General features: G+C 41.3%; 4 protein-coding genes and 2 non-coding genes across 8 annotated transcripts; 5 read left to right on the forward strand and 1 right to left on the reverse strand.

Annotated features, from left to right (window-relative positions):
• Positions 1-336: 336 nt before the first annotated feature.
• On the forward strand, positions 337-16,447 carry wdfy2 (WD repeat and FYVE domain containing 2). Of its 2 annotated transcripts, XM_067515854.1 has the most exons (12): positions 337-645; positions 1,669-1,736; positions 3,243-3,316; positions 4,436-4,490; positions 5,205-5,355; positions 7,086-7,198; positions 8,330-8,456; positions 9,260-9,365; positions 11,282-11,383; positions 11,945-12,075; positions 12,184-12,292; positions 13,148-16,447. In XM_067515854.1, exons 1-12 carry the CDS (start codon positions 509-511, stop codon positions 13,175-13,177), a joined length of 1,203 nt encoding a protein of 400 aa, XP_067371955.1. In that variant the 5' UTR covers positions 337-508; the 3' UTR covers positions 13,178-16,447. The 2 variants fall into 2 exon arrangements, with proteins under 2 accessions (XP_067371955.1, XP_067371956.1); XM_067515855.1 differs by lacking the exon at positions 1,669-1,736 and having other exon boundaries at positions 504-645.
• Positions 16,448-18,095: 1,648 nt separating this feature from the next.
• On the forward strand, positions 18,096-21,026 carry LOC137133306 (uncharacterized). Its single transcript, XM_067516797.1, has 4 exons — positions 18,096-18,625; positions 19,505-19,628; positions 19,709-19,916; positions 20,375-21,026. The coding sequence occupies exons 1-4, from the start codon at positions 18,326-18,328 to the stop codon at positions 20,676-20,678; spliced, it is 936 nt and encodes a 311-aa protein (XP_067372898.1). The 5' UTR covers positions 18,096-18,325; the 3' UTR covers positions 20,679-21,026.
• A 135-nt stretch (positions 21,027-21,161) lies between these two features.
• dhrs12 (dehydrogenase/reductase (SDR family) member 12) lies at positions 21,162-25,862 on the reverse strand. Of its 2 annotated transcripts, XM_067516795.1 has the most exons (10): positions 25,699-25,862; positions 24,955-25,088; positions 24,586-24,668; positions 23,929-24,021; positions 23,753-23,834; positions 23,289-23,350; positions 23,091-23,195; positions 22,925-23,015; positions 22,719-22,856; positions 21,162-22,127 (listed from the first exon to the last, which is right to left on the reverse strand). In XM_067516795.1, exons 1-10 carry the CDS (start codon positions 25,752-25,754, stop codon positions 22,015-22,017), a joined length of 957 nt encoding a protein of 318 aa, XP_067372896.1. In that variant the 5' UTR covers positions 25,755-25,862; the 3' UTR covers positions 21,162-22,014. The 2 variants fall into 2 exon arrangements, with proteins under 2 accessions (XP_067372896.1, XP_067372897.1); XM_067516796.1 differs by lacking the exons at positions 24,586-24,668; positions 25,699-25,862 and having other exon boundaries at positions 24,955-25,093.
• Positions 25,863-26,078: 216 nt separating this feature from the next.
• On the forward strand, positions 26,079-26,186 carry trnal-caa (transfer RNA leucine (anticodon CAA)). The gene is made up of 2 exons: positions 26,079-26,116; positions 26,141-26,186. It is a non-coding gene; the product is annotated as a tRNA-Leu (tRNA).
• A 580-nt stretch (positions 26,187-26,766) lies between these two features.
• trnal-caa (transfer RNA leucine (anticodon CAA)) lies at positions 26,767-26,876 on the forward strand. Its single transcript has 2 exons — positions 26,767-26,804; positions 26,831-26,876. It is a non-coding gene; the product is annotated as a tRNA-Leu (tRNA).
• A 5,731-nt stretch (positions 26,877-32,607) lies between these two features.
• On the forward strand, positions 32,608-41,693 carry LOC137133453 (mucin-2-like). Its single transcript, XM_067517115.1, has 3 exons — positions 32,608-38,083; positions 40,765-40,880; positions 41,625-41,693. The coding sequence occupies exons 1-3, from the start codon at positions 32,608-32,610 to the stop codon at positions 41,691-41,693; spliced, it is 5,661 nt and encodes a 1,886-aa protein (XP_067373216.1).
• Positions 41,694-71,864: the final 30,171 nt, after the last annotated feature.

Here is a 71,864-nt window from a genome sequence, read left to right on the forward strand (position 1 = left end):
CATACTGTTTTGGCATCATACTCTAAAAAATTGTTTATATTTGTCTGCTTAATTTTTTGGGTATTACTACACAAGTGGCTGGGGTGCTAGTCTAAAATTGAGTACATAAAATGGAAAATCTAAATACTAATAATAACAATAAAATAATAATAATAATAATTATTATTATTATGTTATATATATGCTATAGTCTTTGCATCATACAGGTATTTGTTTCAAGGCTGTAATAAGGTTGTATCATACTTTGAAAGTGCGTTTTATTTTGAAATTATAACAGTAAAAATTGAACCGGATGTTTTATTTTGTTTAGTGGAAACTGGTTGCAGGCAGGAGTGTGTTTGGGTTATCACCTGACTGGCAGCGTTTTACTGGACGCCGTCGCAACCCCCTGTGCCGCCTGCCTTGACAGCTAGTCGGCAGATCCTGGACAAGGTTCTGCTGTCGGTCCGGGGTGGGTTATGTTTCCCGGAGCCAGAAGCGTACACCGTAACTTGTGCATCTCTAACCCATGGCCGCCGAAATTCAGCCCCAACCACAGGCTCGGAAGCCATGTCTGCTAAACAAAATCGAGGCTTTCCAAGATGTAATAAGCTCGGCGGTCATCATTCCCAAAGAGGACGGCGTTATCAGTGTGTCCGAGGACAGGTGAGACGTGCGTTAGACCGCAAATTAACCTCCAAACCACTGTTTACCACCAGCCTTTTTTTGTCCCCAATAATCTCTTCAGATCTCGCTGATTAATAGAGTTTGTGTCTCCGTCTGGATTAATAATTCCAAAGCCTTTCAACGGTTTAAGATCATAGGGAAACACATCAGCTAACATAGCTCAAAGTGTCAGCTGACAGGGTCATTTGAAGACCTTACCATTCTAGTAAAAAGCAGAATGCACTTTAAAATCATTCTTTACTGGCGTTAGGAAAGTTGGCGTCAATAAAATGCAGCTTATCAGATTTAGAAGCCGCTTATGGTCCTAAATGCTGGCTAACGTTAGCCAGATAGCGTTACCTCTTTAAAAAAATATATATAAGGTTTCCAATGTGCAATTTGTGCTGTTGATGTGTTTGATGATATAATGCTACAACTACTTAGTAAAAATTGATTTTGCCTTACAGAACATTTGTTCAGCCTTGAACTGAAGGTTCCCTTCTCGTTCCCAGGTTTTCACATGCCTGTGTTTGTCTCTGTCTTTGGTTGCCAAAAGTGTGGATTCAGTCTGACATAGGCGAGCGCTCGGGGGGTGGGTTTGTTCTGTGGCACAAAGGTTGTGTATCCTGTAATTCCCGTGGAACCTCGGTTAATGTACGCTTACATGTTTTCTTTCGTGATATTTAACATTTAATTAATAACATGGTGTAACTAAGACGTATGGCCCTATGGAGTGGGAAACAGTGACTGTGAAACAAGGGGGTCTCCCCTTGAGCAGTTTAGATTACATTATGTTTGCATTTTAGAAATGTGTGCTGTACACATAAATGTGTAGTGAGTTCATCACGATTTAATGGCAATTACTCCAAACAGTTGATGCTGAGCATTGGACTGAAGAATTGCTGTCAAGTGATGTGTACATTTTATTGTGTTGATTTAAAGAATGAAAAGATGGATATAATGGTGGACATCTGTCTGCTTTTGGGGCCAAATAAACTAATCATGTGTTGTTTCATTCACCAGGACAATTCGGGTATGGCTAAAGAGAGACAGTGGTCAGTACTGGCCCAGTGTCTACCACACAATGTCGTGTAGGTATTCTTCCTCGTCTGTGTTCAAATTCATTGCCTTTGTTCACAGAATAAACAGAGGCTATTCTACGTGTCTTCCTCTTTAGTATTTTGCAGTGTCATCATTTCAGTCATAAATATGTATGTTTGTGCAACATTTTGTCAACAAAGTTGACCAGATAACATGGACTTTCTTGTAACAGGCCAGTGGTTCATTCCTGGTTTTGTTCACTCTTTTTCTGTGTTTGCTTTGATTGTGTGTGCGTGTTTCTCCTAATCACAACAAACACAATGAATCATACAGACGGCACTTCTCAGAAGAACATGAAAGCACTTACATACTCCTGTAGGATCATTGGCTTTGTTCTGTTCACTTCAGTACTTCAACGCTGCATGTCTGTGACAGTCTTTGTCCTTGTTTCCTTTCAATTGTGCAACTGAAGGAAATCCTATGCTACCATCAGCAAGATCTGTTGCTTACAATAGCAGCAAAAGATTCTGCATGTGAAACACTTTGTTAGGAGTGTGCAAAGATTAACCCTATCTTCAGGATATACACAGTTATAGTAGTTCAAAGCTATTTTAAGGTATGCGTTGAAAATCCTAAATGACTTATTTGAAATCTGATAAAATATAGATATTAGTAACTAAGGTATGGCTTTTAAAATAATCTGATTCTTTTGTTGCCGTATCACAAGTTTTCCAGTTTCTTGCTCTCTGGAAAATTTCTAAGGAGGTCCCAATTTTAGGGGCCTCAGTGCCACTTTTAATATCTTTTTTTTTTTTTTTAACACTCCGGAAACACATCCAGGAAATTGCGATAACACACTGTTATCCAAAACACTTTAACGGTCTACATACATGTCTGAATTAGCTACAGTACATACATCCTGGGTTTTCTCACCACATTGAATCAGCCAAACTGACTTTCAGAAGGAAATTATTTAGACACCTTCCACAAAAAGAAAACATGGATCATTTTCTAAGGGAAAGAAAATGTTTTTATGTTTGTCATTAACTGAATATGAGCCAGTGTTTCGTTATGTTTGTTTTTTTCACTGTCAAATGTTGCTATTGCTATTAGCCTTAAAATGTCGGAACTGACATAATTTACTTTTTTAAAAATCCCCGCGAAAATCTTTACCAGGGGTCCATTCACTAGCAAGTTTTTTGTGTCATCTCATGGGTTTTCTCAGTTGTCATTACATGACACTAATATGACAGTTTGGTTGACTGAGAAAACACCATCCACACAGGAAGTCTATGACATTTTATGGGTTTTTAGTAATCTTACTGCCAAAAATCTTGCATTATATTGGCTTTAAGAAGCTTGTGAACAGAATAATTCTGAGATGTTACTGCAGCAGTACAGGAATCATGATAACCCGGAAATTACTATAACCAGACAGATTTCTTTTAAAACATAGCTGTTTAGATTGAACCATTTTTCTCCAAATAACAATAACACTCATGAAGACACGCAAGCAGAATTTTCACTGTTATTCTTGTATGTCTCTTTGTCTCCAGCACCGTGCTCTTGTATGTCCTTTAACCCAGAGACCAGGAGGATTTCATTGGGAATGGATAGTGGAAGTATCTGTGTAAGTCTAACCACCAGCCTTTTTTTTTTCCCTTCATACCAACCCTCTGCTTTGTCTTCTTCTCCTCGCTCAACCGACAAGTATTTGCTTTCCTTCCTATTCGATGTAGGTTCCATATTTGTCTGTATTTCTTAGTGAAACCTTTTATGATGATTATCATCTGTGTTTTGATGCTGTTGTCAGCCCTAGAGCTTGTGGTGACTACCTGGCCTTTTCTACCGGTAATAGCAGGTCTAAATGTCCTCTTCTTCTACACTTTGGTCCTTTACAAAGTATTGATAAATATTTGCTAGGTTTACATAGTAATTGCTATGGATATTTAGGTTTCCCAGATGATGAATCTTTTTTTCCCCTCTTTTCTATCTCTTTTTATGTAGAATATTTCAAAGAATTTCAAAATTAGTTGGTAGGTTTTGTTGAAATTTAATCAGCACAGTCCTAGAGAATGAGCCATTTTCATTGGGACACTCGCTCAGCTTTACCTGTAGTGTCTCCTCAGTCTAATATGTGAAATGTACACAGAAAAAGATACCTCCTCTATAATGTGTGCTTTAGATAAATAGTTTCAAATTTAATGATTTAATACATTTCATTTACTGTCACTTTAACTTCTCAAAATGCTCTAAAAACTGGTTAGTAGTAGTTTAGTGATAGTTTCTAGTAGTATTTTATTGTGGGTAGTGGCTTCAGAGGAAATCGCACCAACAGCTGTTCTTCTTTTCACTGGCCTGCACACAGGCCTGTAGTTTTGTTTTTCTACTTTACTCATTTGCATTTACATTTTTATTTTGTTAGGGTGGAAAGTTTTTCTCTATGTGTAATAGAAAGGCCTACACTTCAAATGTAATTATTAAATTAACATTAAATACTGTTTATCCACTGCACATCATGTATCTATAATAGTAAATGCAATTAAGAAACACGAAGTTATTGAAATTTGACATTTAGATTCGTAGCTTAGGTTACATTCAAAATATAGTAATTGTAGACATTTGCATACCACAAGAAGCTCAACAAAAGATAATGCAAAAAATACTGCAATGTATTATGTATCAGAACACAGCAACATAGTTTATTCTGCCATTGATTGGATACATTTCTCCACTTCCTGTCTTTCAGGAGTTTATTTTGTCAGAAGACTATAATAAGATGACCCCAGCCCGCACTTATCAGGGTGAGATAAAATGTGTGTGGGTGTGTGTGTGTGAGTCAAAAGCTTTAACTTTAAAAGCTTATTTCTAAGATTATGCAATTCTCTGAAATCTATGGTTCCTGTTACTTTTTTATTATATGTATGCAGTTTCAGTACAATTCACAGCTATTAAATTCTGCTCTGCTCGCTGCACTTAAACTCTGTACTAGTTGTGTTGTTATTAACTTCATTTCTTTCTGTTCTTACCAAAGTAACTCCACCATGTCAATCTAGTCAGATATACTGTTTTTTTTTTTTACTATATTAGTGCACAAAAAAATTGATCAAATGAGTGCAGATTGGGGTTTTTGGGGGGTTTGTGTGTGTGTGTGATCTATAGTGAGGACCTGTACCACTTGTCCTTATGGCATGTGTGGCTGGTCACTGTGAAAGAGCACAATCTTAAAATACTGCTGCACCAGCGTCATGCAACTTCCTCTTCATTTGTCGGTCATATCTTTCCTTAAACAGGGCATTGGTTCTAGACCATTAGTCTCTGCTGTACCAACTGTCTCCTTCTGAATTAGCGTGGTGAACACAATACATATGGTGATTATACCACGTTTGGACATTGTTTTTATCCTCCGACGCAAGATTTCTAGTCTGACCCCTGCACTCTATTTAAAGTGATTGTTAAAATGGAACTAAATATACATTAGATATAAATATATATGTGGGTGTTTTATGTGTCTTCAGCACACCAGGGCAAAGTGACAGTGGTACTATTTGTGTTGGAGATGGAATGGCTTCTAAGCACTGGCCAAGACAAAACCTTCACCTGGCACTGCTCAGAGAGTGGCCAACAGCTCGGGACGTATCGCACCACCGCCTGGGTTTCTGGACTACAGTATCCTTCTCTCCTGGTCTGTTTCTTGTGTTGATGTGAAGGCTACTTGTCCGATTTAGAGGTCGCTCAATGAACCTGACAGCTAAGCTTCCTGATGAATGGAGTGGAGTGGATGTGACCAAATGAGAAATGAGGACACATCTGTGGCTCTGCAGACTCTGAAAAGCCTCGGCCTTTTATTATGACAACACAGTCTATTTTAAGGCTACAATAACATCAGATAGTGAAATTTAGATTTGCTTCTATTTAGTTTGTACTGATAGGAAGGAACTAACAATAGCTATCAGTCATGCTGTTGTCAAGGAAACGGATGGAGCAGGTTTCTGTAATGGCCAAATGAAAGCCTGTGAGTGCTCAGTAGCGACACTGATCCATACCAATGAGCCTGCCATGAGGCATCGGACTGGTGGCATTTTGCTAGCCTCAGCATGCTAACCTGCCCAGTTAGCATGGCACTTATGTGTTTGGTGGTTTGATTCATGAATGCATGAATGGGACAATGCAGCTGAATTGTTTTAATATATATATTAAATATATATATAATGCTCAGACGGTGATGAGCCAAGGCTAGGAGTAGACCCTTTGCACAGCCATTGCACAGGGACACGCTTGAGGAGTGGAAAAAATGCTGAACTATGGTTGAATGAAACTGAGTCATTTGCAAACTAAACACAAGTATTTTAATGCTAGGACGATTACCATTTTTTTTTGTATCTGAATTTAATAAAACAATATTTTGTTATTTGTTAAATAAAAGCTACAAAATGATTTGGAGGGAAAGACTGACCCATTCTAGGCTGCTGTCAGGTCTTATGTTTCTGTATTCAAAAGTTCTGTCAGCTTAGGTACACGTCAGCTTTTAATACTTCTTTGGTGAACAACTGGAATTTGTGTTAATGTGAATGGAAACAAGCTGTTCTTGATTAAAAAATGCCCAACGTCTCACTTTCAAATTATTGTAATGGTTCATAAGATTGTAATTGGCTTATAGAAGGAAGACTCTGACTTAGACACTTGAAAATGGCTGCCCATGGGAAATGATACAAATTGTTTATATGTTATTTCCATGTTTCACAGTATGTTTCCAGAGAGAAACAATATGTTGAAGATTGAAAACTCATATTCCTGTGATTAGATAAGTATTGTTGTTTTTACACTGAGGATTATGATTTGTTAGTGTAGTTATGTTATTCTTTGCAGTCATTGTTTTTCTCTCGTACAATATGGACAGTGTTTTAATGAATTTGTTGTGTTGTGACTTAACCAGGTCAGAGAAGGACTCAAAGCTTTAAGTCATTGAGTCACAGAGACATAATTATTTTCCTGCCACCACAAATAGCTGCAACTAAACCTGGACTCTGCCTTTGTCTGGACAGTTGCAGTGCATCTGTTCCAGTGAATCTACAATAAAAATGAGCTTGTTTAGTGTGGGATTTTGGCTCAGTTAGAATTAGAAGCTTTATTCTCATCATTGAGGACATATACAAGTTACAATGAAATTCTCTCTGTGTATTTAACTCAGTGGGCAGCTACAGGGGTCACCCAGGGAGCTAGCTCAAGGATGCATCTGGTGTGTGGGCTGGGAATTGGTCCTGCAGACTTCTACATCCCAACCTGATGCTCTACCCATTGAGCCACCTTGGCTGCTATTACTGATAAAGATTCAAATCAGTGTGGTAGTTTTTCAACAGGAAACAGTTTCTTCTTCCTTGACCTTTATTTTAACCCAGGTTTGATGTGGAGACCAGACACGCCTTCGTAGGGGACCAGTCTGGTCAGGTGACCATCCTGAAGCTAGAGCAGGACAGCTGCAGTTTAGTCACCACCTTCAAAGGACACACTGGTAAAGCTGGTTTTCTTTCTTTTACAACATTTCAACTACACATCTCTTTGCATTTTAGTGTTGCGTATTAACTGCTAAGTTGTGAATAATATAATAATAAACCACCAATTGTTGGTTGCAGCTATAGTACACAGACAGAAGAAGCTGACTAGTTGTAGACGTTATTGTTTAATATTAATTTTATTGTTTAATAAAATTGATTTTTTTTTTTGCACAGCATTTGTGCAAAAGTAGTCTGCACAAATATGAATAATGGGTTAGCAAAACTCCCTTGCAGCTATGTATCAGATAATTTATGCTTCCTCTCTGTCCTCTCCTTGCCTCCTGGGCTGCTTGTTTTTTGCTTATATAAGAGTGAGACGTTTTGACTGAATGCAAATCACAAAAACTGAGCTTTTAAAAGGATTTTGGTTTCATCTATATAATTGTCTTTTCGGACTATGTTAGATGCAGGTTTAAAAATAGTCATACAAACAATACAAAATAAAACCCACCAAAGACACAATTACACCTTTTTACAGAACTATAATAGCTGGAAACAGAATGTCTTAATAGGAAGATGAAATTAATTATTTATGCTTAAATTATTTCTTTTATATTTAATGGACCATCAGTAGTCGCATTAAAATCACATCAAGTACCCTGTAGTCTAGTTAAGAAAGTCTTTTCAGGGCGGTCACTGTGGAGTCTGCTTCAACAAAATAGGCAGAGAAAAACACATTTACAGTATTTCAAATAAAAGCGTAAATCTTGATGATAAAGAGACAGAACCCATGGTGAATTCAGAATCACTGACAAAGACCTTAAATGTAGCAAAATAACTTTTTTTCACATGCAGGTATTTACTTTATAATATCAGAAAAATAAATACATCCAAATACATTTTGTTGCCAACAATAATTCCTGCAAATTAGTGTTAAGCCATAAATATAGAGGAAAAAGGTTTTATCTAAATGAACCAAGTCATGATATTTTGCTCACTGGCCTTGGGCTGATGTATGTTCTTGTTATGTGAGATGTTTGTGAAAGTGACTGTGGTTTTACCACTTATTTGCCTTCCTGTGTGTGTGTTTGTGTGTGTGTGTGTGTGTGTGTGTGTGTGTGTATCTGTGTGTGTTTATTCTGCCTCAGGTAATGTAACAGCGCTTTGCTGGGACCCAGTCCAGAGGGTGCTGTTTTCTGGTAGCTCAGACCACTCTATCATCATGTGGGACATCGGAGGGCGTAAAGGCACCGCCATCGAGTTGCAAGGACACAAGTAAGAATCACAAACCCGATTTTAAGTGTTTTTCTTACTCTACCTATTATTTAGCTAAAACGAAAACACTGATTGTATACATGTAAGTTCTGTTAGATTACTTAAGTATTTGTACTTAAGAAGATGAATAAGATACACATTTATTCTGATCCTGTGCAAATTTAACTTGTATGTTAATCTGTCAGGATTTAATTTAAAGATGAAACAAGATTTATTGTATTTTCTTTTTACATTTTTACACTCTACCACTTAATGGATCCAATTGACCCTGCTCTGGGAAACATAGCCTGCACACGATCCTTAGGTTAAGTTTTTCTTATTTATAAATTGCCATTGGTCACAGGGTCCAAAGACTAGAACCCCTTCTCTCCAAATATATACTACTGCTGCTGGGTAAATGCAATCCATCATTGTGTAGTAAAAACCACCAGTGGGTCACTGTTAAACCAGGATTTTTTAAAGTACAGAGATCAATGGATGGACCAATAAAATAATCAGAAGATCAATAAGTTATAGCTAAGATAGGCAGAAGATTTATGTACAAAGTCCTTTCAGAGTAAACAGGGTAAAAAGGTCCCATATTTCTGTTAATCAAAAGATGAAAGAAAGCTGAATTGATATAAATCATGTATTTGTAAAGGTTGATTTATTAAAATGGACACCAAAAATCTACTTCTTCGTACGACTTCCCGCAGTCAAGTTGGCATTTTGGACCTTCACCCCACTACTCTATGCTGTTCAGTTCAGTACTGGATTTGTTGTTTATGTTTGTGTGTGTGGTTGTGCATGTGTGTTCCCTGCAGTGACAAAGTCCAGGGATTGTGCTACGCCTCACACACTCGTCAGCTCATCTCCTGCAGCTCAGATGGAGGCATTGTCATCTGGAACATGGATGTAACACGACAAGAGGTGAGAGAGAGAAAGATGAGGCAGCTGACTGATGGAGTGTAACATCAACCCACACATAAAAATACATTCATACCCAGTCTGTGAATTGTAACACACAGTAAACAGAGTGGAAATGAGTCATATGCATGCTTTCTGTTTTTGTGGCTGTTTGTGGTGGGTAAAGTATTCTCCCTCCTACTCTGTAATACATTTTCTCACGAAATCAATGAATGGTCACCAGATTAGCAGAATGTTCTTTGAGCTCTCTTACACTGACACGTTATGTCGTCTCATGTCTGCATCATGTCATCTCACTCTGTGTTCTGTCAGTCTCCACACAGTTAGTTAGGACTTGATAGCTTCTTTATTTACAGAGAGTCACTTTTATTTGGCCCCACTGTTTTTTTATTCTGTCATGCATTCGTCTCTGTTATTTGTCCCAAATTCTCATTTCAGTTTTATTTTCTGAGTCAATGGTTCTCTTGAAGCTGACATCCCTCAAGGCGAGCTTTAAAAATAACATCAGTAGGTTGCTGTTGTTCCCCAAACAATCACTCATTGCTATTATACCAAACACTGCTCTGTGCAGTTGGTTTCTTAGCTTCTTTAAAGCTGTGGGCTTTAGAGAAAATAAAAAACCTAGAAAGAAGCAGTGCAAACAAGTTTCTTGTTGGTTTTGTAATGACCAGAGTTAGAGGATGGCTTGCTGATTTCCTTGATTGTTTTCACTTTCAATAAATCTGTATCTTAAAGGAAAATCTATAACCTAACACGAATGTTATGCATAATTATGAGCACAAGTGACCCTATGTTGGACTGTAGGAACCCACTTAAAACTAAACTAAAAGACTGAAGTTGATATGAACTCGTTGGGGTACTGTCTAGACCAGAGGTGGTACAAGTACATAACCTCAATACTCAAAGTGGACTCTCATCAGCAACCCCAATTAAAAAAAGTTGGGACGATGTATAAAAATAAATATGAAATAAATCCTATGATTTGCAAATCTCATCAACCCATATTTTATTTACAATAGAACATATCACATGTTGAAACTGAGATATTTTACCATTTCATGAAAAATATTAGCCACACATCTCATAAACGTTGGAACAAAAAAGGGTTGGAAAAGTAATTGCTGCAAATTAAAATGAAGGTGCATTTGACAACTAATTAGGTTAACTGGCAACAAGCATGAAAGGAGCCTTTCAGAGAGGCAGAGCCTCCTGAACGTAAAGATGGGCAAACGTTCACCAATCTGAGACAAACAACGTAACATTTTACGTCTCAACGTAAAATTGAGAAGATCCCACAATCTATAATATATAATATCATCTAAAGATTCAGAGAATCAGAACGAATATCTGTGTGCAAAGAACAAGGCCGAAGGACAAAACTGGATGCACATGATCTTGGGGCCCTCAGGCAGCACTGCATTAAAAACAGGCATGATTCTCTACTGGACATCACTGCATGGGCTCAGGATCACTTCCAGAAATTACTGTCTGTGAACACAGTTCACTGTGCAACTCACAAATCTTAGTTAAAGTTTTATCATGCAAAGAAGAAGACATATGTGAAAATGATCCAGAAAATACGCCGGGTTTTGGGGGCCAAAGCTCGTTTAAAAAGTGATTTGATCAGTGATTTTTGTAAACTAAAGAGCTATTAGTACAGGATGTATTCATTTTAGCAGTAAAAAGTACAATATTTCCCTTTGTATTGTGTTTAAAAAAAAAGGGAAATGTTTTCTTCCCCACCTCTGCTCTAAACACAGAATTGTTAACATTATTTTACTTGTAAGTATTCTACATAGATCATGTTTAAAATAAATTTGTCTCTCTGATGTCTTTATATTGTGAGTCATAATGTAAAAAAGTTGAAAAAATGATTATAAGTGTTTTTGTTATTATTATTTTTTTATGTCTTTACACAGACGCCTGAGTGGCTGGACAGTGACTCCTGTCAGAGGTGTGAGCAGCCTTTCTTCTGGAACTTCAAACAGATGTGGGACAGCAAGAAGATCGGCCTGCGACAGGTAACTAACTTGCTTTTTAAAATAATTTCTCTTCTATTTAAATATGTCTAACTAAAACTAAATCACAGCTGAAGCAGATCTGAAGCTCCACCACACCCAGTATTAATTCAAACATCCACAAACCAGCAAACATACACAACTCTGCACTTCTACTTCAGTAAATTGTAAGCGAACATCCTCTGGCTGTCCTATTGTGTTGCTCTCGGGTGTGTGTGTGTGTATGTGTGTGTGTGTGCGATTAAATAGCGTGTTCTAAAAGGCAGTGCAGTGCATTGGCTCTTCATTTTTCTGTCAGTGGATATGAGTTCATACACAGACTCAGCTATTGAACAGCAAATGATTCAGCTTAGGAATTAAGATCAATCCATTTGATTTCAATACAAGTTTTTAAAATTAAAAAGAGATCAAATTTGTTGAAGGGGCACCATGACGTCTTAAGGACTTGAAACTTGACTTGACATGATTGTGGAGAGTTACCTCGGACTTGCAAAAAATTGCCGCTTTTTCTAAGTGGTAAGAATTTACTAATGTTGGTAATTGAAGGTCTCCTTTGTTCCTCAGCACCACTGTAGAAAGTGTGGCCAGGCAGTGTGCGGTAAATGTTCGTCCAAACGCTCCACCATCCCCCTCATGGGCTTCGAGTTTGAGGTTCGGGTGTGTGACAGCTGCCATGAGTCCATCACTGACGAGGAGTGAGTAACAATCAGACTCTGTTGTTGTCATATACTGACCCTTTGTGCTCTCAGCTGTCTGAGTGCTCACACAGAACAGTAACTGTCGTTCCCTTTTGTGTCCTCCAGTCGAGCGCCCACGGCCACCTTCCACGACAGCAAGCACAGCATTGTTTACATGCATTACGAGCCCACCACTGGACATCTGCTCACCTCAGGCACTGACAAGGTTATCAAGGTGTGTGAGTATTGGTTAAGAACGGTTAATACAGTATTGTTGAGCAAGTTGAACAGGATGTTCTTTACCAAGATGGTGTGGATTTTAGTTAATGGTCCAATTGATCTGCTATGGTCACTGCTCTGGGTCCTTTTGACAACAAAGTGTAGTGGTGTGTGTGGTGGTGTTCCTGGGCCATGGGCTGCAAACACAGATGCCAAATGTACTCAGTGATCGTCTTTTACACTGGTATATGAAGGTTTGTTAACCAGTGAGAATTTTATCTGTTTCTGACCTCATACATAATTACATTTACTTTCAAACTTTATGTGAGTTGATAGTCCTAGGGGTCACCACACTGATGTATTTATAATTAGATAATTTCCCCCAAATGAATAACTGTATTTTTGTCTTTGTTTAATTTAGATTTCCCAATGATAAAGGGGTAAAACCATTTAGAATTTTCTAAGTTTCTGCATATAACTGAACTGAAGCCGGATCTGATGTTATTAAGTCCTAAAAGTAAATAACGGGAGCCCAACTAAACAATGAGATTAAAACAAAATTACAATTCATTCATTCATTGTGGAAAAAAGCATGTTAACCTAGGAATAATTCATTTGAAAGTGAAATTAGATTTAGGTGTTTCAGTCAGTGAGAATTTGCAAATCTGATTATCTTTTATCCACTGTATATCTTTACATAAATGCTGCATAAAAATAATTTTTTAAACCATTTTTTCTATTGTTACTGTTCAAATTTCTCAACTCTGTTTGAACTTTAGAGTTAGCTGAAATCTCTAGGTAACAGCCAGTTCATTAGGAGTCATCTTGTGTTTGAAGAACAAAACTGATTTGGATTTCTGTTTATCTGCAGCTATGGGACATGAGTCCTGTGGTGTCCTGAGGTGTGTGAAGGACCAGCAGTCAGCAGGAACCTCTGTTTGCCAAACTGTGAGGGTTTATTCTCTTCCACTTGGAAGAGAATAAGAGAAGCGAACCCAACAATATCGATGTCACTTGGATAATATTTAACAAGCAGAGACTGTTGCACATTCATAGTGACAAACCTTGGTTGACACAAGGTTACGAGAGCGCGCGCGTGTGAACATTGTGTGGGTTGAGGCAGAAATTGACAGACTTTATGTACTTAATTTTCATACATTCCTTTCCACGTTTTATATAACATGGAAATTCACAATACAGTAAGTAAAAAGTATTTGTCCAGTGGTCTGCAGGTACCGTGAAACCCAAACTTTGTCAGCTGCACATTTTTTCAGAAGGGAGCTGCTTAATTGCAGTGAGACCAGATTTATACCCGCCAACCTGGACCACTTATAGGTTAGATTAGATTAGAAAAGGTAAGCGATGGAACAGTAGAAACAGCAGTTGAGTCCTACAGATGTAGAAAGCGATACCTGACAAAACAACAGATTTTTGTGGAACAGGTTTGAAATGTGGCTGCCTAACTTTTATTTGGTCCTCTAGTTGTGCGATGGCTGCTCACTGAATCATCAGCTCCTTATTTTGACAAACCAACTCCTAATATTCTACTGTAGAATAGAAATGTGCATTCATTTGTAGTTTTCTGACTAATTTTATAGAAGTTTAGTTGAAATTAGCTTTTTATTTGAATGGATGTCCACTCACTATCTGCAAATGTGTTTATGGTCAGTGTGTAGCTACTTGCCAAAAGTTGCCAAGTTACTTTGTAGGCTGTTCTTAAATTACCTTTCTATTCACCAAGATTTGGCATAATGTTAAGTACAATTATAAAAATACTCACTAATATCACTTGCACACCTCTAATGCATTTCTCATGCTTTTAGTGACTTTTCAAAATCATAGTTCAGTGCTTTCACATCTGCCACCCAAACAATTATGTGTCCTACTCATAAAACCTAACGCTAAACCAGCTTTATTAACTTGAGGCACGTTGGCTGCCTCATAGAATTGTTTTTTTCTGAGTGATGGTCAGAACTTTAGCTCCTAAAGCAAGCTGCGTAAAGCATTTCTCTTCAGAATCCACGTCTGACTTTGCATGAGGAGTTTGAGGAGATTGATTTTATCCAAAATACTGTAATTACCATTTTTACCGTTATGAAGTTTTAGGAAACAAAATTAGAATATAAGTCTTTTTTGTTTTTGTTTCCTATAGCTACAAAACAAACCTTGAAGTTTGTTTTGATTATAAAACATAATCTTGTTAATATCCCAGCCCCTCAATCTGCACAGTAGGACAGTCATTGAGAACAGAGGACACACTGTTACTCTCTTGAAATTGTGTAAGAGCAGGAAATCTGCTCATGATAAGAACTAGCCAGTTAAATGTTTTACGAGTAGGTAACAGCAACTCTAAAAGAAAAACTGCACTTGTAAATTATTGCCTGTGTGTGGCACTGGCGTCAAATCTGCAGGGGTTGTCATCGTTCCCTGTAGATGGTGTTGATGAGCTTATAAACTGTATATCTGCTGGTCTTAAATATTGTCATTTCTGTACTGGTAGGTGGCACATGTTGGCCTGAAACCGATAGAGCTGGTTTCAGGTGCTTCCTGTTATTCACACCATGTGTTGTTGTTGCTTTCTAAATACATTACTGACAATTGAGTATCTGAACATATCTCAGCTTTTTAAGATAAGATAGGTGTTTATTGAAATGCTTCCCTATCTTCCTAAATTATACAATTGTGGAGAATATGTCATGTAATTTTGAAACGTGTGCATGCATGGCGACCTCCAAACTGCATGGCATCAGTGTATCAACATTTGTTTGTGTGTGGCTGCTTTACAAGATGATGTCTCTATTAGGAGTTATAGAACTACTGCATTGCAAGATGACCTCTTAGTCTCTTTAACATTGGCCCCTGATTCACTTTAATTCTAGTAGAGATCCTAAATTTGGTACAAATGTCCCCAAACTAATGCAGTTTGTAACTGCAGTATTTAGACATTTGATAAATAGGTGCAGCCCTTAAAATTGTGGCATCTTTGGCTGTGTAGCAACATAAATCCATATGGAACAAGCATATAGATACAGTACAGTACTAAATGTGAACATACTGTCATTTTTTCTCAATCTAAGCAGGAAATCACAATTATAGGACCTGAGCTTATTACAGTGGACACTGATGGCCTTGAGTGTTTTCAGAGACTATACTTGTCAGGTCTGTTAATAAACCAGACTGCTTTCTCACCTTCAAAAACAATATTTTGTATATTCTGTCCAGTGGATCTGTTTTTGAGATTATTTATTATGATGCAATCTAAATATTTCTGACATGTAAATGCACATGTCATCAAGCTAATCAGTTGCAGCGCATATGGGTTGTATGTTCTAGGACATTAAGGGGACTAATGAACATGGTTCATTTTTATTTTGTTCTCACTGTTTCTGTTTTATTAAGTCACAATAATGTATACTGACTTTTATGTCAATGCACTGGAATCAACAAGAAAAAATGTTGCAAATTGCTGCTGTGAAGAAGAATTATAATTTATTTTGTGTGATTGTCACCCTTCTGATTTAATCAAGTCAAGTTCTTACAATTTGACTCAAGATTTTTCCAAAGATGTTTGATATTTAGATTTAAAATGACGCTATGTTAAAGGACTTTCTCCAAGAATAGAAAAATTAAAAGTTATAAGCTTGACTGTTCCTGAAAATAGCCCTTTGTCTGCACTTTGACAGTCACTTATGAGGGTACATTTACAGCAGCTCTTTACTCATGAGCTTGAATCTGTGGGTCGATTTTTAAAGGACGATACCTGTGTCCACTCTCAACATGCCATATCAGTTAGCATACGGACATATGCTGTTGGTTTCCAGCTACTACATCGTTACTCTGTACTGAAGTTAATGTAAAACAGTGGCTTCCTGGAATAATAGTAAAGAAAACAGATGCAGAGACCAGTCATCATAATTTTTAATGGGAACGTGTGCAAACTCAGTGTCGTTGTCCTTTAACTATTGCTTCACGGGGAATAAAAAACTTCTGTTTAATTCCTAAATAGTTTGTCAAAATCAAAGACTCAATCAGATTAAATTAATCTGAGGCCAGTGGTTAATTTTCCTGTTGCAGGAAAGATAAGACGTTGTGTGTTTGAGAGTGTCATAAATGGGACCATGTGTGTATAAATTCCATAATAAAACAGCAGGTGTTTACCTACGTAACTAAATTTGAGTCTGTTGTTATTCAGATAAAACAGCTAACATACAGAAGAAGCTATCAGGAAAGAATTGTATCAAAGGAAAAATGTAGTAAAGGAATGTTTTGTTTTTATATGCTGTTTGCCCAACAGTCTGTGGGATGAAAGATGAACATGCTGCGTTCCATATTACTCCTGCACATCTTTATTAGATAAATATCAATGAGTGCACGTTTAGTAATAACTCCTGTTATTACAGCAGCCTATGCCAACTGAGTACACCATGGACAGGTTGCCAGTCTATTTCATGGCTAAAACAGAGATATACACATATAGACAACCATTCACACCTACAGGCAATTTAGAGACACCAATGAACCTAACATGCAGGTCTTTGTTCTGTGAGAGGAAACTGGAGTAACCAGAGGAAACCCATGCAAGCACAGGGAGAACATTTCTCCTCTCAGAAAGGTCACAGCTGATAGGGACCTTCCAGCTGTTAGGTGGCTGCACTAATCACACCACCGCCAAACTGCTCCCAATGACGTCTTAGGAGCAGTGGTCTTGGTTTGAAACATTAGGCAAGTGACTGTACGAATATAAAAAAACCTTGCTGAACTGTTCCTAGCAATACTTACACTTATCTCAGACAATTGTTTTGATACTACATCATCGGATATTATACCAGTAGCATCTTTCCAAGGTTTCCGTGTTGGTGTGCTCAGCATGAATGACTGGAATTTTAGGAGAGTACTTGACTGTCATATGGCAACTCTTGACTGACTGCAAGTCTGAAAAACTGAAGTGCAATGAATACGTGATCTTATCAAATCCTTGTAATCAATCCAAGCAATTATATCCAAACATGGACGTATTTTGGACGTATTGGTCATATAGACATTGTAAGCAATACTTACCAAGCTAATTAGTTTTTCTGTGACATAACATTAATATGAAGCTCCTGTCAGCATTAGCACCAACACAAACAGGTCAGCCGCAGGTTCAAACACTGAATACAAAATAATGCTTTTTAATTTAAGTTTTTCACATGAAAGTCTGAGCTTTCCTGTATCTCTCTCTTGCAAGTTTTGATTTGCTTTGACCCACTTAGGGGTACGGGACTCCACGGACTTTCCCCGTGTGCTGCCTGCTGGTCCCTCAAACCGTGGTTGCGCGGTCCAGCCCCGCCCACATTTGTGCTACGTTCAGCACGTGTGGGGAATTCCTGCCAATTGCCGATGTACTTCTTCCCAGCCATTACAAACTCCATAGTGTGAGCAACGGGATAACACAATCTGAACCGAAGGTTCCTCTTAATGATGTCATCTGGAGGCGTTTCCTTTAGTAGCTCCGTCTTGGAAGTCTTGATTTCCTTTGTTCAAACAATGATAATGATACAAACAATGATAAAAGACAGAACAAATAGTGTTTGCTTTTTCTTGCTGCCTTCACAGATGAAAAAGTATGTGTTGTCATGTTGATTCAGCATAATGATGTTTCAGTGAGGTATTACTGGAATTATTTATCGACATTATTTAAGAAAGTGCTAGATACTTGGTACAATGTCTTGAAATTAGTGCTATATTTAACTTTAATAAAATTGCAATGTTGCAGCTGCGACGAAGTACATTGCCAATTGGCAGGAATCCGAAATTGCCCACAAGTTATAAACGTAGCACAAATGTGGGCGGGGCTGGACCGCGCAACCACGGTTTGAGCGACCCGTAGCCAGTAGCACACGGGGAAAGCATTAGCATAGTCCCACCCGTGGAGTCCCGTACCCCCCTCAGTGGGTCGGTCTATACGCCCGTATCTGCACCTAGCTAGCTAGATGCCCAGCTAGAGACATCATGATCTAAGGTTAGTGCGGCACTGTACATCTTCCACATTGCTTGCGTCACTAGCACGATGGCTAAAGCTACCGGAGGGAAGAAGCACAAGAGATGCTATGTTGTTGGCTGCAGGGAAGAGCACAAGTCGCTGCATCTTCCTCCATTCTCGGACGGAACAAGAGCTAAGTGGTTGGACTTCATTTTCGATGGTAAAGTTCCGGACAGCATGGTAAAATACTTATTTGTGTGTGCTAACCACTTTGCCAGCGACTGCTTCAGTAACCTGGGGCAGTACAATGCAGGACTGGCCGGGAAGCTGCTTCTCGTAGAGGGATCGATACCAACTCTTAGAGGGAAAGCTGCCGAAAACGAAAGTGTATGTATAATAATGTAATGATATAATGATAATGTAATGATAGATATCAGTATTTTTGTACATGCAAAGTAATCTCAGAGTGTGTATGGGAAGTTACGCTTTGCATGATAAACGGTGATTTACTCTGTGGGTTTAGTTTAGAGCGTAAATGTACAATAATGCTTTTAAACTTCCCTCTGAATTTTTCATCACTATGCGTTTAGATAATGTCAGTTGGAGGCGCTCTGGAAAAGCAGGTTGACCATCATTACAAACTCTATAGTGTCAGCAACGAGATAACACAATCTGAGCTGAAGGTTCCTCCTAGTGATGTCATCTGGAGGCATTTTTCCAGCTAACAGTACAGAGATATTTTAATATAGGGAAGTCAGAGGGACGTTTAGTGGCATTTATGTACATGTAATACCCACACTGGAACCAAATTAACCAACTTAAATATCAGCCCAGACCGGGGCAGATGTTTAAATAGGGTGGCACATTTGGAAAAGGATTTAAAAAGGTTTTAAACTCAATTTTGAGAACCATAGGCTAATAGTGTATTTATAAAGTGTTCAGTGTCAGAAATGTTAAATATGTAACATATCTACCATTTTTAACTGTCATAAACAAATAATAGCCCTTTAAATCTGACTGGGTACTATTGATACAAAATGTTGTGACATCCTGTTCTGCCGAGTCTTCAGTATTTATTGTTTTGTTAAAGTGTTGAAAGACGGTCAGTGAATAATATTGTTTCGAAATGGAAAAGCTTGCACAGGACAAAAGTACAGTTAAGATATTATATTTCCATTGATGTTTGTCATCACTATTTTTGGATCGAACGTATATTTCACCTTCACGTCGAGTGAATCTTACAGGGTTTTGATTGGTTCTGTTTAGGCAAGTGCATCTGGAAAGGCGTCTTTTTTTACTCATGTGGCCTGTCAGACAGACCCACTTGCAACGCACGCCACGGGAACCCAGCTGTCTTTGAGAACCTTACAGCCTCACTTCAGAAGTAGAGGTTTGTTCTTACTCATTTTACTACTTAGTAGAATATTATGAGACTGGGTTCTACAGGCTTAATATTTTTATTTTCAAAAGGCACACAGACTACTGAGTCCTACAATGATGTTGTGGATGGCAGCTCGTGTGCTGCTAAAACACCAGCCAAGAAGGCGCGCTTAGAACTGGAGCAGGAAGAGGACATTTCATTAGACGGCAGCTCACCAATAGAAGTTACAGATCCTTGGGATTCCACTCATGACCCAGCGGATCCTGTAACAGTGTTGTCTGAATCACAAGACGCTACGTAAGATCCTCTAATTACTTTGTTTAATAATATTCTAATAAATTCTATAGGCTAATCTGGGATTTGTATCATGTCTGCAGAACTTGGTTTGTTTGTTACACATGGACTAGGCAAAAAAGACCCTACAGCTAATCAGGTAGCCCCTTAACTCTGACTAAGGTTGGTTGATCGTCCTGGGTACATTTAATTTAGAAATGACATGAATAGACTTTTGTGGACTTTTGTGTTTGTGAACAGTAGAATTTATCAGTTCTCAATGTAAATGAATGCTGATGCTGCCACTTTAGAGGACTTTTAAAGTAAGGCAAGTTCAACTGACATTTAGAGACAAAGAAACCTTGTGGACTTGTTTGCTCATCCTTGACAGATTCCTATCAACTTAATTTTCCACTTCAGTTAGTTTTGTAGCATGTACTAGAATAACTGATATTAGTAGCTGATATTGAATTCTCTAACAGAATGGAAGCTTCACTCCAAGTCAATAAAACACCCACATACAATGTGAACGAGGACTGCCTGCTGGAGCTGTTTCAGTTCTGCCCTGTGTGTCAGCGTGCCTCAGACGTGTGGACAAGAAGGTCGGGCACATTCATATCGGTGGAACAGAAGTGCCGGCACTGCCAGCTCTCTAGGAGGTGGAACAGTCAGCCGTTCCTCGGAAGCACTCCAGCGGAGAACACGCAACCTCCTGCTGCTGTCAGTGTCAATGGCATTTCTTTCCTCAAGCTTGAGAAGGTACAGTATAGAAATGTGACTTTATAATCAGAATATCCTTTTCTGTTGTTTCTGCTACTGTTTTCAATATTATATAAAGTTGTCTACGGGAAGAGAATAATCAACTTCAGTAAAACATTAAAGTGAAAACTACAATTACCTTTGACAACTGACATTTTGTGACTCTAAATCTTTTTAAACAGACACCCTGGTCTATTTGTGTTTAGGGTTAGCTATATTTTACACAGGTACCAGCAGTCCAGTATCAGCAGATCACTTTCAAAATAAAAGTGGCAGTTTAGCTTATATGCTTTTCTTAGTTTTTTTGGGTGGGGTGGGGTGGGGTGGGGTTGGGTGGGGGAAAGCAGTGTTGAAGCAGCTGATCTAAAGTAAAAATACCTACAATAACACCAAGCTATAATATATAGCATCACACACACACACACACACACACACACACACACACAATAGAACAATACTATGATTAATACTAGTACTACCACTAATAATAATGAAGATAAATAAGCAAACTAGTCTGTAGTTATTTATTTTTGCTGGGAGCACTGATTCTGGTTATACATTTAGTTTCCTATAGCACCATGTGTGACTAGGAGCTGCTCGAGACCAGGCAGAGGTAACTGTTGAGAGGCAGTTAAAACTGGGCTCTGGATAAGCACAGTGACACTTGGCTTGTTGGCCTTCTTCTGCTGCCTTCATACAACCGCAAGCAAATCGTCCTTGGTCCTTCAACGTCTCCTTGTGTTTTCCTCTAGCGTAGCATCACGTCTCATCGGTGAAACAAATTACTCAAACAAATCTAAATTTGACTGTAATCCTTTATACGTTGTACACAATCCAAAAAAAAAAAAACTTTGCTTGAGTCTGAATCACATCATAAGTTGTGTTTCTCCACCCATCTAGGTGGGAGAGACAGTAGTTGGTCTCACAACAAAACGCTAGGATGACCCATGACCCCACTTTGGGTCAGTTATACAGGGGCAGTCGCTTAGGCGAGGCGAATTTGCACAGCTCTGACACTAGCTCTGGAGGTAGTGTACCGGAAGGTCAACCTTGAACCCCATTGGCGGTTTGGTACCTTACATACAATATGACGAGGCAGCATATAGGTGAAGTAAACCTTCCTTAAAAGAGCAGCATGTAATGGGCAGTTTTCAAGTTTTAAGAATGGAGCGATTATTTCCTCGAGTTTTTTTTAGCTTTTTAATCAGTTACTAAATTATAAACTCAACAACTGGAAAAGATTCTGCTGTTTGGGCTCAGTAAAAAATAAAAATAAAGTTATGGAAAAAAAAAAAGGGCTCATGTTAACATTAATAATAATTAGAAAGGTGTGATAGGTTTTAAAAAGACTACTGGAGACATTTTAAGGTTTGAACTTGAGAGCAAATTCCTCTAGTGCTGCCAGAAGCTTCTCCTCCTCTTGTGGCGTGGACCTGGAATATGCCAGTGGCAGGTGTGTTGGAACTGGTTTGCGATCTAGAAGACATTGAAATAAGAGACAACAGAAAACATATTAAACCACAACCGCAGGATTTTTGTTTTTCTACCTTTTCAAATTATCTCTATACTCCGTCCTAAGAGTTTCCTCCTCACCTAAGGAAGGACCGACATTCATTCTGCTGGACAGTTGAGGGCAGAACAAGCTCTGAACAAGCTTAACAAGGTTCATATTATCAACACCATCAGTTTACATGTTAAACTTCCAGCTAAAGCAACATTAGCAATGATTTTGATGTAATTTAAGTTTGTGTCAACAGATAATGTAAATAAAAGCCTGCACATGTGTAACGGGTGTAACAGTTTGTCTGCTGAAAAAAAGCTGCATATTGCTGCAGACCGAATGTACTGGAAATCGACAGCTCAGGCTGTACAGAGCCAAAATGTTCGGTAGAGTGCACAAGAATTCTCTGTGGCTTGCTCCCAAGTCAATGTGACATCCATTCTCATAATGTTTCTATGCCAGGAGTTATACTTTTAGAGAGGTAGCGCTGTAGTACCTGTAAAAAAAAATACATGTAAAAATGTTTTTACAAGGTGCTGCAAAGACTGATATGATTTGTCACTGACCCTGGAAGAAGAGTCCACTCGGCTGCTTTATGGCAGCTGAAGACACAGCGAGCCACACCGTCGTATCAGCCCCCATGGCCTCGGTCCTCAATCTGGACTGCATCTTAGCGTGGAATGAAGGCATGGATGTCTTTACAGCTACAGAGAGAAAAGGTAGTGTCAAGTAAACAGAAAGGGAGGCTGCTTGATTTTACAGCTTCCATTACCTGGTGTGTCTGCCCAGCCAGGGTGCATGCAGGAGAAGTGGATTTCTTCGTGCTGAGATGCCCATCTCTCCGTCAGAATCACCTGCTGTCTCTGTCGCAGAAGAAACGTCATAAAACTTCAACAAACATGCAAACGCGCAACACTGACATCTGGTAAATCCTTTACTTTGTTCTGAGCGTAGGCCATGGTGCCGTCAAACGTCCCCTTCTCGAACTGGAGGTCATCCACATTTAGCTTCTGTGTGAGCATGCCGCCCGATGACACGGTAATCTGGTGTGAGACAGAAAATATCTTGTTTTACTTTAATCAAAGACACAAATAAATGAGTGTCTGCCAATCACGCTCAGTAGAAATTGAACCCACCACTCTCGGGTCTTCAACCTTCTTTAGTGCAGGCATCAGTGCAGTGGTGAGAATGTATGTACCTGGAAATCAAGGACAGACTCAAGTAACGCGTAATGTAAATGTAAATGTAACGCTTGTCTGCACCATCTACTATAGCTGAGAATACGGACACCGTTATTTTATTTTTAATTAACGCTGTCAGGTATGAAATGCTTAGGTGGATTCTGCTTGTACAGCCTGGTTTGTTAAACTGTTATTTTCTTTAATTTATACTGTCCCTTCATTCGGAAACATCCTTTGTTAAAGATTTATAGTGAAGATCAGATAGTTTCTGAGTTTCATTGAAACTTCTTCCAATTTAACACAATTTTAACTTAAGAGTTTTGTCAAATGAAAAAAAACTAGTACATCTTAAAATATTGATTTTGTTTATTTATGAATGAAAGTCACATATTCTACTAGAAAATGTTTGTTATTCTTACCAAGTGTATTTGTGGCAAAGTTCTTCTCCAAACCTTCTTCCGTTAACTCTCTCTGGTTGACCATACAGCCTGCATTGTTAATCTGGTGAACAAACAACAAGTGAATGAATTGAATAAAATAAAAAATAAAAAAACAGGGTTGTCTGTTAAATCTATACAAATCTGCAGATACCTACCAGCACATGTACAGTGTTGTGTTCTGCAAAGTTCTGGGTGAACTCCCACACTTGTCTCGCACTGGACATGTCAACAATGTGGATGTGAACATTCTGCCAATAAATATGAAAGTAACAAGTATTACATTTCTTTTCATACAGACTGAAATTTAACTTCCTGTTGTAAATAGAAAAATTTTCCATGTGCCTCTTGGTATTTGACTAATCGGATTAATTATTTGTTTCGTTTACTTCACACGTTTACTTTAATCACATGTTCTTAGAGTGTGATGCCTTGTTTTCTGTGACAACCAGTGCCAAATTGAACAAAGTGTGACATTGTTTTCTTGATAAACTATTGAATGTCAATTTGACACTATGAGACCCAGATAACAAGTGTTTTGCCTTTCAGCAAATACGAGTGCCACAATAGTGCAGTTGCTTGAAACAACATACAATGTAAAACTATAAACCCTACAGACAAAAACAAATGTTTGACAAGTAAACATGCATCTTTCCAGTTGCATGCACAGCGCTCCCTGCTGGACATATTATGTAACGACATCAGTTCTGCATTTCTTTTGCATTTCTGCCAGTCAAACCTTTAGCAGCAAAAAATAAAAGGTGAAACCTCAGGGAAAGCAACAGACAATGCTAAATATTTAACATATTTCTAACCTGATTTTTACTCTTTTCCACAATCTCATCTTTGGCAGCTTCTGCTCGCTCCTTGTTTCGACAAACCAAGTGAACAGTTCCCCCTGCAAAATTTAAAATCCGCCACATCACTGGATGAGTCTGCAGAAAATTTTATCCCCTTAAAAATGTAACCTCAATCAATGAAACTTTTCTATTGAATTGCTGTTGCAGGATTAAACAGGATGCTACACCACACAAAAAGCATGTCCTAAACATACAAATACAAATATAAAATGTAAAGATAATTCACGGGTAGAAAGCAGGCAATCAGTGTAGACACTTTACACCCTGTTATCTCCTGTTATCAAAGTACTATGACCCAAAACCTTTCAACCTTCAACCACTTACCTCTGTTGGCGACCTCCTGTGCTGTGGCCTTTCCGATCCCACTGTTGGCACCCGTTATCACGAAGGCTCTCCCACTCAGGTTTACATCAAGGTCTCCTGGAGCAAAATGTTTCGCTGCTGCTTCATAGCCACTTCTGTCGGGAGCCACAGTGGTACAGTGAATGCACCTCACTTGTGTTACCAGGATCTGATGTAACACTGAGATGCCGCATTTACTTTTCAGCAGACGTTCAAACTCTATTTAACTTTCTGCAAGAATACAGCATTTTTATTTGCTTGTCCCACTCATTATATGTGAGGACTTCATAATTTCTTTGTGTGGGCTACTGGATTAACTTCAAAACAGCCTTAAATTGATAATTAGGTACAAATTAACGTCTTTTCAAAATTTGTTAATTTAGGAAAATTCAATTGGCTCTTGTCGTATCACCACATTTAAAATACAGTCGCACAAAATACCGTTGAGGTCTCTAATATCCAGGGGGCTGCATGAAAAAAGCGACATATTTGAGATGTAATCTGGACCTTTTACAAACAAAAAGCAACAATAGTCAGACTAAAATTAACTATAAGTGTGAAATAAAATACGGAATACGATACACATTCTATCATATGTTATGGCGTGAAAGCAGCGCTGTTTAACCTTTAGAATACTTTGTAAAACCAATTCTTAAGTTGATTCAAGGGGGTGGGGTTACGTAAATCTTACACAACGTTTGAGTAAAAATCATACTCTCCACTTACTTTGTATACTCCTGGAGTCCTTTCACAAACCAAACCGCATTCCTGTAAATTGACATCTTCAACACAAATCTTTCTAGTCAGTGTCTCCACACGAAGGTAAAACCTGCGGTCCAGTGTTTATGTTTCATAAAGACGACTGACGGTGGTTACGTACTGACATAGGAAGTCACGTGTTTTACAACCGGAAGTTAATTTTCTAGCGCCGCTGTACGTACATCAATGGTAAACAGCAGCGTAATAGACGATCGTTCAAAATTAAGGTTCAGAAATAAAAACAAATCATTTCAGTGGATGGGGAGAAGCAATTTTATACAAATCAACTATGTAATAACCATAGATTGAGATACTTAAATTATTGACTCACTCTTATTAGATCAGTTGTCAGGATGGCCGAGTGGTCTAAGGCGCCAGACTCAAGGTGAAACCTTCCTAAAGCAGGGACTTCTGGTCTCCGAATGGAGGCGTGGGTTCGAATCCCACTTCTGACAAAGTTTTTTTCCCCTTTTATGTGACCCTTTATTATTTAAAAAAAAAAACACCATTGAGGTTTGCGTCGAAAGCACACGAAGTGTCTTAAATTCCGAGTCCAAGATGTTACAAAGAGCTAAATTGTTTTTACTTGAAAATATTTTTACTTTATCCGGTTGTTGTGGTTTATTAAACTGTTATTTTTTCCACCCAGCAAACCTGAGGAATATGATATTTCATCTCAATTTACGAAAACTAGAAGTCTCTAAATGGGTTTTGTTTTGTTTGGACTCAATAACAAGCCAAGACGTCACCGCCCATCTCTCCGTTTGTAGATGTCAAAGCTATTTAGTGGAGACCATGTTCATTTAAAAAGGAGTTTTTCTTTCTGTCAGAAAACACGATGGCGACTTAAAATTACTTTAACGATCCGTCTTTTAAAAACTCGTTACATTTGTATCGTTACCGAGTCTTCAGTGCCGATGTCATACATGGTACTTACACGTCACGGCGTAAAGAAAAAGATACGAAGAACAAAAAAGCTTCACACTGTAGGCAGAAGCAGTCAAACAAACGTCTTGCTCACAAGTAGGCATGATTGTCAGGATGGCCGAGCGGTCTAAGGCGCCAGACTCAAGGTGGAAAACCTTCCTAAGAACGGGACTTCTGGTCTCCGAATGGAGGCGTGGGTTCGAATCCCACTTCTGACAATACTTTTGTTTTCTCTGTCCACACACGCTACTTCAAAACTGGATGTACACATTTTACGTTTACTACTGAAGAAGAAAGCCGAATACTTACAGAAATGACACAGAAACAATAAATAGACCATTGATGAAATAAAAAAAAAAACCTTATCTCTCACACTCTCCCATTGTAAGAATACGGAACTCTCTTTTGCAGGTGTCCAGTTTGTCCATCAGATCACTTAAGTTGGACTCGGAGGTGCGGATTTTGAGGCAGGTGGTTCATTTCTTACGTTCGTCAGAGGACAGTGACCATAAGTGACGCCTGTCAAATCATGACACATAAATAAAATTCTATCGAATGCCTGCTTGCTTTAAACCAACAAAGCATGTGAGCATAACGCTATGATTAACTCTATGGTTAATCTTTCATCAAATACAATAAATAATCAAATACAATAATAGACCTATTCAATTATTCAATATTCAATTTTTTTAGATTGTTATTTATTTATTTAATCAATTTCCAGCCTCCACGTTGTTTTTATGTACACCTGCAAGCATCTCATACAGATTTGTTTTCGCCCACAAAAGGTTCATTTTACAGTTATACAGCAACAAGCTCCACATCCGGAGCTTATGCTTTGTAGCTTCATCTTCATTATCGTTCTAAAATTTTTCTCTCCACGTACAATTTATATTTACACGTCTCTTTATTCTCCTCTTTTAACAGACCCTATAATATAACAATAGAGTTGTTCTATAATCTGCAAGCGTTGCCGGTGGTTTGGTCTTTGTAGCTTCATCTTTTCACCAGCAGATGGCGTTACGTTTTCTTCAGCAGTCATGAAAAAGTCATTATGAAATACTATCTCTGACAACAGTCCTCTAATAAATGCTACTTCGAGTAAAAAAAAAAAAAAACGTAGACACGTAGTAGTTACTTTGAAGCTTTTAGAGAGGTATTAATAATTTTGGCTGTTGAATGCCAATACCTTCACTGACATATATACATGTGTATATGTCATATATATATATGGTTCGCACAGGGATTTATGAGCTAGAGACCCTTCAAGTTCGTAAAATGTAGGCTAAATTTTCAGAGGAGTTGAAGCAGCACCTCAAGCTTTTCATAATTTGGGGGTGAGGGAGCCCTTTGATTGGACAATTTAAAATCAGATTGCGGTGTAAAAACTTGCTACCTGTGGCAGGTGTACTTTCAGTATTAACATCAGTGTAGGAACTTTGGGCGTTAAGCTCCAACTTTTTTAATTTACACAAGCATTTGGTCACAGTGTCCACTGTAACTATCACTTTTTCACAGATTTTATACTTGCTTTGTTTAAACTGGAAAAACTAACTAGAATTTATCATGCACACTTTTTTCTTTTTTTTTTTTTCTTTTCTTTTATTTTGCAGATTTACAAATTCCTAACTGAAAAAAATCTCATTGACCCGATCCTACACTTAAAAAGGCCCGGATACGGTTTTTTAAATGTGAGACTTGTTTCTCTCATGTTCGAATTATGTGGTTTGATTTCTCTCCAATCCGGAAACAAGGTCGAGTGCGTCAAATCCCGCGCATCTGACGGCCCATAAACCCTCAGACCTTCCACTTGTGGCCTTAATTGGGCAGCTTTAAGTGAGGCGACGCGGTTGAGCTTCTGGTTTTCCCAGTGGGTCAGTTAAGTCTTGTCAGGCGGCAGAGCCGGAAGCCGAATGCGGACTATGGCGTCCGCACTAACTGCTTGGGTTTGGATTTGTTTGATTCTAGCCCGGCTGAGAAACGCAGAAAGCCGGTTCGCACACGGACGTTTGGCCGCTTTGGACGAGTTTTATGACGGTAATGAGGAGCCGTTTGAGGCGGCTCCTTTAGACTGGACCGAAAGAAGATTCTCAGCGGCCATTTGGAACTTTCTTCAAGGTGATGAGACAATTAAGTCAATTAAATTGTGTTTTTAAAAGAAATGAAAATGAAATCATCATCATCTGAAATCATTTCCTGTAAACTTTATTTCTTACATAGTTTTATTGTGGGCCGACGTTTAGAAAATGCTTTTTGCCACTTGTGTCGTTCTTTAGTCAAACAAAATCCACTTTTTAAGTCACCATGTAGGGATATAGTTGGTTTGAGGCAGGAAGTTTCAATACGTAGACCCGAGATAATTAGACTGTATTTTCTGTACTACATACAGCCGATCATGAACCTGTTTGCGATTCATACCTAAGGCCTAATAGGTCCACGGGTCCCCAGGACACGGTCTGTTAGTATGAGGCCTGGGCCTCCTATCAACATCAATTGGCTTCTGCAAATACCATAACTCACTTGAGGCTTCCCACCTTACCTGAAAAGACCGCCCCTGTTTTGCTTACACAGATGATGGGGAGAGTCAAGTAAAAGGAAAAAACCCAACTTTAATTTGGCCCATAAAACAATTGTTTGACTATTTCATGCTCACTTTTTCTGATCTCCTCCAAACTCAGGGAAACAATTTGGCAAAAATGGCAAAGGGAGACGAGCTGGTTTGGCAACACCAAACCTGCAAACACTTCATATAGTGACTATTATGGTTTCTTTCTGGGACTGTTTTAATTAAAAAATAGTCAGTTTTCTTTCTTTTTGTCTAACTGAAAAGAGAAATGAAGTCATTGTGTGTTGGCTAATAGAGCCTATAAGTGTGACCAACTACAGCGTCAAGAATACTGGTTCATCCTGTAAAACTGTGTCCTCAAGAAAAAGTGCTGCCATCTTTTTTTATTTTAAGTTATCCTTTTGATAATGAGCATTTTAAGATTGGCGTCACATCCGCCGCCGCCTCATGTGCCGCCTGCTCTCCATCCACCGGGATTATCTGCAACATGAAAAGAGCACTGAGGCAAAATTGAGCCAGCTGTTGTGACCGGAAAACTCCTGTGTATCCTATGTCCGCTGTACTACAAAAAAATACCCTGTCCTAGTTCTTTCCAATTCAATTGGGCATTTCATGTGAGTCATTTGATGATGTCAGAACAAAGTCCACACAAGCTGTATTATTCAAAAGTAGTTTAACTAAACATGCCAAGAATACGCAGCAGCCAAGTCAGAAGAGTAAAGAAGGATGCAAACAAAACAAGATGACCAAGGTTGGCGGAGTCCTCCCTATTCTCAATACTATCCCCGTCGTGTCGTGATCCTCTGTATTGTGTTAGCACCAAGTGTCCTAAGGAGTAACTTGTAAGACTTGTATCTTACCTATAGTTCCAGGGGCATCGGATTTTAACCAGCCACTGTATCGGTGCAGTCATGGAGCGCTCTTCCTCCGCATTTCGCTTATCCGATACTCAAATCTGCATTTAGGAGGTATGTTTGATTTCTCCACCAGCAGTTGGTATAATTGCAGCTTTTTTTTTTTCAAAAGGGTGTATAAGCTGGTGTCAGAAGCCTGAAGTGATCAATGTTTTTTCACAGATGGAGTACAGTTGTTGTCCTTACCTAAAAGATGCCATGTCTCCATTAGTGTTTATAAGTGGTGGTTGATGGTTAAGCTCCCCTATACTAGCTGCCACCCAGCAATACAGGTAAAATCTATCTTTACCCCAAACTAATGGCTCTATGCATGATAAAAGTTCCTGTGCCTTGGTTAATGTGATTGCTGCACTTCTGTGCTGCAGCATGGTATAATGCTTGTAGTTGGCACTGCCAGCTTGTTTTCATAAAGGAGAAATCAGAAGAACTTTTATTGCATTTAGTTACATGTAATACCCAAACTAGAGATAAAAGAAGGCACCCTTTCCCTCTGTGTCAACTGAAATTCATTTTCTTTATCCCCAGACTGGAGATGATACTGGTTTCCAGTCATTAAAACTGAATTACTATGACCACCTGCTACAGAGAAACATGACAGGCATAGCTGTCTGTGAGAATCCAGTAAGGCTGACACAAGCAGCATCACTGCTGGTGATTTGCAGAGCACCACAAGTCACTGTAAAGCTGCCCCGAGGAACATTACTGCGGAAGGTGAAAGAGCTTGGTAAGAACCTGTTGAACCTGTTGAGTTTATGTCCACGTGTTGTACTAGAACTTTATATTGTAATTACTGCAAAAGGCTGAGTGTTGGTTTATTTCAGCTTATGAAACTTATGTGTCTCTGATCTGTGTACACACTAAAGACTAAACGGACATTTCAATCTGCAGATTTTTTCACAAAAGATCCTTCTGTGAGACAATGGAAGACATCCGATGCTTTATTTGTGGCTATATTAAAGTTACGAAACATGGTAAGTCTGATCTGAAATGCATACCAAAAAAAACAAAACAGTTTTGACTGGAAACTAACAATCATTTTCACAGGATACTGGCTTTGAAGTGGTTTACTCTGATTCTTCTGGGAAACTGTGTACTGTGCTGGCAAGTTGTTTTCCTAAGTTGCAACAAAAAGGTGTCCGACATCATGTTAAAAGGGATCTAGAGCAAATGGATTATTTTGACCTTTGGAACTTCTATGATGTTCCTCTTGAAGCCTTTGATCCACAGAGACTGACAACTGCACAAACCTTAACTAGCTCAACAATATATTCAACCCAGTCTTCAGCCAGCTCAGGATCGGATGCAATATACGATTATGGGGAAGGATTTTATCAATTGTGGGGTTTAGGAGAAATTCCTGAAAAGCCATACAGTGGAGTAGACATAGAAATTCCAGCCCAAGGCAAAACAACTGCCTCCACCACCACCCCCCCGACAACCACCACCAGCACCGAGACGACGGCCCCCCCGACAACCACCACCAGCACCGAGACGACGGCCCCCCCGACAACCACCACCGGCACCACGACGGCCCCCCCGACAACCACCGGCACTGAGACGACGACCCCCCCGACAACCACCACCAGCACCGAGACGACGGCCCCCCCGACAACCACCACCAGCACCGAGACGACGGCCCCCCCGACAACCACCACCGGCACCACGACGGCCCCCCCGACAACCACCGGCACTGAGACGACGACCCCCCCGACAACCACCACCAGCGAGACGACGACCCCCCCGACAACCACCACCAGCACCACGACGGCCCCCCCGACGACAACAACCACCGAGACGACGGCCCCCCCGACGACCACCACCACCGAGACGACGGCCCCCCCGACGACCACCACCAGCACCGAGACGACGGCCCCCCCGACAACCACCACCAGCACCGAGACGACGGTCCCCCCGACAACCACCACCACCGAGGAGACGACGACGACGGCGGCCGCCCCGACAACCACCACCACCGAGGAGACGACGACGGCGGCCGCCCCGACAACCACCACCACCGAGGAGACGACGACGGCGGCCGCCCCGACAACCACCACCACCGAGGAGACGACGACGACGGCCGCCCCCACAACCACCACCCCCACGACCGAGGAGACGACGACGACGGCCGCCCCGACAACCACCACCAGCACCACGACGGCCCCCCCGACGACAACCACCACAGAGACGACGGCCCCCCTGACGATGACGGCCGCCCCGACGACCACCACCAGCACCACGACGGCCCCCCCGACGACAACCACCACAGAGACGACGGCCCCCCTGACGATGACGGCCGCCCCGACGACCACCACCAGCACCACGACGGCCCCCCCGACGACAACCACCACAGGGACGACGGCCCCCCTGACGATGACGGCCGCCCCGACGACCACCACCAGCACCACGACGGCCCCCCCGACGACAACCACCACCATCACCACGACGGCCCCCCCGACGACCACCATCACCATGACGGCCCCCCCGACGACCACCATCACCACGACGGCCCCCCCGACGACCACCACCAGCACCGAGACGACGGCCCCCCCGACAACCACCACCGGCACCACGACGGCCCCCCCGACAACCACCGGCACTGAGACGACGACCCCCCCGACAACCACCACCAGCACCACGACGGCCCCCCCGACGACAACAACCACAGAGACGACGGCCCCCCCGACGACAACAACCACAGAGACGACGGCCCCCCCGACGACAACAACCACAGAGACGACGGCCCCCCCGACGACAACAACCACAGAGACGACGGCCCCCCCGACGACCACCACCGGCACCGAGACGACGGCCCCCCCGACGACCACCACCGGCACCGAGACGACGGCCCCCCCGACGACCACCACCGGCACCGAGACGACGGCCCCCCCGACAACCACCACCGGCACCGAGACGACGGCCCCCCCGACAACCACCACCGGCACCGAGACGACGGCCCCCCCGACAACCACCACCGGCACCGAGACGACGGCCCCCCCGACAACCACCACCGGCACCGAGACGACGGCCCCCCCGACAACCACCACCGGCACCGAGACGACGGCCCCCCCGACAACCACCACCGGCACCGAGACGACGGCCCCCCCGACAACCACCACCGGCACCGAGACGACGGCCCCCCCGACAACCACCACCGGCACCGAGACGACGGCCCCCCCGACAACCACCACCGGCACCGAGACGACGGCCCCCCCGACAACCACCACCGGCACCGAGACGACGGCCCCCCCGACAACCACCACCGGCACCACGACGGCCCCCCCGACGACGACTCCCACAGAGACGACGGCCCCCCCGACGACCAGCACCACGACGGCCCCCCCGACGACCACCATCACCACGACGGCCGCCCCCCCGACAACCACCACCACCGAGGAGACGACGACGACAGCCGCCCCCCCGACAACCACCACCACCGAGGAGACGACGACGACAGCCGCCCCCCCGACAACCACCACCACCCCCGAGACGACGACGGCCCCCCCGACAACCACCACGACCGAGGAGACGACGACGACGGCCCCCCCGACCACCACCACCACCCCCGAGACGACGACGACGACGGCCCCCCCGACCACCACCACCACCCCCGAGACGACGACGGCCCCCCCGACCACCACCACAACCGAGGCGGCAACAACGGCCGCCCCGACAACCACCACCGAGACGACGGCCTCCACCACGGCGGTAACAGCTGGCCCCCCCACCTCGACGACCACGACTGCCGCTTCAATGACGGCTGCCTCGACAAAAGCAACCACAACAACAATGGCCGCCACCACGGTGATAACAATGGCTACCCCCCCCACTTCAACAACAGCTGCCACCACGGCGTCAACAACTACCCTGATCACTTCAGCAACTGCCCCCACCTCCATGCCAGCTACCTCTAACACAGCTACAGCCTCAACCATCGCGCCTTTTTCAATTGCATCGAGTGCGTCATCTACAGCTTCATTTGCTGACAGTACGGTTTCCACACCTGAGTCTGCAACCACTACTGAATCTACCCCCTTGACAATATCTGCAGAAGTATCAATGACTAGCTCGGACACGATTGCAACCATCACACTTACTTCAGTGGCAACAGATGCCCCCTCTACAATGACTACATTTGAGTTTTCTGACAATACTACTAATACCACTCATGTGCCGGCTTCAACAACTGCTTCAGAAATCGTGATGACCATCTCGGACACGACATTGACAGCTACTGCAGAAGCTTTGATGACCAGTTTCGACACAACTACGGCAGCATCGGATACCTCAGCCACATCACCCATTTCATCCACGGTGGCAACTCAATCTCCGGTCACATTGTTGTTGACATCTCTAGACACTACATCTTCCTTCCCAGACACTTCTGCTGCTCCCATCAAAATCATGAGTACCAGCTCAGATGCAGCCTCAACCATCACACCTTTTTCGAGTGTGTCATCTACAATGGCGGCTTTGTTTTCGGAGAGTACGGTTTCCACACCTGAGTTTCCAACCACCACAGATTCTACCCCGTTGACAACATCTGCAGAAGTATCGATGACTAGCTCGGACACGACTACAACCATCATGCTCTCAACAGATGCCCCCTCTACAATGAGTACATTTGAGTTTTCTGACAATACTACTAATACCACTCATGTGCCGGCTTCACCAACACCAACAACTGCTTCAGAAATTGTGATGACCAGCTCGGACACGACATTCACAGCTACGACAGAAGTTTTGATGACCAGTTTTGACACAACTACGGCAGCATCTGATACCTCAGCCACAACACCCATTTCATCCACAGCCACGTTGTGGACAACATCTCTAGACGCTACGTCTTCCTTCCCAGACACTTCTGCTGCTCCCATCGAAATCATGAGTACCAGCTCAGTTGCAGCCTCAACCATCATGCCTTTTTCAACTGAATCGAGTGAGTCATCTACAATGACTGCTTTGTTTTCTGACAGTACTGCTAGTACCACTCACGTGCCGGCTTCACCAACACCAGCAACTGCTTCAGAAATCGTGATGACCATCTCGGACACGACATTGACAGCTACTGGACAAGCTTTGATGACCAGCTTCGACACAACTATGGCAGCATCTGATACCTCAGCCACAACACCCATTTCATCCACAGCCACGTTGTGGACAACATCTCTAGACGCTACGTCTTCCTTCCCAGACACTTCTGCTGCTCCCATCGAAATCATGAGTACCAGCTCAGATGCAGCCTCAACCATCACACCTTTTTCAGCTGCATCAATTGCATCATCTACAATGGCTTCATTTTCTGACAGTACTGTTTCCACACCTGCGTCTCCAACCACCACGGAATCTACCCCCTTGACTAGTTCTGCAGAAGTATTAATGACTAGCTCGGACACGATTGCAACCATCATGCTTACTTCAGTGGCAACGGATGCCCCCTTTACAATGACTCCATTTGAGTTTTCTGACAATACTACTAATACCACTCATGTGCCGGCTTCAACAACTGCTTCAGAAATCGTGATGACCATCTCGGACACGACATTGACAGCTACTGCACAAGGTTTAATGACCAGCTTCGACACATCTACGGCAGAATCTGATACCTCAGCCACAACACCCATTTCATCCACGGTGGTGACTCAATCTCCGGCCACATTGTTGTTGACATCGGTAGACGCTACATCTTTCTTCCCAGACACTTCTGCTGCTCCCATCGAAGTCATGAGTACCAGCTCAGTTGCAGCCTCAACCATCACACCTTTTTCTAGTGTGTCATCTACAATGGCGGCTTTATTTTCGGATAGTACGGTTTCCACACCTGAGTTTCCAACCACCACAGATTCTACCCCGATGACAACATCTGCAGAAGTATTAATGACTAGCTCGGACACGACTACAACCATCATGCTTACTCCAGAGGCAACGGATGCCCCCTCTACGATGACTACATTTGAGTTTTCTGACGATACTGCTAATACCACTCATGTGTCGGCTTCAACAACTGCTTCAGAAATCGTGATGACCAGCTCAGAAACTACATTGACAGCTACTGCACAAGTTTTGATGACCAGCTTCTACACAACTACGGCAACATCGGATACCTCAGCCACATCACCCATTTCATCCACGGTGGCGACTCAATCTCCGGCCACGCTTTTGTTAACATCTGTAGACGCTACATCTTCCTTCCCAGACACTTCTGCTGCTCCCATCGAAGTCATGAGTACCAGCTCAGATGCAGCCTCAACCATCACGCCTTTTTCAACTGCAACAATTGCATCATCTACAATGGCTTCATTTTCTGACAGTACAGTTTCCACACCTGAGTCTCCAACCACCACGGATTCTACCCCGTTGACAACATCTGCAGAAGTATCGATGACTAGCTCGGACACGATTGCAACCATCATGCTTACTTCAGTGGCAATGGATGCCCCCTCTACAATGACTACATTTGATTTTTCTGACAATACTACTAGTACCACTCATGTGCCGGCTTCACCAACACCAACAACTGCTTCAGAAATCGTGATGACCAGCTCAGAAACTACATTGACAGCTACTGCACAAGTTTTGATGACCACCTTCTACACAACTACGGCAACATCGGATACCTCAGCCACATCACCCATTTCATCCACGGTGGCGACTCAATCTCCGGCCACGTTGTTGTTGACATCTGTAGACGCTACATCTTCCTTCCCAGACACTTCTGCTGCTCCCATCGAAGTCATGAGTACCAGCTCAGATGTAGCATCAACCATCATGCCTTTTTCAACTGAATGGAGTGAGTCATCTACAATGACTGCTTTGTTTTCTGACAGTACTACTATTAGCACTCACATGCCGGCTTCACCAACACTAGCAACTCCGTTAGAAATCGTGATGACCAGCTGGGACACTACATTGACAGCTACTGGACAAGCTTTTATGACCAGCTTCGACACAAGTACAGCAGCATCTGATACCTTAGCCACATCACCTATTTCATCCACAGCCACGTTGTTGTTGACATCTCTAGACGCTACATCTTCCTTCCCAGACACTTCTGCTGCTCCCATCGAAATCATGAGTACCAGCTCAGTTGCAGCCTCAACCATCATGCCTTTTTCAACTGAATCGAGTGAGTCATCTACAATGACTGCTTTGTTTTCTGACAGTACTGCTAGTACCACTCACGTGCCGGCTTCACCAACACCAGCAACTGCTTCAGAAATCGTGATGACCATCTCGGACACGACATTGACAGCTACTGGACAAGCTTTGATGACCAGCTTCGACACAACTATGGCAGCATCTGATACCTCAGCCACAACACCCATTTCATCCACAGCCACGTTGTGGACAACATCTCTAGACACTACGTCTTCCTTCCCAGACACTTCTGCTGCTCCCATCAAAATCATGAGTACCAGCTCAGATGCAGCCTCAACCATCACACCTTTTTCAGCTGCATCAATTGCATCATCTACAATGGCTTCATTTTCTGACAGTACTGTTTCCACACCTGCGTCTCCAACCACCACGGAATCTACCCCCTTGACTAGTTCTGCAGAAGTATTAATGACTAGCTCGGACACGATTGCAACCATCATGCTTACTTCAGTGGCAACGGATGCCCCCTTTACAATGACTCCATTTGAGTTTTCTGACAATACTACTAATACCACTCATGTGCCGGCTTCAACAACTGCTTCAGAAATCGTGATGACCATCTCGGACACGACATTGACAGCTACTGCACAAGGTTTAATGACCAGCTTCGACACATCTACGGCAGAATCTGATACCTCAGCCACATCACCTATTTCATCCACAGCCACGTTGTTGTTGACATCTCTAGACGCTACATCTTCCTTCCCAGACACTTCTGCTGCTCCCATCGAAATCATGAGTACCAGCTCAGTTGCAGCCTCAACCATCATGCCTTTTTCAACTGAATGGAGTGAGTCATCTACAATGACTGCTTTGTTTTCTGACAGTACTACTATTAGCACTCACATGCCGGCTTCACCAACACTAGCAACTCCGTTAGAAATCGTGATGACCAGCTGGGACACTACATTGACAGCTACTGGACAAGCTTTTATGACCAGCTTCGACACAAGTACAGCAGCATCTGATACCTTAGCCACATCACCTATTTCATCCACAGCCACGTTGTTGTTGACATCTCTAGACGCTACATCTTCCTTCCCAGACACTTCTGCTGCTCCCGTCGAAGTAATGAGTACCAGCTCAGTTGCAGCCTCAACCATCACGCCTTTTTCAGCTGCATCGAGTGAGTCACCTACAAGGACTACTTTGTTTTCAGATAGTACTGTTTCCACACCTGAGTCTCCAACCACCACGGAATCTACCCCCTTGACTATTTCTGCAGAAGTATTGATGACTAGCTCAGACAAGACTGCAACCATCATGCTTACTTCAGTGGCAACGGATGCCCCCTCTACAATGACTACATTTGAGTTTTCTGACAATACTACTAATACCATTCATGTGCCGGCTTCACCAACACCAACAACTGCTTCAGAAATTGTGATGACCAGCTCGGACACGACATTGACAGCTACTGGACAAGCTTTGATGACCAGCTTCGACACAACTAGGGCAACATTTGAAACTTCAGCCACATCACCCATTTCACCCAATGTTGCGACTCGATCTCCGGCCACGTTGTTGTTGACAACATCTCTAGACACTACGTCTTCCCTCCCAGACACTTCTTCTTCTCCTGTCAAAGTCATGAGTACCAGCTCAGATGCAGCATCAACCATCACACCTTTTTCAACTGCATCGAGTGAGTCATCTACAATGACGGCTTCGATTTCTCACAGTACGGTTTCCAGACCTGATTCTTCAGCCACCACGGATTCTACCCTGTAACGTCTGCAGAAGTATTGATGACTAATTTGGAAACGACTACAACCATCATGCTTACTTCAGAGGCAATGGTTGCCCTCTCTACGATGACTACATTTGAGTTTTCTGACACTACTAATACCACTCATGTGCCGGCTTTCTGACAGTACGGTTTCCACACCTGAGACTCCAACCACCATGGATTCTACCATATTGACAGCATCTGCAGAAGTATTTGTCTAGTTCGGTTATAACTCTCCCCAACTTAGTTATTACTATGGGATGAGATACAGCTTCAACCATCACTCATATAACTCTACAGCATCATTTGTGTTACATTTTCTTTTCCACAGCTTTCTCCATCACATCATTGCAGGCTAGTCTCTGTGTTTTCATCTGGCAATATTTACTCAATATTTTTCTTAAAAATAAAGTGGTGTACTGAATCAGTCTTCTTCTTTCAGTAAAGAGCTGGAATGTTTCATTAAGTCAATTCTAAACCATATACTGCATCCATCACTAGAGCATGACTTTACAGAACAAAGGTTTGGGTGCTGATTTGGCCTGCCTGTAGACGAGACCTTTCACCAATTAATAACATTTTGCGCTTCATAAAATGAGAAATCTGGCAACGAAGTTCCAGGACTGTTAAGTAGCTAGAATCCTTTATCAGACAAGAGTGTGACAACATTCCTCTTCGTAATTATAGTAACTGATAATCTCACTTCCCAGATATTTACAGATAGTTGTTAAAAGAGGGGATGCTACACAGTGGTAAACATCACAGCAGTTTCATAGTTTTCTAAATTGCTGACAAATTGATCTGCCACTAATGGTAACCTAGTTTTTTTTATTTATTTATTTTTTAAATTGCTCTCATGTTTTATGTATAATTTATACTCACCAAATATACACTGATCAGTCACGTTATCGCTCAGGTGTTATGTCTTAAACTTGTCAATGAATTAAATGTGTAAAGCTCCTGTTTAGAATTATTAGATCACAGTTGGCTATATGCACATGCTAATATATCATCTGGCTGTAGACAACTCAATACTTCACAAAATCGATTATGCTTGGTGTGGTTGGTTAAGTGGTCTGCACTGTGTTTCGTTGTGGCTTACAATACTGAATATTCAAAAATTTATCTTATGTTCTACGAGGTCACGTATAGCAAATGTATGGATATAAAGAAAATGGAAACAGGGTTGAAAAACCAGTCTAAGCTGCAATAGTCAGTGTCTTGTGAGGATGTTTAATTTTTAAGAATGCCAGATCAATATTAATTTTTTTTTTAAAGGGGAAAAAATACATCAGAATTTGTTTCATTGATTTTAGCTCTATCATCACTCAGTAATTAACAACCTATACCTAATAGGTTAAAAGTCTGAAAAATACTTCACCATACTAGTTACTTAAACAAGCATTTCAGTACAGAAATGTTTTTATTTAACAGAATTTACAACCTAAATTCTCAAATTTGGACGCTGTGTAAAACACAAACGGAATGCAATCTCATCAAGCCATATTTTATTCACAATAGAAAATAAACACAAATGTTAAAACACATTTTGCCATTTCACAGAAAATATAGCTCATCTTGAATTTGACGGCAGCAACGTATTTCAAAAAAGTTGGAACAGGAGCAACAAAAGGCTGCAAAAATAATTGACTGGGTAAAAAAGGAGCATTTCAGAGAGGCAGAGCCTCTAGAAATGGGGCATCTATAGCTCAGTTGGTAAGGCAGTTGTCCACGGACCACAGGGTCAGTGGCTCGCTCCCAGCTGCGTTTCACAGTGTCCTTGGGCAAGACACTAAAACCCAAGTTGCTCCCGGTGGGTCAGGTGACCACCCTCCATGGCAGCTCCTACCATCTGTGTGTAAGTGGGTGAGTGGGAATCAACATTGTAAAGAACTTTAGATAAAAGTGCTCAGTAAGTGGCCATTTACCATTTAGAAAGATGGACAGAGGATGGGATGCTGTACAGTCCACAAATGTAAGTTAAGTGTATCATGCAAAGAAGAACATAATCCTGAAACGCCACCATGTTCTCTGGGCCAAAGCTCATTTAAAATAGTCTGAGGCAAAATGGAATACTGTTCTGTGGTCAAATGAATCAAAATGCGAAATTCACAATGCAGTAAAGTCTTGCAAAACTCTTTGGCACCTTCCTGTGTTGTGGCATTGACTTTTGCAACCAATGCTTTCAAATAAACTAAGCAAAATTCCAGAAAAACCTAATACTACAGTGCAATATAAAATGTTTTTACAAAATACTCCAGCAGACATTGTATCACATTACATTCCACAATATGTATAGTGAAAGCACTGTAGGGTTAATAGCCCAGCAGCACATTTTGGCCTCAGGAAGCAGCAGACTACTCCATGTATGACAGCTTTGGATGTTTTTCCATTATATAAATTCAACACAGTCAAGTTATCCTGACTCGGTGCATTTCTACTTTAGTGGACACTACTGTGTCCACTAAAGTTCACTAAGGTCAAATTTGTGTTTCTGGAACTGGAAACACAAATTTCATAAATATAAATAGAATTTGATACAAATGTGAAGTATAAGGTGTGATCTAATTCTCTAAACAGACCACATTTGTTCTGTTCCCAGGAGTTGTGCTCTTTGGGAGGAGGATTCCTGGCTGCCCTCAAGCCCTCTCCAGCAGGCCAGCAGAGCTAGACAAACAAGACCTGGGGTCCAGACAATTTGTATGGACAAATGTGGGGATTTGGGGCCACAGCAAGTTATGCAGGGACGAGTGCTAATTGTTTGTGTGCCAAGCAACTCCCCTCAATCCCCTGGTCTCTCAAGTCACTCTATTCACCCTGCCCTTTGTCTGGTAAGTAACTTGAACCTGACAGATCGGACCCGGGAAAGTAGAAATTTTATTTTAAACCCTTATTTACATAACTTTCTCTCTTTTAAAGGAGTAGTCCATTGTCCAGGCTAAAATGTAAGAAAATATGCATATCCTTTCTCTAAATGTAGGTTTTGTCATTATTCCTCTTTGTTTCTCTGCCATGCTCTCCAGACTGTGGAAAAGAGGCCGATGGATGAGAAGCAGATGGATTTGGTCCTCCTTGTACCTCAGCTCGCTGGTCAACAATAAGCTGACGCAATGCTGCATCAGCACAAGTGCCTGAGACAATCTGAGAATGTGGCTGTAGCCAGGTGCCACCTAAGACCCTTGTCCTTCACTGGTCCGGTCAGGGCCCTCGTGCTCTCCTGGCATGCTGATCAGAGGATTAAGCCTGGGGCAGCATTGAGTCAAGAGCATACTGGAGAAAGGGAAAGGCACGCAGAGAAGATGAGATACATACCGGTTTCACATGCACCCACACCAAAACAAGAAGGTGAGCAGAAGTGTATCATGAGAACCACACACTTGCCTGCACCAGTAGCAGCTTGTCAGTAGAGGGTACCACAGTGCCACTATAAAATGTTTGCAGATGGAAACATTTACAGTGGATCAGCCACCTCATGAAGCTATACGATAGAGTAGTGGAAGCCGGGCTGTGGATTTAGAGAACACATATGACATGGTGCTGAGAGAGAAGTTATGGTACTGCACGAGGACGTCACGAGTAGGAGAGAAGTATGTGGAGGTGGTACAGGACATGTATTAGAACAGGAGTGTGGTAGAAATGTCAAACTGGTTCAAGATGGAGGTGGGTTTGCATCAAGATCTGCTCCTTTTTTGTAATGGATATTGACAAGTTGATGTATGTGGTCAGACAGGAGTCTCTATGTTGTTCGCACATGACATTGTGAATTGTAGTACAAGGAGGAAGGAGGCTAGGACGGATCTGGAGAGGTGGACGTACTGCACTGAAAAGAAGGTGGTTTAAAGTCAGTAGGAGCAGGAGAAAGAGAGGATGGTGAAATGAGGCAGTTACAAAATACAGAGCTGCACCTACATTCAGACTAACATTATTTTTGACCCATTTATCACTAAAAAACGAACGAGTGTAAAGGGATAATAAGCTTTAAAATACTTGTAAAACTACAAATGCAAATACTCAATTTTAGCACTAATACAATTAGTTCCTTGTACTTTTTTAAATGGTAGCGTCCTTTTTTAGCTGTTGCACACCAGGTTGTTTTGGTTTTTTCCCTCATTCCAGCCAGTTTCCTCTGGCGTTTGCACTTGACGTGAAAATGCTCTTGGCACGGCGCAATGTATGGCTGAATTCCAAAATGCTTTCCTCCCTGTACATCTACCACCATTCAGGCCTCATTATGACATTAACACTGTTTGCTAGAGTGGCGGAAACAGTTCTGGTGACGGATAAAGCAGCAAGGAAACAAAATAAGGTTGTTAGCCCAGTCCAGAACTGTGTGGCAAATAGATCTAGTGTTAGGTCTTTGCCTTTCTGAGTCAAATACCTTCAGCAATTCATTTTGTTTTCCAATCTGTTTTAAAGTGCTATGTAAAGAGTTAGCCTCTATGTAGGTATGTAGATACTGTACACACATGAGCACATTCACGCAACCGCATTTGTAGAGTTTCACTTGTGGGGTAGTGGCCTATAGACTTTATTATATTCAAGCCTCAAGCAGCCTTTTGAAGAAGTGAGAAGACCACAATGTCCATTTTACAGATGACCTGTTTTTTTAAAAGAAATGCAAGCTCTTTCATGCACACTACACTGGAGGAGCATGTGCAAAATGACACGTAATCCCTTAATAATTATTTTTAATAATTTTGAAATGTTCTCACACTCAAACTATCAACATATTCTTTTTTGAAATTCTATTGTAATGTTCAAAAATATCCTAAACTAAAAGGTTTCCTTTCTCAAAATTACATTTAGACAAAATACATTAACTTACTTTCCAATATAGCCAAAATAAACCTACACTTTCTTACAATGACTTCACAAAAAAAAAATATTTTGGCAACAGCCCTAGTTATTATACAGTATAAACAAAAGCAATGTCTTCAATTTATCGACATTTCTTTGCAACTTCTGGCAAAGTTTTGAAGAATGGATTGTCTTTGTTGTTGTAAAACACACGCTGGTCCTCAGAGCGGTACAAAAAAAAGATACACACACACAAGTTTCTTCATATTTTTAACAGCGTCATTAGAAATGCTTAAGCCCACAAATTGCAGCCCATTCAAGCCTCTTGTGTTTTGTGTGTTTGGTTCTGCCCACCGATCAGGAGGCAGGTGGTCAGCAGAGCTCAAACTGTTATTCCTTACTGTGAACCAAAGAAAGTGTGGCCTCTTCCTTAGTGTACCCCAGCAGTGACCCTCCCTGTGATCATCCGAACCCATGAAACACACACACATACACATGTGCCCACATGCACGCACACACTCATTGAACATCTTGTTAGACTCAGCAAGGGGTTGCTGCCTCTTCTAGTGCTGGTTGTGGGGGGTCTTCTATGTGAGTAAAAAGGGAATCAGCGGGACAATGACGCAGAGTCTGTGCTGTTGTCATCTGCATAGTGCTGGCCCAGAAGGCAAGTCCATGTCCATACTAATCTGGATAAATATCAAAACTTTTTGTTGTGTAAGATCAATTCAGGGTATTTATAAGTACATTTAAAACCAACAAAAGTCATCAAATTGTTGTACAATAAAAACTGAAACACACAATAATAAATACATTCCGCGTAAGGAAAAGGTATCTCCACAAGGTCAAGCCTTTTTTTTTTCACAATTTGTGAACCATTATCGCAAATGCACAGTCCCCTTTGGGGTTCAATCTAAACCTTGGAACATCTAATACGTAAGTGCCTTAGAGGATATGTGGAGATGCAACAGCCTAGAATGCCTCGGTAGCTTTCACAAATGGTCTTCCTTCTGCATTAATTTAACATTTCTACACATATCCACACTTGATTTAGGATAAGTTTAGATAAACTTTATTGTCTGAGCAGTAAAGCTGTGACCTTTTTGACACATTCCAGGTGGTCTATACTGAAATGCAGCAGTTAAAAGAATGTTGGCAAACATGCATTTATGAGGCACAATCTTTCACTGTTTTATGCTCATGCAGTTGTCTGGCAATAAAAACTAAATATTTTGCGATGAGAATTCCTGTATTGTGTCTCTTTCCGTACTGTATCACGTTGAGCAACTGCTTAGTTGTATTTCAGTTTCAGTTATGGGAAGCATTGAGTGCTGCTGAAACTGCAGCAAGGAATTACTCTTTAGTTTTATTTCAGCTCTCAGAGGTATTGCTGGATCGACAGCTCACATGTGACAAACGGCTGTGGTTTTTAATGTTCAGAATCCAAACATGTAAAATTAAACTTGAATATATTGATTGTTGGGCATAAGTATTGCTAACGAGTGTTCAGAAGTTGCTGCATGCCAGTTTACCAGCTAACTGGCCAAATGAGTAATTGTAAATGTGGCTCCCCTGACCAGCCAGGAGCAAGGTGGGGTTCAGTGTCTTGCCCAAGGTGATGTTCCCAGGGGGAACCGGGTGCTGAACCACTGACCCTATGTTTCATGGATGAACCTACCAACTAACCTACAGCCAGTTTGTGCCCCTCTAGTTACATATACAAAGTCAATTTGACAACTTTCTTACTACAAAGTAGTTTGTAGTAAGAAACTTGTAGCTTGCAAAGTAGCTTCCAAAATAGCTTCCCCAGCTGACTTTCCCCTGATTTTGACTTATTCTATGAAATAAACTCCTCAGCCGTTGGTAGTTTTACAGTTAACCCTCTTACAACAGTAGACACGAGACAAACAAATGTGAAAGGTGGTGTAGTTTTTATTTGGTGTTGTGTGTGCGTGTGTCTGTATGCAGATCTGTGTACATGTGGCCCTGCTTTGGGAGTCACTGGTGGGACATGCACGGCACAATATGGGCTTTAGTTCAGACCAGTAGCCTCTGTCAAAAAAGGCGGGGATGGAGCAATTAGCACAGTGGTGGAAAGAGAAAGAAAGAGGGAAGAAGGAAGGGAATTGTGAATTTGACACGTTAAATGGTGTCCGTCATTAGCATGTGCCTGTGTAGAGGTGGGGTGTATTCACTGGATCCTTGAATGCATATTGCTACCACGGCCATACACCCACCTCACTTCTTCTCAGTCTGTCCATCATCCTCACGGCCACCTTTCACTTGTAATCACCCTAGTTGGCCTCCTTTTCTTATTCAGTTTCTACAGCTTTTCTGTCGCCTTCATCTTTTTATGCCGTCACTCTGACTGGAATAGAGTCCCTGGAATCCTTAAATCAAAACAAATTAGATGCCGGATAATTAGATGTAGGAACAAATGAAACGTCAGGTACTAGTTGGTAAACTCAACACGAATAACAGTTTTTCCAGCATTAGATGTTTGTTTGTTAGAATAAATGACCAAAAACCTGTGGACGATACTCTGCCGCTCCTGTAGGGCTTCCTGACATTAACAACTCATTTTTATAATTAGTCTTTTATTTTGCTGAAGACCCAACACAGCTTCTGTTTGAGCTGACTTTCACTCAGCTTGTTGTCTCTGCGACGTGAGCCTGGAAAAGAGCAAAGTAGCAGGCCCAGTGTGGTGCCTTTTTCTGCAGTGTGAGATCACCTCATGCCAGCTTTCCCCTGTCACATTAGTGCACATTAACACACTGAGCAATGCACAATCCACACAGAAAGGAGGTTTGTCCTCTGGGTTCACCCTCTGTCCTCAGTATAGCCTCAGTAAGGAGCGTTGTATTTCGGGGCGCAGGTAATAGTTGCCTAAATCCTGTTTATTGTCAGGCTGCTGCACTGCTGCTGATTATTTTAGTGCTTCATAAATCTTCACAAAAGGTTGTTTTTGTTATTTCAGTATTGACAATATCTAGCCAGCACTAGCAAGCTACTGAACCCAGAATTACTGTTGCTTCTTAAATCACTTATAAGGTAATAAAGATACGTACAGTCCATTAACACCAGAGGACGAGGTTTGTAGTTTGTTTTCGTTTTTTGCTTATTAGCTTTAAACTGAAGTTCAGCCGTCATTTTTCGGATATTAGTGTACAACCAAATTGTGCCCAAAATTAGCATAATATTTTATAACCGAACAAAGATTCTCCTTTAGAAACATCAATGGCACCAATAAAAAGAGCATTGCTGGGTTGATTGTATTTGTTTGAAGCTGTTCTTAAGTTAATTTACTTGATGTTTAGTCATTGTCCTGGTGCTACACTCAAGTTCCACTGAGCTGGTTGCAGTGCTGTCATAATCCTGTAGGAAATCTTGATAAAAATAATATCTCCTTGACAATAACAAGCTCTCCAGGCCCATATGCAGCCAAGCATCTCCAAATCACGAGGCTCCCTCAACCATACTTCCCTAAGAGCAGGAGATTTTCCTGTTGGGAAGTGATGTTTATTTATAAATTATTCCTCAAAAAAATTTAAAATCTACTTTAGTTTAATCAGTCCATAAAATATTTTCATAAACGCAGTGTGGAGTGTCAAGGTCTTTGGGAATGCAGTCATGAGCCATGCAGTGATAGTTTTTTGGGGAGCAGAGCACCATTGAGCCTCAACCTGCTCCATGCAACCATGCCGCATGAATTACAAATGGTAGATTCATGAACTTAGATATTGGCCATCTTTAATAATTCCTTTAGGCCTTTTTTATTATTGTTTTTTAAATTGTTTTAGAATAATCCTAGCTCGGTAATACACAGTAGGCACTAGAACTATTAGACTGAGTATCTAAACTGTTACTGTGTTTAGATATTCTGTCAGTCACATTACTGTGTGATGTTTGTTCCCCTCCAAATTCTTGATTGTAAGCCTTCTGAGGTTTTTAAAGGTTGCAATATGTTAGATGAGGATAATGTGTTATTTACTTTTCCCTACTGGGTTTTGATGTACAAACTAGGTTTTTATAGAACTAATTAGTTGCTTTTGGTATTTTTTGGTATTTGGTGTTCAAAATACAACAAATCTATTAAACCAAATTCCATTATCCCCTTTTTCTCTTGGAAATCCCTCTCTTCCAGTGTGGCCTCATGTCCCCTTTTTCCTACTTGGCCTCTCTCTTCTCAGTGCCTGTTAGGGCCGTGCAGCCCGAGCTGTCAGAGCAGCAACAATCCCAATCCATTAGTATGGTAATGAGGCCGCAGGCCGACAGGTGGCCTGCTAGACAGCTCAATTAAACTGCTCATTAAAGAGGAAAGTTAACGAAGCTGCAGCCTGGTGCCAGTACGGCTTTAACACACAATGTGATGTCACAGGCAACAAATTGCTAGTGAGTAGGGGAGTGTGTCAGTCTGGGTGTGTACCAGAGTGTGGTACAATGTCTGAGTCCATCTTTGGACTTGTGTGAATGTGTGTGAGTGTATGTAAGACGTGAGTGTGCCTGTGTGTGGCCAGAGATTGAAATAACAGGTCAGAGAAAGTTAGATGGACGTTACTAATAAGGCTGTGTTCAGAAAAGATGAGAGACAGGGAGGAGATGGGACAGAGAATAAATAAGTCACTCAAACTTGGCCTTTTACTGTCCCATCAGGCTGCTGGTGGCCAAGTTCATTAACTGGACAGGAACATAGCAATGCTCTAATTACTATGAAACAGCCAAAAACACACAAAGACGCGAGTTACTGTGCATAATGTCAGTATTCCCCATTTTCCAGTTAAGCGTGTTAAAGGAAAATATTACCTTTATTTCCAAATTCTAAATACATGGGAATTTAACTGAAGTAATTAGTTTTTATGACTCCACCCGCATTTTGCTTTGAAGTTTGACATGTGCACTATATTCATCTATAAAGTGATGGTAAAAGCAGTTTGTGTAAATGTGGCTGTGCTGGTGTGGGAAACCAAACAGATTTAAATAACTCCATAAATAAAACTCATTATTTGTAGTAATTTCTCGCTGACTTAAATGAGCCATCACAGCCTCTCAGAGTCAGAAAAAACAATTTAACACATCTGAGTGTGAAATATTTCCTTCATGGAGACGACAGCTTGGTCAGAAACATACTGGATGGCCTTTACAAAACATTAATATCTTAATTTACTGATAGATTCATAAAGATACTAGGATTATTTCATGTTCAGTTAAAAAAAAAAAAAACAAGGCCACAAAATGAATATGAAGACTATGCCCATTAAAATGTCATGATCAGTGTGAATGTGCCTTGTAGGCTAAATGAAAACATTAAACTGTTTTCTGTGTTATGTCCCCTACTGTACGAACTGTGATTACAGTTTGTAATTCAGTTTTTTCATCTTAATTTGATTAGTCCGTGGGGTGGGGGCAGGGGTGGGGGCATTGAGTGCAACATGTTTTAATAGTCGCTCATTGTTTATTATGTATGAGAGTAAAGATGCGACACGACATGGTAATCAGTTGTAACCCTGACCAATTTAGTCAGTAATCCGGGGCATGTGCTCTCTCAAGTGTGAAAACGGGGCCGTATGCAGCTTCTGTCTTGCCCCTCGCGTTTCGATCTCTGCTTCTATGACATGGAGGATCATGGGAGTTAATGGGGTAGGACTCTGGTCAACAAGCGGGGTTATGTATGGGCACAAACAAGAACACAGTGAGAAAACAGATCCGCCAGATTCGTTTTAAAGCTGTCTGAAAGATGTCTGCCCTTATGAATATGCTAATCCCAGTTTAGCATGAACAAAACAATGCTCATTAATTAATCAGTAACAATGGCCTCCTTCAATAACACAGTAGCTGCCGTTGGAGGCTGCATGTGTCAGGGAGCGTATAAAGCTCTCTAGCAGTTTTCATGAAAAAGTAAATTTTGCATGAAAACTAGTAGGATCAGTGATGGTGTCTGCAAAGAGAATATAAAGAAATTCTTAAAAATACCAAATGTTTTAAGAGATTTTACTGTTTACGTCTTAAGCCAACATGATGAACTGTCACCTGTCACTGGGAAACGCAGCGACAGACCTGCAGATAGACACACGGTGAAAGATGTGTGTTTAGCTCTCACTGCTTTGAGTATTAACCTACATAACCTCTTCAGCTCAGATCAGATATGAACAAAACCGAAGCACACAGGCCAAATTAACCATAACAACAAAACTAGACCAAGCCAGGGTCAAGGAAAACATATACACTGGACCTTTAAGAGGTAATGTTGGGGAGCAAATAATGTGTTCATGTGTGTTGTGCCCAGTGCAAAGAGGGCATATCCTGCATCCTACCTTACAGGTTGGATGCAGGATATGCACTTGACAGTAGTGCATAGTAGTGATGCAAGTGCAACAGTAGGACATGTGATTCAAGTTTGTGATTTCACTTCAGTCTCTTGAAATGCCACAGGTCTGAGTACAAAAGGTGGAATGTTCTCCTGAAGAATCCGGTCAATGGTGCACCTGCATCAGTTCCCAGTTACAAACAAGCTAATGATCAGGTAATTGTTCTTCAAGCAAGTCCAGTTGTACCTGAGTTGCACGTTTGCGACAAACATGACCTGAATGGAGTTATTTATGAAGAATTATGTATATTAATTAATTAATTATGTATATTAATATATGAGATGTGAAGGCTGAAAAGTATTGTGTGGCTGTCACGTTTATACTCGTTAGTTACACAATAAAAAAAAACTCAACGCCGTTCCATAACACTAAAGCCGAAGCTGCTCCCAGTGGCTCAGGCTACCTCTACCTTCATCAGTGTGCGAGTATGTACTTTGGTTACCAATAAAGAAGAAAAACACTATAGATACTTTAGATAGTAACTAGCTAGTGATTATATCAGAACATTTAAGAATCAAAGAATCAAAGATCAACGTGTTTCGGCTTGTCCCTTAAGGGGTCGCCACAGCGGAACGTGTTCAGCACTTTGATTTGGCATGAGTCTTTATCCCGGATGCCCTTCCTGCTACATCTGTCCCATATAGAGTCCATACCATGTTTAAATTCTCATTACAAAAGCCATCAAACTTTACCCAGTCAGCAGCAATACTTACAAACACATGTCTGCAGAATTTTCAAAAACCGAGCTGAGACATAATCTGATAGCGGAGTACACTTATGAATTATTGTCAATTTCCTACTACATCAGACCTTTTTCTTAGAGAACATAAATAAAATGAGCTAATAATAACTGTAGCATTTTATAATGATTCCATGTCCATTAATCATCAGGTATGTCGTTTGTGGAGAATTTCCCAGGAATTGACACGCAAAAGCCAGCTCATTTCTGGGAATTTATCTGGAATGCCTCCAGGACATTATCTAGAAAATAGCAAAGCTTTATTATTTCAACAATTTGACCACACCTTTTCTTTTAGTGTGCTCCTGTCTGACCAGCCACTTCATAACACCCTCTCTGCATCTGTCTGGTGTCCCTTCAGCAGCAGTGCATCATTGAGGTCCAGCCGGTCAGCGGGAAGCACAGCACTGCCCTATTATGTCGCTAATTGGTGGCATGGGTGAGATGGCTACAATATCAAAAGGCAGGAAGCAAAGGTTGGAGGGACTGGGGGGCGATGGGGGGGTGGGAGAAGAGGAGATGAAGAGAATGAACGGGGGCAAGGGAAACTGAGAGACAGAGGGCGAAAGAGAGAGATTTGTTCTCATTAGAGGAGGGCGTGCCCGTTCTTCATGTTAGAAGGAAATTAGGCTGACTGGGAGTGACAAGTTTTGTGCACATGTGTATGTTTAAATGTGTGTGTGTGTGTATTTGTGTGTGTATAGCCATGTCAGTCCGAGGGTTTCTGCTAAGAAGCCTTGTATACAGCCTTGAGTTGAACAATGGAATTACCAGGTTTGGGTATAAGGCTTCCTGGTAAGCTGCTCTCCTAATTCTGGCTCCATTGGTGGGAAACAGAAAGTGGAACTGTGGGAACACTGAGTAAAGCGCAGATGGATTTTTAAAAAAAGTGTTAACCGAAATTTAAAGAATTGTGGGTAATTTGGTGAGTAACTGGATTGGAAGGAGTAGAGGTGCAACCTTGGGGTGTTTCAGTCAAGCTGAATCATGAGACCCTTTGATTAGTATCGGTCTTTTAAGGTCTACTGTCATTCTGCTACATTAAAGGTGTACTTCATCAATTTTACACATTAGGATCCGTTTATTTTTCATGAGTAGTACTGTAAATGCACAGGTGGAGGAAGTTATATTAATATGCATTATTAAAGTACTCCAGAGTTGCATTGGTTTTTGGAGCAGAGTTCCTACAAGGTGCCGCACTGGATACACACTTATTCTAATATCACTCTGCGGTGCCATTCAGAGCATGCTCACCATTTTGCTGCTCCACACCAGTCCAGTGGTTGGCAGTATAAGCTAGTTTGAATCAAAACTCAAAAAGAAGTTTAAGTTTAACATGAAGATGTTTATTTTAAAAGTCCAAACACAAACTCACGGTAGAGCCTTAACAAACAGTGATCAGATCACAGTTGACCCTTCTTAATGAGACAATAATTGAGATCAATAATTTACTTTAATGTAAATATTGTTTATCTTTATCAGTTAATGTTGTCGGACAGAAGCAATTCAATCATACGCTGTTTAGCTCATGTCCTTATATCTTAAAGCCACTTATTCTTAAATAATTTAACTTCTTTGCTGATAACATTGCTCTCCTCAGCACCTGAAGGTGTGGGTCGTCATGAAGGACCTAAATCTGTGAAATGTCCACAGAATTCAACGTAAAAAAACAAAAATATTTTATGAGTTATCATAAGTGTAAACACTCAGCATATACAGCAACAACTGCCTGTTAGGGAGGAACCATCTGACCAAAAGAAGTTACCACCTGAACTTAACTAAGCAGATAGGCAGGACCTTCACACTGCGGTGATTAAAATGTCTTAACTGGCAACAAGTTATTTAACCCTAACTGATGAGTAGCCGCCTACCTGAATATACCGAAGATTTATCAATGTAATATTGCATGACTTTGGTACTAAAAAGGATCTTTCAAAGATCCACTTAATTAACTCATGCTGAACCCCCTTACTGGCGACTGCGGTGCAGGAGGTGGAGCGGTCTTCCACGAATCATACAGTTGTTGTCACATGTTGAGGTGTCCTTGAGCAAGACACTGAACCCCAACTTAGTTGCTCCCGGTGAGCGTTGGCCAGCTCCCCCATCGGTGTGTGAGTGTGTGTGTGATTTCGAGTGCGAATGGATGAATGAGAAGCTTTGAGTACCAATAGGTAGAAAAGCGCTATAGAAGTGCAGATCAATTACCATTTACTGACTTTATGTATAATTGCAAACTGTTAATTCTGGAAGTTGATGATGTGAGTTTAGTCTCATCTCACTTGCAGGGGAAAAATTATTACAAGAAAAATATGCTTGTTTTATTTCACTAGGTATCTGACTGTTGTCAGGATTAGGAGAGAAAACTGTGAACTAATCCTTTAAGCCAACTTTGTTATGATCTTATAATACGTGAAAGTTGAAAGCACCGGAGAACTTACTAGATCTTAATGTGGGATTTGTTTTCATGAATGGGATTTGGACCTACAGAACTGCTGCCACCCTGTGTGTCTTATGAAATAAAAACAAGCAATTATGATTTTTTTTATCAAAACACAGTTCAGGATAATGTTTTAAAAAAGTGACATAAATGTATCTTTCTTTGTGTTGTGGGAAACACAACACTAACACCATCGTGCCCCAACATCCCCTCCAGCCTCGCTCTCCTTTGCCCCAAGAGCATTTTCTACAGGCTCATGTGTCCCAATCGTCCCCCTCTCCCCGTCACTTCCATTGACCCCCTGTTGTGGAGGGAGAGAGCAACATTACATCTTAATCTCACCCGCTTGATGGAGAATGCAGGTCCCTGAAAGGCAGCATTTTCTGGTTACATGAACACATTGGGGGTGGATCAACCATATGCCAATTGACATGGCTGGGGCTGAATGGCCAACGTTGATTGTAACAGTGCTCCTTGGATAAAAAGCCCCCCCACAGACTCCCACACCTCCACCAGAACTGAACAGACGTTCAGGCTGCTGCTGACACAAGGCCAGATCCCCCTCATCTACTGATACTGTGGGTGGGGGATCTGGTGTTGGTCCACCTCCTATCTCTGATGTTTATGTCTTTGCTGTCATGTTATGCATAAGGGGATTGGGCCACATACAAGCAAGAACAGCTTACAGTGTCTGTATGGTATTACATTGCTTAAGGCCGCTCATAAGGGTAAAAACACACAAAACAAGTATTAATGCAACAAATAAAAGCCCTAAAAGTAACTAATTTCTACGTGACTCAACCAACAGTAATGTTTGTTTCCGTTTCAGACAGGTGAGAAAAACTCTTCATACTAGCTACAATAAATGAAACAGATAATTATTTGAAGTAAGTTATTGGCCATGATACGATTTACGAAAAAGTTCTCCTAAAAATGAAATTCAAATTTTAATACAATTTTAAAAATGAAAACTGGTACTTTCTAGTTTTCTCTCTTGGTTTGAAAACAGTATTTGGTTTGAAAACCGAAAACTGATTTAAAAATGTTAATACTGTAAAGATTGACAGGCAAACACAAAATGACAGAAGTAAAATCAAGAAATAAAAAAAAAATAATAATTATAATACTAATTGTAAACAATATTAAGAGTAGATTAAAACACAAAATGGCAAAGATTTTCTATAAAATTTTTAATGAACACATGTCAGTGCACTATCACAGGGTTGGAAATAATTCGAGGGGAAGCTTGCATTAAAATCACACCCTTATGCATCCTTTAGAAAGAAAATGTTTTTTAGACACAAATCCCGACCAAAACCACTCTTTTTGTTCCTATTTTGCTTTCAAAAATATTCCAGCATATGCTCAAAGATGAAATAAAACCAAACGTATGTAAGAATGAGCCACGTTTAATCATGACTGATTGTACATGTGTAATTAAACTGTCATCAAATGAAAGTGGACTTCCATCTCTGTGGCAAACGAACAAAACAGTCCTCGTCTTTTTTCCACCAGTGATCCCACATAAGAGCACGAGACACCGAGCTTTCGAGAAAATTCGCCCTGATTGAGGAGGCAAGCTGGCTCCACCACTCCACTGACTGTACCACTGGAGAGGCCAGTGCGTTCACCATATGGGACAGGGATGGTCAACAGGATTACGTCGTGCACCTCTCCTTGTCTCCACCACACATAATCAACCAGGAGATGAAGTCCTGGCCCACCAAGCCTCCATTGAAGTATCTCACATCCCCTTTCCCCTACTTGGGAAGGGAGACTGGGGCAGTGGGGGTCTCGTGGTTAGAGAGAAAAAGCAGGGGGACCACCAGATGGATTAACATATTCAACAGAGGCAGAGATCAAGTCTTAATAGAGTGAGGACAGAGGGAGGCTTTCTCTCACACATACAGAGTCTGACAGAGAACAGGAATGAGTGTAAGCTGGATTTGTTTTCATTGTCATGGTAAAACTGTGATTGGATAAGTGATAACTCGACTCATAGCCAAATTATTTTCTCACAAACACAACGACATGTTCACAAACAGCAGAGGTGTGAAACTAACTAAATAAATTAGATCAAGTATTGTTTACAAAGGTACTGGGCAATGCAACTATAAAGAAAGACCCCGATTTTTAGAACCTCGCAGATGTGCCACTTCATTATTCAGTCTGACATCATGTTCAAGATGGCTGTGTCCACTTTGGAGGGTGTTTTGCCACTGTCCTATACACAGACAAAGTTATGCAGTTATGTGTTTTTTATGTTAACTGAAGAACAATTACAATTCAAGATAGAGCTGAAGTAATTAGACGATTACAATGGGTCAAATATATTTCCTGCTTCTGCAACATGTGCTAAAGTCCAACTTAAAGGAAAAAAAACAACACACCTTTTGATTGTGGTAATAAGTTTTACAGTTTGCTGTAACTACTGTACTTTTTCTTAGATAAAAGATCAGAACACTTCTTTCCCCTGACAAACACCACACACACACATACACACAGCATCACAACTGAGCTGTGAACTCGTGGCCCGGTCCCAGCATGGGCACCAGATTAGAGACCCTGTTTTTTGATGGCTTGTTGTTCTCATGACATGTGAATGGCCAGTGAGACAGTGAACCGACATTATCCTTCACATTCATCTCCACATCAAAGATGGGTCCAATGGCCAAAGGAATACCACCCTGAAAGAGAGCAAAGACCCTGCTACAAATGTTGGATTAAAGATCCAAAAGCAGAAAGTAGTTGGCGTTGTGTTTATGAATGAATGATGATATTTGATCAGGCTAAGTTTTATTTCAACCATGATACTGTTTCACAATTTTCTTCCTGTTACTGTCATAGGGAAGGATTTGAACTTATCCTTGTCAGACAAAGGCAGACATGTGCGTGTCACATTTAACCCACATGTTTTTACTCAATTAACCTCTGATTGTTTCAACAATGGTCAGAAGTGACTTCAGGATGGTCAGGGTGGGCAGTGGTCGACAGCAGTCCGTTTCCCACTTCAGTGTTTGTTCTTTAGTATCTCAGGATTTTTTCCCAATATGTTTCCTTTTTATTTTTTGTGCAACGGTGGGACACAGCATAGTGCATGATAACAACATACTGAACCTACTAGGAGGTTGAAGGTTAAAAACACCTTGCTCTCCCAATTTAACACATTTACACGTCTAAAAAAGAAAATGTGAAAGGAGCTTTGGGAAGTCAGGGATTGATCAAGTGAATAAGAGGCAGTGATAAAAACAAAACACCTCCAAAAAAAGGGTGAGCAACAATATGTAGAGATTGTGATTAGTGAAGTTTGACAGTTGTACTTCAGTCATAGCAATGACTGAGGGTGTTCTATGGATGCAGAGAAGACTTCAGGAAACAATGCATCGGCAGCAGCAGCCGGAGAAGTAGGGGGAACCTGCTGCCTGGCTGCTGGTGATGTGATTGATGAGGTCACTGAGAGGCCTTTCCCAAAATGCAGAGTCTTCAGAGGGTCATTCAGAGGTTGGGAAGAGGTCAGGGTGCAACCAAAGGGGAGACGCACATTCTGAAAGTCCCACAAAAAGTATGAGTATCAGGTGCCAGCAGGTAACTTGTTGCAGACAAGCTGTTGCATACAGTATCTGTGAGGAAAAAAGTGTCAGTTCTGTCACCCGAATGTGAGACTGACTATTGAAAAGTGTCTGAAGAAAATTAAAAAAAATTGAAAAAACATGGTGCAAGAGAAGCGCATACACCAGTCAGCCACACCATGAGAAAGGAGGCTTCATACTTCATACTTCATAAAGATGATCACATGCTCCTATTCCTTCTATAATTGGGTGTATGGAGACGCTGAACATATGGCCACTACAAAACACCCTTTGTTGTCCCTTTGTTGTGTTTGACTGAAAAATTAAAGATGAATAAAATAAAACATTATGCGCAAGTGCTGAAAAAATTGTTCCATATCTAGAATGTCTCAAACAAGTAGCTGGTTTCTGGCATCTGTGCATGCGGGGCACTAAAGCTGCGTGCACAGTCATTGGACATACATTTTCGGCCTGCGTGTGGTTGTGTGCAGAGAGTGTGGACTGCAGAGGGCTAGGGAACTGATGAAATGTATGTCATGAATGCAGGAATATGGCTTGGCCTTAATGCTGGCCATGATCACCAAGTGTATTAATATTAATGTTGATTGGTGTAAATTGTCATTTATGCCTTAAATTGTGTCCAAAGTTATGGAAAAAGAAAACGTATTTATATTCATACTTTGTTATATTCAAACTTATATTCCATCGGTGTGTGATTGTTGGTGCGAATGGGTGAATGAGACGCAGCGTAAAGTGCTTTGAGTACCAATAGGTAGAAAACCACTATATAAGTGCAGACTATTTACCAGACGTGTTTGAGTGCTTTAAAAATCAGTGTATTTTCCATACACGACTGATGCAGCAGATGCTGGACAAATGCTAACTCTGAACTCAGAGATTCTAATCTTGTGCAAACTGTTTGAAAGGGAATCAGCTTACTTTCAGTCTAACTGAAGTAAGGTCATTATATGTCACTGCACCAATGCATTAGTCAAATTTAGTTTCTTTCTATTGCCATTCTTGTTGTATCTTTATGAAATTTAATCATTATTCAGTAAAATTGCAGTTATACATTTCAGCTTTTTTATAATATTGTTTTAGAAAATACATTGACTTACACGTAGCGGAGCAGAAGCCAGCACACAGAGGGCTGTGAAATACTCAGTAATGTTTCCTCTGGCCTGTATACATGCTAATTCCAGCACACACACATCACACAAAAGCACTTCCTGGTGTTGTCACTTACTGTCCCTAGGTGGGAGGGCCAGCAATAGAGTAGCTATGTGTGAAGGTAACCTTTTTCAACTGTGTTGGAGCCACTTGCTAAACACACACTATAATTACTGCTTATTAGAGGCTATAGGGGCCCATTAGTGGCTCTGGTCCTACCCCACACTGCCTGCCTCACCTCATTATAGAAGCCAGCACAGCACAGTCTGCCTCATTACCACCTGCCTGTTAAACTCACACACATGCAGGGTCTCTCTCTCTCTTTCTCTCTCTCGCTCACACACACACACACACACACACACACACACACACACACACACACACACACATTTATTTTCCACTATCCAACAGTTAACAAGTCAACACCTGACTTCAATCTGGAAGCACCTGCAGTGAGCTTGCAAGTGTTTGTGTGTGCATGTGTGTGTGTGTGTGTGTGAGCGTGTGTTTGCGTGTGCGCACAAGCACAGTATTACATCATGTGAAATATTTTTTGAGGTATCTTATGGGTTATGCCCACGTGTGTGTTATATTTTTGTAGTTTATTGTAGATTTTATTTTCTGTCACAACATTGTTTTGATTTGTATGCGACTGATGCTCATGCAAAGTTGCAGCACAAGGCTGGGAGAACTGAGCTAGTGTTGACTTTAAACTGTGCACAGTGTAACTTATTCAGCTGATAACATGCGTTTTTTAAGGCAAAAATGCGTCAAATTATGAGCCTTGGCTCTATCTCAGTACTGGCTACATCCATTATAAATGCAGTCACACAAACAAAAGATCTCTCTTAATTGCCCCCTCCATGTGCCCCAATTTTACCCAGTCTCTATCAAACACACACACACACACACAAAATAATGTAACATTCCACACCATGCCACCCTATGTTGTTCTCTGTGCCGCCTGTGCTGCAAACAAAAGCCTCCTCTCTGTCAGCAGGCACTGAACTGGGTGCAGCTGCCACTGCCGTTGCTTCACTTTACTGGCAAGGCCCAAGCTTCTCAACAACACTGATTTACTGGGGCATACAGACACTGTTTTCTTCCCAAACAGACCCTGTCCCTTCCATTTCTCCCATCCTTCTCTGCCCTCCCGGTGCCCCCTGTTAGGTTACACTTTCTGAGCTGAGTCTATTGGACTCTGCCATGGAGCAGAGGCAGAGTGAAGCTGCCAGCACACTCTCCTTCCCTTTGAGTCTCATTTTTTTCTAATCCTTTCGTGAACAGCACCATGGCAGCGCTGGCTGTGAAAACTTGTATCTGTCTCAGTTGCATACTTTCTGTATGTTTGTCTTTATTGTCCCTTTTTGTGTTCCTTCAGGTGAATGTCATGCAGACGACAGTGCCAGGGAAGCAGATGGCCTCAAGAAAGAAAAAGAAGGCCGAATTGAAGGACATAATAAATAAAACAATGCAGTGAAGATACGCCGTGGAAAAAAACACACAGCAGGGGGGCAAAAAGCCCTCTTAAATAAACTGTCAAAAATAACTAAAATTGACCTATGTGACCTTTCAAAACTGCCCATAATGTTTTGTTAAATGTACATACAAAACATGGTTTATTTTAGATCTGGAAACACTGTTATGATGTAATAACTACTAAGAAGATAAAACAGTTCATGTAAAACCACTGTTTTTACATGTGAAATTTAGCACAGCTGAGATGTCAGGTACGTCTTAACGTCTTGCACAGATTCACTGTGTGTGCACAGCGACAGTGAGGACAGAAGATAACAATTCAACCAGTCTCTAAAAATTTACAGATGTTTATTACATGTACATTTTGGATGTGGACTTTGATTCTCAAACTTTTTTTGTGACACCAAGTGCCCAGCTCCTATACAGGAGGCTGTAGATCAGTTAGTAAGACAGTCGTCCACAGATCACATCGTCAGTAGTTCAACTCCCGTCCCCTCATGGCTATGTGTCGAAACGTCTTTAACATTCAATAATATCCTGTAAAAAACTGGATTTGTCCTTTAGGCTTAGACGAGGATTCTTGCCACAGTTTAGAAAATTAATTGATAATTTTGTCTACATTTTTTTACATTTAGCTGCATGTGCTTTTTCCCATTTTGCATCAAAAGCAAACAAAGTTATCCATCTTTGCTCTTTGATGGCAGCTGAAGTAGAAAATGTGGAGACATACAGTTTCAAAAATTACAGAAACACCAATCCACACACAGATGAGCCACACTAAGAGAATCCCGTTCATTTTATTTGTAGTTTAATCTTTTCATATAGTGCACTCTGTATTTATGCTTTTAAGACTTTTTCATTGATTAAAAATGTACATATTGCTTTTATGCACTTGCAGAAAATACTGATGAAACATATTAGTAAATTACAAACAACATAATCACATAATAAGTTAATTGAAAACCAACAATGAAGCAAATAGTTGTCGCACCTAATGGACAAATCTGGGAAAAGAAAGTTGAAATGTTAAGTGAGCAGACATAGGGACATGTCTTCCTTCTACTCTAACCCAGAATGAGGAATCATCAACCTGAAGTACCTGCGAGTCTCAGCTGTAATTAGGGAAGAAAAGAGTTGGCTCTCTTCATGTGCACTGAACAACAGGTCACTCCCATGAGAATCTCTCAGATTCTTGCCATCAGGATAGCTTTTTTAAAGGTGGCTGATAAAGGAGCATGTGTGGCATTCAACATATAAGCATATGTGTGTGTGTGTGTGTGTCCACTCCAGGGTGCTCCAAACTTTGAGGACAGCCCCTCTAGAAAACACAGGCCTGGCTCTCCAAACTCAAAGGACGAGCTCCATTCACCGCCTGGCAACAGCGCTGAGAAATGGAGAAGAGATGGGCAGAACGGAATGGGTGGGCAGTAAATTATCAGCTTTTAGAGGAGAAGACACGATATTTATTTATAGCATTCAGTGAGGGTCTGTGGGGAGGGTTGAAATAGAATGTGGGTGCATGTCCTTTCCAAGGGGCATCTTAGGTGGTCAGCATTGACCTGCACTAACCCCTTGTATCCTGTCTCATTCTCCCACCCTTTACACTTGTCTTGTACCCAAAGCTCCCGAGACCTCCCTGGTAATTAGGGAACGAGTCACACCCACTCCCTGCCCCCAAAGCCAGTAAATTTTCCTCCCTCTCCTGGCCTTGTGACACACACACTCACACATCCTCAGAATTTAAGCTTCAAGACACAATTCAGTCCAATCCTTACTTGCTCTATCCCCCACTCTACATTTTATCACCACCCCTTGTTTTGTTTTGCTGTCTCAATCCATCAATCTTCCCGGTAGCCCTCCATATTACGGAAACTGTGGGATACGCCCCCTTTACACCAGCCCTTCAAATCTGTCTTCCTCTCTGCACCTTGCTCGGCCTCCTCCAGTCGCTGCTGACTCCCTCTCCCCCTGCATCGTGCAGTCGGCCTCATTTAAACCTGTTGCTTCACAATGGTCATACTCTACTTGGATTTGTGTCTGCCTTCTCCTTTTTTCCCTTGCTGATTCAGTTCTAACTCGAGGTTAACATCAGATTGTCATTGGGCAAGGGTGGAAAATGATTGGGGATGATGTGTGTGGAAGGTGGTGGGGGGTAGCAGCAGTTTGGGTGGTATGTTTCCTGTGAGGGTGGGACACAATGCCCGCAGTGTTCAGGCAGGCCCACAGGAGCTTGTTTTACAACAGGGGAGGGGCGGCCATCAATGGCCAGATGATGCGAACCACCCTGAGCCGATTCACAGTGACAAACAGCCCCCCTCAGAAGCACACCACCACCTCCTCCCCCTCGTCCTCTTTTCTGCTTTCTCCCATAGCCTCCCTCCCTCCCTCCGCACATTCTGTTCTGTTGGACCAAAACCAGGGCAGCAGAGAGCATGCAACAGCACTGCAGCTCAATGGGCTGCAAGTGAGGGGACACACGCCCACACACACATATACGCTGACACACATACTGAGAATTTCTCACATACATAATGGGCATGCATACACTCACGTGCACCCACGCACACAGGAGCAGACCCTTTCTGTCCTAATTCTTCTAATGACGCCTCAAGCATCTTGCTGGAACATGAATTGGTATTAGTTTAATTAAACCGGTGTGGCCCTTATTTGTGTCCCTCTCTTCATTCTCAAAAAGGCAAAATGGCTTGATGACAGCATAATTGCTGAAGAATTGAAGGAGAGCCGGTGTGTAGAAGTCGCCAAGTGGGGGCAAAAATCCCCCCCCCCCCACCCTCCTTCCTTCAGCTCTGTGGCCTCTGTGGCCCTGTTCTGGAGACCTGTCCATTCTCTCCGTCCTTCGGTCGGGTAATGTCTGTTCAGTTCTTACCACTCCTGCCTGCCAACAACTCCTCATGGGACAAATAGAGTGACTCAGATTACAATCTCTGATGAGCCATCTCTTTATGATCAATGTTTGCATAGGTTTTCTTAAGCAATGGTTTCAGTTCATAAAGGACGTCCGTGAAGTGGAGCCATTGTTGTTAAATCTACCCACTTTTTATTCCCTGCCATCCCACTTTATCTTCCTTCCTTGTGCTGCATTCAGACCTTTATCTCTGCGTTTAAAAAAAACCTCAGGCTAGTCTGGTCACACAGCAGAGGTGCCAGGGCAGAGGGCTCCCGCAAAAACCCCTAATAAAAGGAATTCGAACCCGGTGTCTTCTGCATCCCCACCCAATGCACTAGCACTGAACCAGCAGGCCCCCTAAAAGCGAATAAATAAAAGAATCTGGCAAAATTTAAACCAACCGAATGTCACAGGCCTCTAAAGGCATGTAAGTGCACATTCCTGATATATTATTTTAAAATGGGAACCACATTTTCACTGTTCACCATGCCAGCACCACACCAAATGATCCGCTAAAACAGCATTGACCAAAAAAACTCCAGAGTTGTAAAATCCTGTTTCATAGCATTGAAAACTGATGTGCTGTAGAATTACAAGCGTTTACACTCTTCAACGTCCTATTTAATGCCTCCAACCTTTTTTGGGCAGCTGTAGCTTAGTTGTTAGTTGGTAGTTATCCATGAACCGCAGGGTCAGTGCATCTATTCTGTATCTGATCAAACCGAGTAATGTGTTCTGACCCTGTTACAGTTATCAATTCATATTTACTTAAATTCTTTATTTTTGTTCAGTGTATTACTATACATTATATATTCAACATATTATGCTTACTTAATTTGATCAGATCCAGGAAGGATGTCAACTTCATATTTGTTGCGTGAGGTTCAATTCCTGGTTCACCTTGGCCACATACATAAGTGTCCTTGGGAAAGACACTGAACCCTAAGTGGGGCATGGTGTGTGTTCCTTACTTGTAACTTGCTTTTAACCAAAGCACTTTCTTGATGCTGGGAGTTTTTCAGTTTTACAGACTTAAAACTTTCCTCGATCTGCACATAGAAAGACAAAAACCTGAGCTTCAAAATTTTCTTTTCAGGTTTGGGTGACACCAGTTGACCTCACTATTACCACTCTAGAGTCTTTTTTTATGCAGAGTGCATGTCTGTGTGTTTGTATGTATGTGAGTGTGCTGGAGGGGAGTGACAGCTGGTTAACAGTGGGGAGGTAGTAAAGTAGATAAAGTAGTCCGCCCCCTTGTTAGCGATGATGAGCTTGTGTGTATGTGTGTGTGATGGGATCAGGAGGCTGGTGAGAGTAAAGGAATGTTAACCCAGCTTCTCGCTCCCTCCATATGACGCTAATTGCGGCAGCACAGGGATGGCCCGGGCTGCTTGTGTACACCATTGTTATTCCACAGCCTTTTGTTTCTGGCCTTCTGACAATCGCCATCTGAATGAGAGCCTGTTAAGCCTGGCAGATCCCCATCATTAGACCCCTTTACACCCATTGTGATGCAGCGCTAAGGATACTGTAGGGCCATCCGTGACTTTTAGAAGGGCTGAGGCCACATCCACACGGATACATTTTAGTCTTGTTTAAGTCCAACCACATGATGAGTTTGAAACTTTTGTTAAATGCTCTTGTGGGTGACATTTGTTTTACTGAGGAAGGTACAATGAGAGATTTTTGACCTTTATCACCACACAAAACACCTGTGAGGGTCAGAAGGTCTGAGGATGGAGTATGTTGTTGCTGTGCGTATTAGAAAGCTCAAAGAGACAAATTTGTGAAAGAAAATAAAATGAGCTATTCCAGGTACAACACACACCATACAACTGAATTTTTCATCATAAGTGCAACAAAGCTCTAAAGCTCTCTATCCATTTGACAATATAAAAAATATGAATAAATAAATAAATAAAATAAAAATAAAATCCTTAAATACTGTAATATGTAATATTACTTCCATAAATAGGCCAAATGTTTTAATTTGTGAGTTAAAATGTTTTACTATATTGCAAAGGTTTAGGTTTATAATAAGAACACTATGTAAGCCCAAGACAAAAAACACTGTCAATGACAACATTTTTATTGTAATTAAAACAACACAATAACACAGTGTCAGTTATCACAGATAACTGGAAGAGATGGAACATAATTTCCCCAAATGAATATTAACCTAATTTTTCGGATGGGGCACTTATATAACGCTTATATAACAACCTGTAATAGCAGTGTAGATGAAATCTGGTCTGATGTGTAATTAGCATTTCAAATTCACCTGTACTCAAACTGTGAACATACAGTATCATGAGCAGCATCGTCATTGAGACATTTTACCATTTCGAGGAAAATATTAGCTCATTTGGAATTTATTGGCAGCAAGAAATCTCCAAAAAGTTGGAACAGGTGGACGTTTACCATTGTGTAGCATCCTCTCTTGTTTTACCAACTGTCTGTAAATGGGGAGTGAGGAGGCCAGTTGCTGGAGTTTTAGAAGAGGAATGTTTTCCCATTTTTGTCTAATGCAGGATTCTAGCTCATTTTGAATTTGTCTTGCTGAAATATGCGAGTCCTTCCCTGAAAGAGACGATGGGAGCATATGTTGCTCTCAAACCTCTATGTACTCTTCAACATTGATGGTGTCTTTCCAGATATGGAAGCTGCCCACACCATAGGCACTAATCCACCCTCATACCATCAGAGATGCAGGCTTCTGAACTTTCTGTTGATAACAAGCTGGATGGTCCCTCTCCTCTAAAGTATGCAGGACATGATGTCTGTGGTTTTATTTTGACTCAGAACATTTTCAAGATTCAAGATTCAAATAACTTTATGGATCCCATAGGGAAATTGCGTTGCCTTGTTACAGCTGCTCTGCATGTGAAAAGTAGAAAAGAAAGGAAAAAACTTCCACCAACTCCAGACAATAAGCAAGTACAAACTACTGATCAATACTTAAAAACCCAGCTAGAGGATTAGGCATAAATTAAATAAAAACAATACTATTTGTCCATTTTTAAATGAGCTTTGGTCCAGACAACACAGCAGTGTTTCTGGATCATCACATATGTCTTCTTCTTTGCATGATAAAGCTTTAACTAACATCTGTGGGTTGCACAGAGAACTGTGTTCACAGACAGTGATTTCTGGAAGTGAACCTGAGCCCATGCAGTGATGTCCAGTAGAGAATTGTGCCTGTCGTTATTGCAGTGCTGCCTGAGGGCCCGAAGATCCCCAGCATCCAGTTTTGACTTTCAGCCTTGTCCCTTGTACACAGAGATTCCTCCTGATTCTCTGAACCTTCTGATGATATTATTAACTGTAGATGGTGGGATTGTGAGGAAGTCCTCACAATTTTACGGTGAGGAACATTTTTTTGAAATTGTTCCACAATTTCTTGACACAGGTTCAAAGATTGGTGAACCTTTGCCCATATAATGGTTTGATGCATTCTGTTTTTATTTATGTCTTACACATCTTCCCAACTTTTTTTGAATTGGGGTTGTATATGTTCAGCTTTGTTAAGGGTGAGGTGCTGATTTTACTTTAAGATCATTTTGGAGGCTGTGGTTTGGCTGCTGGTAGCATTGCATTATAACCAAGACAGTCTAAATATATTCTTGAACTTTCTAAACATAAAAAAAATTTCACCATCTTTTCTCCTGTTGACAATCAACAACAACACTCAACACATGAACGTGACTCTTTTTTGTCCCCAGGAGTTTGGTCATGGACGTACTGTGGAAACAAACGGCCAGCTGGCTTTCTTTAGGCAAAGTGCAGCTCAGTCTAGCCTCCGTCTCCCTAAAACAAGCATCTGGAGTGAATACAAGTGTGAATATATTCATCCCCATGCTGCTTTGTTAAATCTCTGGGCGTAAAGCTGTTGTACCCCCGTGCCCTCCTGGGTGACCCCGGAGGATCAGAGACCAGGTTGTCGAAACATTTGTAACATTTGGCCAAAGCAAATCTCAGGCTGCCTGTTGAATTGAAGCTCAGACCAAAGAGGAGGGGGAAAAAATCCCCCCTGGAACCCTCAAAACACTCCCAAGGCTGGACCAGGAACCCCCTCTCATTCCTTATCACATACACACACACAAACACACTCACACACACCAAGCATGGAGGCTCAACCCCTCACAACCTCCAGCAAATCCCCTTTATCTTTTCCCAGCCAGATGGGGCCACTGGAATAATAGCTCAAGCCCAATGAGTTCCATTCAATTTGTCATGCCGTCTAAAGGAGCTTGTAAGCTTCCCATTTGCAGTTATGTTATAGTAACCATGGGAGGCTCGGCAGTGTTAGGACTTAATTACCTCCTAATAGCTGTCGTAGAGATAAAGCCCCTGGCCAGCATAACCCAACACTGAGACACAGAAGCTTGAGCAGCCAGAATCCACATGGTTCATCGTGCGATAGATCACCTGCACCTGACTACGTTAGTGACCTTTTCACTCTACCAGCTTAAACGAGCTTCCAAACAAGTCCAGCAGAGGCTCTTCGGTTGGTTTGACCTGTTAATGTACAGTATGTACCTCCACCAAGTCCCATGAGAAAATTGCATGGAATGACATGTTTTTAGTTTTTACCCCATCGCTGGGTCCCATCCAATGTGCAACAGATATTCATACCACATTAGTATAACACCTTCTAACACACAGTCACACAGAAAAGTAAAGGCACTGTTTGCAACTTCTTTGGTTTCTGCATAAATTAGTCATGAAATTTAATCTGAGTTACAAATATATACTAGTACAATATTTCTAAGCGTCATGATCTTCCAAGTCATTATTGAACACACCCATTACTTTTTCTGACAACTGTATACTGCCAACATGATGCTCATATTTGATATTTTAGGTTCCCTCAGGATGAACTGGTACTAACTAACACACACATATGAGTGTGTCACATACTGACACTGTTTTTCAAGGTATCACTGTACTCAAATACAGCAAAACTGGGTGAAAGGTCTTATTTTAAGTTTTACCTCACACACTGTGAAACATTTGACACTTATGAAAATTGGTTAAATTTCCTCTTTGTGGCAGCAAACTGTACATATTATCCAGTAACGACATTTCGACAAATAGTTGCTAGCAGTTCACCAGTGTGCGCCAACCTGTAAAGATGGTTTAGTGGGATTCACAATTTGATTTGATTGAACATTAAATAAATATTATGAGCTTAAAGTGAAGGTGAATTCGACCGACATGTAATTCATTTGAATGTAACGCAAAATCTTTAGTCTAAATTTCCATGTGTGGCTCCAGTTCTGTCATTGTCCTGACAACCGTCTCCCAAAACAGTACAAGTAGCCTCCATGAACCTTGTTTATCCTAGTACTGATACTTTTTACTAGCTTCTAAGAAGTATTGAGATGAAGTTGCACAGACAAGCTATCGGATGTGTTCTTGTTATGGAGCAAAGCAGCTGTTTGCCACATAAACTGCCCAATTTTTGGTGGTAATTTTGTCATCTACAAAAAAATTCAAAATACTACTACATAAATACTGCTTCTCAGATGCTTCAGTATTGTTATTAATGTAATCAGACTGTCTTTGCTCATCTCTTTAGTTTAGTTTACTGATCAGTCAATAGTACAAGAGTGATTCAAGCTGACAGTGGTTTTTAAGGAGCACCCTCTGCTGGAGTCCAAGGCACACTGATTCACTCAGGGATTATCTTCTGAATTCAAGCACATTATTACGGTTTGAATACTTACCAGCACAGTATGTAACTTGGTTTTAGATATTTTTTCCACTAGAAACATGCTCCAAAAAGGTATCTTACCGTGAAGAGGAGCTGTCGACACCTCCCGTGAAGCCAGAGACACTGAACAGCACTAGCAGCACTGCAGACATTTGCTTCTAAAAGCTTTTGAGCGAGGCTCACCCTTCTGACCAATCAGAGCATTTTAATTATTTCTGCTTTATTAGTAAGATTTGAAGCATTCTCGGTTATTCTAATAAGATATTTACTAATACATGAGGGGCTGTGCAGGTAGTGGAGCGTAGCAGATGGCAGGAGAGCATAGCAGAGCAGTGACAGCGAGAGCTGGGTGGACCAGAGTGGATTGACTGAGTCTCTGCCACAGCTGCTTCCAGCTCTTGTGGCATATTGTATTTTTTTTTTCACATTGACAAAATGTTAGGTGCAGCTCAATCATTAAACAAGAGGACTTTTAGAGTTTAGAAGAGAGGGGTGGGGTGACAGACACAAAACGTACACCACACGTGTTTTTGCTCTTTAAACGTACACCTCTACTTTTCTTTCTATATCGTTGTAGAGGTTACTCATGTTCATGCTGATAAACAGAACCTTTTCTGATTATTGGACTTACCTTGCTCTTGTTGAATCACTAATCTAAGTGGACTTATTTTTTCCCCCATTGGTTATTTGTGGAATTATTATGTTAAAGGAACAGATAACATTTTCTCTTTGTGCATTTTGCACATGTTTGGCCTCCTGTGGAGCTTTCAATTCCGTCCAGTTCTATTGAGAATCATGATAATAAGTACTGAAATTATTTTCAGATTTCACTCCACTTCCTGCACTGGGACTTAACTTTGCCATGTTGCACAGTAAAGCTGCTAATGCAAGAGATCTATATCTGAACCTATCTGGGAGACGAAAGTGTTAGTACACACAGGAACAGCAGTGGTGGTGGCAGGCGGCATCTCACGTTCTTCACTACAGAATTCAACAAAAGCGAGAATTTTGCTTCATTTCGTTCCAAGATTTTGCAGAGAAAGGGATCGACGGGGAGAGCCAGGACGTTATTCATGTCTTTCAGTTCATTTGGCCTTGGCCGGTCAGCTCCCAGACAGAAAGAGAAACCTTCTCTCATGTTTTACACCCTCCTCTCTTTTCTGCCTTTTTTGTTCCCTTTCTTTTTTATTTTGAAGGCAGATTAGCAGGATTAAGTATGGCTCACATATGCTCCTCCTCACTATTGGTATTCACCACGGCACCGGGCCTACTGCCACCCAGACTGATGGACAGAGCGCAAAAGACAGAAACAATAATGGTGAAGAGTGGTGAGAGTCAAAGTTGGAAGGAAAGAGGAAATGTTAAAGACACTCCTGTCCACATACTTTTGGTTTAGGGCTATTTTTCCTGGTTTGGGTTGAGCCCATCACATCAGTTCCAAAGATGTGAAATTTTAACACTGCAGTGTTTTCTGCAGTGAGCTGGTGAGTTTACAGTTTGGGTTTCAGGCCCCTTTTGGTTTCAACAGGACAGCTGTGCACAAGACAAAGCGTAATGTTTTTTCTGTTCAGTGTGGCAGAAGTAGACCTGTCAGAACCAGCCAACACCTCTGGGACAAACTGAGCCTCATCTCCTGTATGAATGGATGAATGGCAGCAAATCCCCCAGCTACGTTCAGAAAGCTGGAAACCAGAAGAGTGGAAGCTGTTTCAGCAGATTAATGTAGCAATCGCATACATACATATTAGTAATAGGCAGTGAAGTTTTTTTTTCCTTGAGAAAGTGATGTGATACTCGGCAAAATAATGTTAAGCTTCATTTAGCAAATGTAGCCTAGTGATCTGCTGGAAATCACAGTTTATGAGTTTGTGTCAAGGCTCTCAAACTTGTCTGGTTAAAGTTATTTACATTTTTTAAAATTAACAAAGTCCAGGGGAACACAGTTGTTAACTTAACCTGAGCTGCTAAAAAATAGCATGTTCTGTGGGATAAAACCATTTTGATTAAATTATGGGTATCACAGCTTTATGATACAATTCAGCTGGGACACAAATGTGGGCTGACATTTCTAAAGCAGAAGACGTGTTATAATATTGGGATTGTTTATAGCATAAGTTTGAGATTAATTAGCCCATTATTTATATACAGCAGATTATTATAAGCTAAACCACGTGGTGTTCATTAAGTGCTTTTAAAAAGAGAATAAGATTTCTTTCGATGGCAGCTCTATAGCATAACTGTCGGATCTACAGCTCAGCCTGCCACAAAGCAGCTATAATTCATAAGAGGTAGCGATCCTCTTTAAAATGTGGAGGAAAATACGGAAATAAAGCAAGTGTTGGCACAGATGCAAACCTCCTGATTTTACTCTCAGTTAGCAGGAATAAACGCACAAGACATAACGGACGGAGGAGGATGGAAACAGGCAAATACCAACGAGGAAACAAAAACCCAGACGTGCGTAAAGATCTGGATTTTGTGAAGTCCTCGACCCGTGCGACACCTGACAGACGCAAAAACCTGCGTTTCTGATTGGCTGCCAGGTGCCCGTTAAAACGACCCCTTTACACTGGTCCTGTCAACGGTTCCGTGTCAGTCCGTTAACCTGCGGGTAACCATGGCAACAGCACAACCCTGATTCGGGAATCTCTGTGGAACCGGAGCACTAGAAATAAATCCCATCTGAGAATGAATGCATGAATCTATTAATTAATCAAGCATCTTTTAATGCCCTATAAATAATATTTTATTCATTGAACATGTTTCCCCCTCTTTTATCGGTCCCAACATAGTAACATATCATCTTAAGTATTTCCTCTTTAGTGAAAAATTTAATGACATTCATTATAAGTTAAACTCTTTAAAACTCTTTAAAAAAAACTTAATACGAGGGAGAAACTTTTAGGCAACTAAGGTGGCTGTTTATTAGATATTTTTATTTCATCATTGATATGCAAAAACTTCTTTTTCCTTGCTGAGGCAATTAGCGACTGACTGCACGTTACAACTTGTCATATTCGAGGACAAAGCTGCTGTCAGCTTCACTTAGGTCCCAGACGAATCACCGGTCCGGGCCCTTATGTTGCTCGGAGGCCGGGGTAAACGCCAGCAGCAGGCCGCACTGCTATCGCTCGCTGCAGACTAATTGAAATGTTGGGGATCATAACCGTTAAAAACAATTTTACACACTTCATTAATTAACGTTAAAGATGCACTTTAACGGCAGCTGCTGGTCGACAGCGGGTAAAACGGAAAACACCATATTATGTCCATAACTCCGAGAAGGAAACATATTGCGCTGCTTATTAGGCTTCGACCCGCTGCTACTGTTCATTTGAAGCGACACAATAATTTGATGGTTGAACAGTCCAAAGCAATGAGGGTTTTAAAAATAACTAAAAGAGAAAATAAATAAAAAAAAGGGGGAGTCTAGAAACGAATTGTGTAATTTTAATTACTAAAAACTCGAAATAGCCTAAAAATAATTGTAAATACAGAATTTAGCATTTTAATTCACAATAAAGCAACAGTTAATTTATTTATTTAGTTTTGGCGCGAAATTAAGTCCTATAATTAAATATTGTCTCTGTAAATCATTCAATTTAGTTTTTATTTATACGCACATCCCGAATATAAGGTATTAATTTCTAAAAAGCAAACGT

This window comes from Channa argus, chromosome 9, assembly GCF_033026475.1.
Source record: "Channa argus isolate prfri chromosome 9, Channa argus male v1.0, whole genome shotgun sequence".
Classification (NCBI taxonomy): Eukaryota; Metazoa; Chordata; class Actinopteri; order Anabantiformes; family Channidae; genus Channa; species Channa argus.

Excerpts from the sequence above, each read along its gene's own strand:
- wdfy2 (XM_067515854.1), top strand. The coding sequence starts at position 509 with ATGGCCGCCGAAATTCAGCCCCAACCACAGGCTCGGAAGCCATGTCTG. Across the intron at positions 646-1,668 it reads ATCAGTGTGTCCGAGGACAG|GACAATTCGGGTATGGCTAA; the intron begins GTGAGACGTGCG and ends TTCATTCACCAG. Across the intron at positions 3,317-4,435 it reads TGGATAGTGGAAGTATCTGT|GAGTTTATTTTGTCAGAAGA; the intron begins GTAAGTCTAACC and ends CCTGTCTTTCAG.
- LOC137133306 (XM_067516797.1), top strand. The coding sequence starts at position 18,326 with ATGGCTAAAGCTACCGGAGGGAAGAAGCACAAGAGATGCTATGTTGTT. Across the intron at positions 19,629-19,708 it reads GCCTCACTTCAGAAGTAGAG|GCACACAGACTACTGAGTCC; the intron begins GTTTGTTCTTAC and ends TATTTTCAAAAG. Across the intron at positions 19,917-20,374 it reads TCTGAATCACAAGACGCTAC|AATGGAAGCTTCACTCCAAG; the intron begins GTAAGATCCTCT and ends ATTCTCTAACAG.
- dhrs12 (XM_067516795.1), bottom strand. The coding sequence starts at position 25,754 with ATGTCAATTTACAGGAATGCGGTTTGGTTTGTGAAAGGACTCCAGGAG. Across the intron at positions 24,022-24,585 it reads TGGAAAAGAGTAAAAATCAG|AATGTTCACATCCACATTGT; the intron begins GTTAGAAATATG and ends ATTTATTGGCAG. Across the intron at positions 22,128-22,718 it reads GAGTGGACTCTTCTTCCAGG|ATCGCAAACCAGTTCCAACA; the intron begins GTCAGTGACAAA and ends AATGTCTTCTAG.
- LOC137133453 (XM_067517115.1), top strand. The coding sequence starts at position 32,608 with ATGACGGCCCCCCCGACGACCACCATCACCACGACGGCCCCCCCGACG. Across the intron at positions 38,084-40,764 it reads GCCTTTTTCAACTGAATGGA|GGTCAGTGGCTCGCTCCCAG; the intron begins GTGAGTCATCTA and ends CACGGACCACAG. Across the intron at positions 40,881-41,624 it reads GCAGCTCCTACCATCTGTGT|GAGTTGTGCTCTTTGGGAGG; the intron begins GTAAGTGGGTGA and ends TTCTGTTCCCAG.